Here is a 71,563-nt window from a genome sequence, read left to right on the forward strand (position 1 = left end):
TTTCAGACTTCTTTTCATTGAACACAGTTGTCCTGCCAATTACAACTCTGTCAAGGTCCAGAACCTCCTGGTCATCATTGGAGACCTCACTTCCCAGAACCCCATTCAGGTGGCCAATATCTTAAATGTCTACAAGATTCCACACGTATCTGAGCTCATAGAAGAGAAAGGGTGGGGGTTACGTAAATGTATGAGCACAATAAGAAAAACACCTCAAAAGCACCTAATGATTAGACATATTTATTCTTTGAGTATTTCAGATGGTTCCTTTATCAAAGAGAGATGCAAGATATAAGTTATTAACTGTACTTGCAATCAGTGTAACCCTCAATAAACAGAAAACATATATCCTATGAAAGAAGAATGTAATTAACATTACCTCAATATTGCTAATGCAGTTAAACATTATTTCTTATTGAAATGTCAGATATCCTAACCTTATGAAGTCAAATGCCAACGAGTCTTGAATTTTGACTGACGCAATGTGTCTTCTCTCCCTGTCCTTCTGCCTTGTGGTTCACTGTTTCTGCTCAGTTCCAAGTAATGCCTAAGAGATCCTGCCCCACGACCTTGGCCAAAAGGCAGTGACAGGGATGCCAAAGGTGATCTGGCTGCAAAAGTCAGAATTGATTTGAAAATGGATCTGTTGATCCTCAAATTTAATCTTTTCCCTTCCCCATCAAGGCATTTTATGGAACAAAGGGTCAAAAGGTTGGGTTTTTTTCACCCTCTTTTATATGGTTGTTGAAGGGGTATACCTAGAAATACCTAGAATTTTTAAATCAAAACATAGTGAGCTAGAGCTATCTAACCCACCTCTGATGTTTGTCCTTGATTGCCTTTATTCCCTTTGAACTTGGGCTTCATCTTGATTCTAACTCATTCTTTCACCTACCTCATAAAAGAGCGAATTGATGAGAATAACAGATTTTGGGACAATATCTTATGATACAATAATATCTGTAAGTTGCAAGGGGAATATTTTGAAATAAAAATATGTTATATGGACTGCAATACATTATTATTTTCCTTACACCACAGCTCAGTTATGGCTCTTTTGATCCTGCACTGAGTGATAAAACTCAGTTCCCATCCTTCCACTGGATGACTCCAGATGAAGACCTTCAGTATGTTAGGATTGTTCAGCTCTTGAAGTATTTTGGATGGAATTGGATTATCATCCTCCTCCTCCCAGAAGATGACACTGGAGAGAGATTTCTCCAAATTTTGAAACCCAGACTCATTCAGAGTGATATTTGTATTTCATTAATGCATTTCATTCCAACAATTACAAGTTATGACTTCAGTGGTTTGCAGGGAAGCATTCTAACTAGCATAGCTGCTCAACTCTGGCTGAAGTAAATCAATGTGATTCTTGTTTATGTGCACATGCAATCTATGGATGGTTTACAAAGCATTCTTAAAAGTTATGAAATTGATAGCATGCTCCCAATGGAGAGGGTCTGGATCATAAGTGCTCAGTGGGATGTCACTTCTGTCTTTGAGCCCCAGAAATTCACAGCAATGTCCTTCAATGGCAGCTTGTCTTTTGCTGTTCACACAAATTTGGTACCAAAATTTCAGGACTTCCTTCAGAGCCTAAATCCATTCAGATCAAAACTGTTTTTTCTTCCTGAGTTCTGGTGCAGCGTATTTGTTCATTACCAACATACAAAATACATGTGCCCAACAAAGGAAAGTGCACTGGGGAAGAGGATCTGGGGAGCCTCCCTGCAACAGTCTTTGAAATGCAGATGTCTGGCCAGAGCTATGCTATTGACAATGCTGTGCATGCTGTGGCACATGCTCTCCGTGCCATGTATTCATCCAGAGCCAAGAAAAATATTATGGGATGTGGAGAAAAATGGAGTTTCTTAGAAGTCCAACCTTGGCAGGTTAGTTACGGTGCCGTTCAAGGAGAACATAGCTACATTTGCAATTTTGTGTAAATGCTGTTGGTAATCATGTTTTGTCTCTAATCCCCTGCTCACTTACTTGATAATATCAGTCAAAGGTAAGACTAGGGAACCAGCCAACCCCAAAACTGACTATTCCCATCCTCACTCCATGCATGATGACAAAGCTAGGTCTTCAGTTTTTTTCTGAAGTCTAAAAGGGAGGGGGCCAACCTCACTTCTGGGGGAAGAGTGTTCCAAAGGGCAGGGGCTGCTGCAGAGAAGGCTCACCTCCTGGACCCCGACAGATGAAATTAGCTTGCAGACAGGGTCCTTAGTATGCCCTCTCTGCATGACCAGGTGGGATGGGTTGATGTAATGGGGATGAAATGGTCCTTCACATACCCTGGACCCATGCCATGTAGGGCTTTAAAGGTGATAACCAACACCTTGAATTGGACCCGAAAGCAAACTGGCACCCAATGCAGCTCACAGAGCAAAGGTGTTATATGTGCTGATCTTGATGCACCTAAAATCACCAGCGTGGCCACATTCTGGACCAGTTGAAGCTTCCGGATACTCTTCAAGGGTAGCCCCATGTAGAGCACATTACAATAGTCTATATGGGAGATGACCAGGGCATGAGCGACTGTTTGAAGGGCCTCTTGGTCCAAGAAAGGGCGTAACTGGTGGACAACACGAAGTTGCACAAAAGCCCTCCTGGCCATGACTGCCACCTGCTCTTTAAGCAGGAGTTGTGAGCCCAAAAGGACCCCCAAGTTACACACTGGGTCTGTCTGAGGCAGTGCAACCCCATCCAGAACCAAAGATGGCAAATTTCTAGGGACCGAGGGACCATTAACTCACAGCCACTCCATCTTGCCAGGGTTCAGCTGAAGCCTATTGTTCCCCATCCAGACCCCCACAGCCTCCAGGCACCTGGAAAGGGCAGCCACAGCATCACTTACTTCTCCCGGGATGGAGATGTATAACTGAGTATCATCAGCATATTGATGATACCTCACCCAGTGGAGATGGATGATGTCACCCAGAGGTTTCATGTAGATGTTAAAAAGGAGAAGAGAGAGTACCGAACTCTGTGGCACCACATAAAGGAGGGGCCGTGGGCCTGATCTCTCCTCCCCTATCAACACCGACTGGGACCAGTCCTGGAGGAAGGAGGCAAACCAACGGAAGACTATGCTGCCCACCCCCAACTCCCTGAGTCAGTCCAGAAGGATACCATGGTCGATGGTATCGAAAGCTGCTGAGAGGTCAAGGAGAGCCAGGATAGATGCACCACCTCTGTCCCGCTCCTGCCAGAGATCATCCATAAGTGCAACCAATGCTGTTTCTGTTCCATATCAGGGCCTGAAACCGACTGAAAGGGGCCCAGATAATCTGGCAGAGAAGGCATGCTGCAGATCCCATCTGCTAGAGAATTACATTTGACGGCTCCCAAGGAGGTGGGCCTTCTCTGCTATGGAGCCTACCTTATGGAATCTCCTCCCCCTGGAAGTGAGATTAGCTCCATCCCTCTTAACATTCCGTAAGTCCCTCAAGAGCTGGTCATGTGATCAGGCCTGGGGTTCCCAGGGGACTGGGGAGATTTTATGATGGCTCCCTTATTAATTTTATCCCCTCCTGTTTTGTGTGTTTTTACTATTTTTTATAAGTAGGTTTTTTTATGTGTTTATTTTTTTAATTGTTGTACGTCCCCCAGAGTCACCTTGTGTGAGATGGGCAGCTATATAAACATGATAAATAAAATTTCTTTCTTTCTTTCTTTCTTTCTTTCTTTCTTTCTTTCTTTCTTTCTTCCTTCCTTCCTTCCTTCCTTCCTTCCTTCCTTCCTTCCTTCCTTCCTTCCTTCCTTCCTTCCTTTCCCTTCCCTTCCCTTCCCTTCCCTTCCCTTTTCTTTTCTTTTCTTTTCTTTTCTTTTCTTTTCTTTCTTTTGGCATATATTAAATACTTGTACACATTCTGTATATAATTATCTCCTACACTATTTTGAGAAAATGCAGTTCTTTTCCGAAAAGGGAAAGTGGAAAATACCCTACTAATATTATGCAAATTCAATGGAATACTTTTGCGTAATACAAAAAAATGCTAAGGATTAAAATAACATTATTGTGTAAGTGGAATGTGAGTAGTGTTACCAGGAGTGATTTCTCTAAGTTAGTTTTCACAATGACAAAGCCTTGTAACTTTATTTCAGATGCAGACCAATGTGAGAGATGCCCAGAAGATCAGTATTCCAATGCAGAAAAAGACCAGTGTCTTCCCAAACGTTTCAGCTATTTGTCCTTCGGCGAACCCTTGGGAGTCGTTCTAACTTCCTTGATTCTTTTCTTTTCCGCAACCCTCCTTTTAGTGGCAGTGACCTTCATTCTGCACTGGGACACCCCCATTGTCAAAGCCAACAACAGGAACCTCACATGGGTCCTTCTTTCCTCTCTCCTCCTTTGTTTTCTCTGCTCCCTCCTGTTTATTGGTTGGCCTGGGGAGGTGACTTGTTTCCTCAGGCAAACTATGTTTGGCACCATTTTCTCCATCTCGGTTTCCTGTGTCTTGGCCAAAACTATCACAGTCATTCTGGCCTTCTTGGCCACCAAGCCAGGAAACCGGATGAGGAAGTGGCTAGGGAAAAGACTGGCAGGATCCGTCATTGTCCTCTCCTCCTTCATTCAAGCTCTTATCTGTGTAGTATGGTTGATCACCTCTCCTCCTTTCCCAGAGTTGGACACGCACTCCCAGACTGATAAGATCGTTGTGCAATGTAACAAAGGCTCAGATCACATGTTCTATATTGTGCTGGGCTACTTGGGGCTGCTGGCCACCATCAGTTTCACTGTGGCTTTCTTTGCTCGAAAATTGCCTGATACTTTTAATGAAGCTAAGCTGATCACCTTCAGCATGCTTGTGTTTTGCAGCATTTGGGTGTCCTTCATCCCAGCCTATCTGAGCACCAAGGGAAAATATATGGTGGCTGTGGAGATCTTCTCCATTTTGGCTTCTACTGCAGGTTTATTGGGCTGCATCTTTTTCCCCAAGTGCTACATTATGCTGTTGATCCCACATCTAAACACAAAAGAACATTTGACCAGGAGGATAGCTTAATGGTTGAATCCAACATTCTATTATTCAACCTTTCACCTGATGACCAAAAGATCCTTAGGGGACAGTCCAAAAATTCTAGATGGCAGCCACGACCAAGAAACTGAAATCCCCCTCCTCCTCCTCCTCCTCCTCCTCCTCCTCCTCTATGTATTATCCATATAGTAAAGGAGCAGGGCTTTGATAGCTCAGTAGCAATTGTTTGCTTGAGATTTTTTGAAAGCACGCACGCACACACACACATATGCGTGCCACTGCTGATCATTAAATGTTATTGAAAGGAGTCCATTCTTCCCTTGCTATTGTTGAAGTAAATATTTTATTGCATCTATGTCTCTATGGTTTTATTCATATATAACTCTTGGTGATATTACTTCATAGTTACTAGGAAAGGATCCCACTGAACCTTTATTTTGTAATATCTAAACTGTTGTAAACATTTATACATTCATAGTGTAACTGAGTATCGTGGTTGCACTGAAAGTTTTAGCACTTTGGGGAAAGACAGAGAACAAGTGTTGTTGGGGAAACGCACTGTTCTAGTAGACATGCTGAGCCCACTTTCCTAGAACAGGAGATTTCCAGATATCAACTTTGCTCAATAATAGACTGACTTAATCCATATACAACCCTTCTTTTTTACTGACTGGAGGAGCAAGACCTGGCTCTTCCAGAACCCCTTTGGGAAATGGTTGATTTTAGTTCTTCTGATTCATGAGTACCTGTGAAAAACAGTGTGTTGGCATTCATTATATGTTGTACTAGTTTATTAACCTGTTTCCTGCATATGCAGTGGAAGCTTATCAGAGTTGCTTATGATTTGAGAAGTTTAGAAACTACAGAAGAAAACTACAAAAACCTGAGGAGAGTTCTTCCATGAGCAGAGGTTTCATGTGTACAGAGATTGGGGGCTCTAACAACTCTAATGTTCTCTTATATATGAATTTTCCCAATGGTGGTTTCTCCTTCCCTTTTATAATCCCAAATACTTTCTCTCCACCTTCCTCAGCACTTCTCAGGGATTAGGGTAGGGTTTCTTAACCTTGGAACATTAAGAATTCTGGGAGTTGAAGTCCACACAACATAATGTTGCCAAGGTAGAGAACCAGTGGATTAGGGGGTGGGCCATTTTCCTCTTTTGAGATTCCTTGTGCCATCTTAGTAATTTTAGCACGCAAAATGAGAAAACCAAGCAAAGCACACAGAGACACTGACACTGATGAGAGTGAATCATAATTGGAACATCATCAAAATTAAGTGTCAGCATTGAGCCAGAGGTTTAGTAAAATGCCTTCTGCGCTCTCCTACTCTCCAGGCAGACCGCAGGCTAACGGTCCGGTCTCTGTAAAGTGACTGTGCCTTTTTTCTCCCTCCGGAATATTTTTTGCCGTGAATGGCATTAAATGCTGAGGCAGGTGCTCCTAAGTCCTGCACAGTGTCAAACACTTCCATGGGTCTCTTCTGATTTTGCTGGCCCTCTCACCCTAGTAAATGTTTAATTTGCTTATATGTGGCATGCTGAGTCCCTGTAGCAGAACAATTGACCTTTAGATCCAGGGAATTGAAAACCTGCAGTTGGAGGCCTTCCATGAAACATGAGGCTCACTAGAACAGGTATCTCACTTTTAGTCAAATTCTGTCCCCATCATCAAAACAGTCCAAATGGTTTCCCAGTGGTACCATAAATTATGGATTTGGTTGACCCAAGAATGGCAGCCTACCGTTTCTCTGAAAGGGAAAAAAAATCCTAGTAGATGCAATTGAATGTAGCAGGAAGTTAGATGTAACAGCTCTGGATGATACTTAGAATATACCAATTCATAAGTGCTCATGCTGGTGCTTAAGCTACATCTTCTGATCTGGAAGCTTTTCTCCTCCATCATAAATAATTGTGAAATGCCACCTGGTTTTTATTCTTGCCTCCTACATTTCAGGCAGAGTCACAGACCACATTCCTTTTCTACTGAAGTGCTTTGGTTTATTATTTGGAGCTTCGTTAAAAAAAATAAAAGGGATGACAAGAGGCAAAACAGGGGGGAAACATTGCTATGGCCAGCAATTCCCCATCACAGGCAACATAAAACAATCATCTGACTCAGGAAAAGTTAGTGTCATGAAGATCTGTTGCAAATACCCTTGCTTGGAAACCAGTTGCCCTACTCAGTGTTCTTTCAACCTTTGTGCAGATTCTAACCCTAAGAACAACTAATTTTCCACTATCTGTCCTCACTAATTCTTCTTTCTTCTTGCAACTAAGCTTCATTCCTTCAAAATGTCAGATTTAACAATAGCACTGGGAAAGAGATCTCTGTTGACCAGACAGGAAAATCTGTGGGTGGATATGATCTGATCATCCTGATTACATTCCTCAAGCATTCCTTACAGAGAATTCAAAATGCATGTATAAGCCTGGAACTGACCGTTAATCAAAGTGCTGTGGAATTCCAATGTTAATCAAGAGAGTACCTGCATTATTCTTAGAGCTGTTCTTATTTCTCTTTTATTTCCTTCTCCTACCCTTCTCATTCCTATTGTATACCAGTTGAATGTCATGGTGAAGGTGTTGGTTGGTCATGGAATGAAGATGGAGATCAGTTTCCCACTTGACCACACAGCTCATTCCTCGCTTAGATTCAATGTTGAGTTATCTCTTTCTTGGTGACTTTGGATCATTCTTGGTCAGCCTCATCAAAGTCATGAGACTGCTGTTGGGGAGGTGAAATTAGGGAAGATCCCCAAGTACGTTATCTCCCTGTACAGAACTGAGTCTACAGAATACACTATGAGCATTATGATTGAGGTAATTTAAATTATTCCATTCAGGCACTGCTGAACAGCAAACTGACTCTGGGAGTGATCAATCCATCATTCAATCAGTTTCAACCTAAACCTCCACCCCGGCTCTATTGGCCAGTTTTTATTAGTAGATGTGTCTCACACCATGGTGGTACTTCCTACCCTTTTAATTTGATACCTTCTAAAATTGTGCTTGACACATTTGTATGGAAAGAAAAAACCTTACCTAGCATCCCCTATCCTTTTTTCCTAAAAATGTCTCTAAAGTATATCAGGATAAAGAGGAAGTTTGGAGATAATATATTGTGTTTGAAAGAATAATGTCTTTGATTTCATGTCCTATAAATGGAAGTTTTGACAGTTTTGGCAAATTCAGTTGGATGGAAGAAAGATCTCTTAGAAGTTACTTGAGATGTACATTTGTCCATCTAGGGGAGGATAATATTAAATGCAAAAGTGGGAAGCATGGATTAATCCACCGGAGATTCAGCAAATGGGGAATGGGAAAAGTTTCACAGAAAAGTTTTCAAGTTGGAATTAGTATTAGCTGAGAAAGTTGGGAAAATTACATAACACCCAGGGGAATCTTAATAGATGCACTATAGCAATGACTCTAGCCATGTACACATGACCCAAACTTCTTTAGTCTCAATCTTCAGGGGCTAGATGACTTTAAGGAAGGTTATTATTTGCCCTATAATTAGCAAAATTACTATGCTTCACTTCTGTATCCTGGGAGGTATCAAACCTGGACAAGAACTACTGGGAAGAAAAAGGCCAGTAAAACAATACTCAAAGAGTAGCTGCTTCTGTGCTCCCCTATCAAGATCGCTCACAATTCACTTGTGGCACTGAAATCCCAGAGATTACTTGTAACTAGCAAAGAGCAGTCACTGGGAGTTCTGATCATTCAACCTCTTATTTTTCCTTTTTCCCCCCCTTAGGTCTGATCATGACAATTGTTGCTTGCAGATATCACACCTATTTATGTTGACCATGGCCTTGAACAGGTGGGGGGGTGCTTCAAGGTTCCTGACCTTTCAGTTTCTTTTGTTCTTTTCCCTCCTTCTTGAGAACGTCAGTGAGAATGTGAAACCCATGTGCAACCATCCGCCTTATGACCCAGGGTCATTTGGTTCCTCCACAGTTGAACTGATATTTGGGGGATTTTTTTCCTTTGTACTTAATGATCTAACCTTACAGAATTTCACAAAGGAGCCAGACTTTTCCAGATATGCAATGTAAGTACATCTTTCTTTTTTAGTGATATGCATTATTCCTTCAAATAAAACAGATAGAATGTGGGCTAGAGGTAGATAAAGCTTGTTCAGATGTTGATTTCTTTGCTTTCACATATAGTGATACTACACATTTGGAAAATGGCTTTCAGAGAGATTGTCCCCTGGATAAACCTCTATAAACATTAACATGGGATCTGCTTATAATTTAATTGACTTTCTTTTCGACTTAACAATCTGAATGTGCATTATGAGCAAACTCTCAGAAAAGTTAATTTTATAAACTGATCTTTTAATCCACCACCCAAGTGTAACATATCTCCACCCAATGTTTGCTGAAAAAGTGTATATGGACTTTCACAAAGGACTTTCAAACAAGGTTCTACCATCTGTCAGGAGATGACTTTAAAGAACTAATGGAGCATCATTGCATCTGTCAGAAAGAGACTTCCAACAACACTCTCCAAAGCTCTTGCCTAAATGACTATGCCTTGCTGAATGGCTCTTCCTAAGCAGTTTTGACATTATTACCACCATTAATAATAATGAAATGATTAAAAGAAATTCTGTTCATTTCATTACATCGGCTCTAAGAAAGGGTCAATCTGATCCAGCTTGTTGTTTCACAGGGACAAAGCAGCTGCTTTTAACATGTCTCTAGAATGCAATAGGTTGAGTGTTACAACTGGCAGAGCAGAACTACACTCTTGTAACAGGAAAGGTAGATGATGAAATGGGCAGAAAGAATTTGGGTAGAAAGACTCTTTACCAACTTACAAAGGATTGAGATGCATAACACTTCCTTTCTTGCAAAAAAATCAACAGGTTTTGAGGTTGTCATCATAATGCGCAAAGCACAAACTCTCTTGGAGTAAACTCCAAAATTAATCTCCTATGCATAAATTCTTGATATTTTCTTTTAATTAAAACTTTTATTAAAATATATAAAAAGTATAGTTAAAATACAAATTAGAAAGTATAGAAAGGAAAGAAAACAGAACTAAAAGAAAAATACAAAAACTAAAATAGTGAGATCAAGTAGAAAGATGAAACAGAAAGTTTCCCCAACTATCCCCAATACATATATGAGTACAAATTAAGGAAAAAAAGTTAATCTCTTACCACTAATTAATCCAAATTTACATTATTTCTGTCAACACAAACCATCTAATCATTAAATCCCACTATCAAAGATTCATTTTTTCCCAGCCTAAGCACGTAATCTAGGAAGGGTTGCCATGAGGTGACAAATTTAGAAACAGTATTGTCTGTTATTAAAGCTGTTAACTTCATCATTTGAGCCAAGTCCATTAGTCTGAGAATCCATTTTTCCACTGTAGGAATTTGTGAGTGCATAAATTCTTGATATTGACATTGTGTGCGTGTTGTTTGCTTCTTTTTCTAGTATAAAGATTTGCACTTGTTCACTCCTATTTCAGGTTGATGACAAAAAAATACCAGAATATTCTTTCTATGTTTTTTGCCCTTTATGAGATCAACAGGAACATCAAGCTCTTACCTAACACCACAGTAGGACTGGAGATTTATGAAAATAGTTTTGAAGTAAGGTTTGCCAATAAGAACATTCTAGATCTTCTCTTTTTGAAAGAAGGGACTCCCATCAACTACAAGTGTGTCAGAAGGAAAAAGAGGAAGATCTTGGCTGTCCTTGGTGACCTTCTCTCCTCCAATTCCATCCACATGGCCCGTATTTTGAACACCTACAAGATGCCACAGGTAGGAGGATTTTTCAGAAATCTTCTTGTAACTTTTATAAATGTTTCGTCATTCCCTGGATTCTCCATCCTCTCACAATTTATCAAGTAGAAACGTATTAGGAAGCAGAACTGCATCTCTTTTCCTATCATGCACATTTTATTGTAATGCTTTAATTAGTTACTTTTTTAAAAAAAAATCAAACAGTAAAGTAAGCACTGACTATTACATAAAAATGAGGAAATGGAAGTAGAAGGGCTCTAGATGTTTTGGATTTCGAGCCCAAAAGTCTGAAATGAGATTGCCAAAGGCAAGAAATTACGTGACAATCCAATAATCTTGAAGGCATCCCGTTGCATAAAATCAATGATGAAAAACAGAATCAGAAGATGTCATGTTGAAGAAAAGGTGAAATAATTGTGATCAGAAAAAATGGACATGTTCTAGTAAAAATAGTCAGAAAAAGACTTCTTGAAAAAAAGATAGACATGAGGGGCAAGATAAAAGTATTTTTGTCTGGCTTAGAAAAAAACCTACCAGGTATTACATCCAGGATCTTTCCTGGGGTAGGCCTTCGCCATACAAGATGCCATATCTCGAATTTTATAAGAGTTTATCTCTGACTTTCCTTTGTGCCCAAAAGGATCCATTTTTATCTCAGTCTCCTCCTAGACTAAAATGGTTTTTCTTAGATGGACTGGCCACTTCCAAGAGGAGTTGAAGGGAAGCATAATCAATATTGTGGCCTGAGATAGTCAGATGTGTCACCTTTCTGTAATAAAATATGTGGGGAGTTTCCTTCCAGAAAAGAAAAACAGGGTCACCAGTAAGAAAAAAAAAATTTTAGGGACATATGTCTCAATGATGAAGGCAAGGGTTGTGTGACAACTACTCAAAATTCATTGATTACTGGCCAAAATGTCCATAAGCAACAGTGGTCAAAGAAGACCCCCTGTTTGTTGCTAAATTTGATTTTCCATCAGTTTTAACCAGTAGCTCCAGTCATGAGAAATGACAGAAAATGAATTCTACAACCTTTCCCAATTCTAATGGGAGCACAAGTTCTCAGACTCTTCTCTTCGAAATGTTGTGATCTGCTTCTTCCTTCTAAATCTTGATTACCACCTTTGGTTGCCTGTAATTTGCTCAGATTCACTCTACCTTGGACTCTGACTGGGCAGGATGGGCACTGGGCACTGCTTGTGTTCTGGGATAAGACCAAGCCAGTCATGCCTAAAGAAGTGACAGCAGCCATAGAGGGGACTCCTAGTTGGGTCCATGCTGTAGTAGAGTGATGGAAGCTCCTTGAGATTATGGGGCTCTTTTTTCCTTGCTTCCATCTGGTTTTGTCATTTCTCCCATCTTTACTCTTTATTGTTTTCTCTTCTTTTGTTTTTAGCTGTTTTCTTGTTCTTCATATGTTTTAACCATTTGTTAACAGCCCAAAGTCAAGGGCAACTGAAGCTCCTTTTTCTTCTTTTTCTTTGTTCCTATCTGGGTTTGTCAGCTCTGCCAACTTTGTTCATTTTTGGTTGGGGTTCTTTCTTTGTTTCAAAACTTTATGAAAAATTTGTAAACCACCCACAGTCACAGGGAGTCAGGCAACAGATACATTTAAAACATTGTTATGGTTATTATTTCAATTATAATGTCAAAGTAGCAATCCAATATTCAGAGAGGGAATGAAAGAATTTTATGTTCTTCAGGGCAAAAGATGCCCTTCTCACCTGGATATTCAATCCATCTTTCCTGCAAACAGCTTGGTTATGGCTCCTTTGACCCAATCCTGAGTGACAAAAGGAGGTTCCCTTCCTTCTTCAGCATGGTTCCCAATGAGAACTTACAATATGAAGGGATTGTTCATTTACTGAAGCATTTTGGATGGAACTGGATTGGTGTTTTAATATCGGAGGATGAGAGTGGGGAAACCTTTCTCCGAAATCTCCAGCCAATGCTCTTCCAGAATGACATTTGCATTGCTTTGATGGAGTTGATCCCAGTAATAACGTTGAGATTTGATACAGGGACCTTTACTCCAAGGTTAAAAAAGCTAATGAATAATATCTTCCTGAGCAAAATCAATGCGCTCCTTGTCTCTGGGGATGACCAATCTTTGGAAGGTTTACAATGGTTTCTATCTGTCTTTGAGTTTGACCTGAGGTGCCCATTAGACCACAGAGTGTGGATCATGACCTCTCAGTGGGATTTCACTTCTATTTTATGGTCAGAGAGGCCTTTCCCCACAAAATCATTCAATGGTTCTTTATATTTCTCACTCCACACAAACATGGTGCCAAAATTTCAGGACTTTCTTGAGAGAATACACCCTTTTTATCATTCCCTTCCTTTATTCCAATGGTTCTGGGCATCTGCATTTGAGTGTTCATTACCCCCATATTACGAAGGAGAAAAATACTGTACAGGAAAGGAAGAACTGGGGAGACTCCCTGGCTCCATGTTTGAAATGACTATGTCTGGAGAGAGCTACAATATCTACAATGGGGTTTATTCTGCAGCACATGCTTTGCACACAATGCAATCAACCACAGCAAATCCAGCTTCTCAAAGGAATTGGCATGGAGCAAATCTTGGGGAAGTTCAGCCATGGCAGGTATGTCATTGCTCTTCTGATATACATCTGTGTAAGGCCTGAAGGAGATGGGGTGGGGATAAAATAATCTCAGTCCTTATGCATTAATACACAAATGTTGATGAGAGGCCATCAGAAAATGCCACCAGTGCTTGATTAGATGAAAAATTTGAAAAACAGTTTGGGATAAGGTTTAAGACAATATTTCAGTACAATCAATTGCATAATATCTCCATTATAGTACAGTCAACAGAAAAGTACCGTATAGGAAATTAGGAATCTAGATCCAAAGTTCTGCAATTTTGTGATTCAGAAGCAAGAGATATATAAAGGAGCAATTCTCAAAGCCCCCTGTTACTGCTGTTTTTCCTTTGCCCCTTGCAGGTATCCATCAATAAATAAGTTGTTATGGTCACAGACCAGAATTACAAATAAAACACAAATTGGTACAAATACAAATAAAAATGCATTAAAATGAAATAAAACAAAGCACTGAAATATTAATGGTGGGATCATCATTGGCAATCACAGTGTGCTTAATTTTAAAGACAGTATAACAGAATTTCGCTACATTGAAAGAAACTGAATCATACTGATCAGATGGCAGCAAATATGCATAAAACGTTCAGAATTTCCCAGGCACTTTTTCAAATAAGGAGTTATAAAATGGATCCGTGAGAACTTAGAGAAGGTTCAGTATCGTAGGACATGAGCTGTAGTTTCAATAGCATCTTGTCCACAGGGGAACAATCTCAGCTGATGTGGAACTTTTTGCATTGGCCCTCCAAAACTGCTGTGGGACCCCTTGTATGTAATGGAGTGGTTGCCCCCTTCCCCCTTTAGTGTGTTAACTCTTGTTTTGTTTTGTTTTTCTTTTGGCAACAGTTGGCGTAACTCTTATTTAGTTTTCTATGATTATATCAGAACTGTATCTCATGGTGAGATTGTTAACTTCTTCTTTAAAAAATTCCAGGGAAGGGTAAGAAAAATGTTGGCTTTGATTTTATTGAAATTGGAATTCCTCTGTGCTATCTGGGTTCAAGAGATGTCTGCATCAAAGAAGAATGGACTTCTGTTATAAATACAAGAACTCTGCCTTGATTCAGAACAAAACCATCATTCTGGGGAAGATTAGGATAATTTGAAATGTTGTTTCGTTTACATGGAGTGAGTGGCCTTTGGCTTCTCTATCTTCCTTGAAACACTGATTTGATACATGTAAGAAACATTTAGGAGAAGAGAGATGAGGAAGTCTGTCTTTAATAGTGGATAACGTGTGCAATGAGACCACAGTTGGTCGCCCAACTTGCATGATGTTGAATGGATGATGAGATCAGAGAGACAGTGTGTGTTATGCAGTGATGGAACAGTTATGGGGATGAGGGAGGGAAGATGAAATGATATATATCACAGGGTATTTTTTCAACAAAGTATTCCTTGCCATTTTTTCTCTGGGAACAAGAATAATTTCCCATCCCTTGCTAATCTGACATAACTTTTACAAAACTGACTTTTTCCCTCCCACAAATCCAGCTTCACTACTTCCTGAGAAACACCCATTTCAATAACACCGCAGGAGAGGAAATCTTTTTTGATGAGAAAGGGAACTTTGACCCTGGATATGACCTCGTTAACATGGTCACTTTCCCCAATCAGTCCTTCCAGAGAGTCCAGATTGGAAGGATGGATTCCAAAGCCCCCAATGGAAAATTGTTCACCATCAATGAAAGTGCCATTGTATGGAATCACAAATTTCAGCAGGTAAGAATCACATTTGGAGGAAACTTAATTAGGTTCAGTATAATTTTCTGGGGAAAACAAATTCTGGTTTGATAACCTGAAAATTCGAAAGTAAAGTATTGTGATGATGGCCTAGAATGTAATGGTTTTATTGGATATTTGGATTTTTCTTTATGAAAGTAAGTGAAAGAATATCTTCCTTCTTCATTTCTGCCCTAGAGAGCAGGCTAACAGGGCCTGTAGGATCCGTTGTTTTCTTGAAACTTTATATTGTTTTATGCTTACAGAATGATTTGATGCATTTTTTTGTAGATTGGTTGGAAGAAACCACTCAACAGAATCTACCACATTATTTAGTCTATACTCTTAGGACTGCATGAAAAAAAATCAGGATGGCCATCGTTTGAGAAAAACTCAGCACACATCCGAAAATACAGGATTGATGTTGCAAAGTTGGGACACAGAGAAAAAAATTATGCTCTTCGGACACTTGACCTGCAAAGATTTTGCAGATATCTTGTATTTAGTTAAACCACTCCCCATTTAATATCCCTGAATGCAAATAAAGTGGAGCATTTCATGAGGTTCACAAATCTTCCTTATTCTTATTTCTAGGTACCTCCCCATGCCAGATGTGTTGAGAGCTGCCACCAGGGATACAGTAAGGTCGTTCAGGAGGGGAAACAACCTTGTTGCTACAAATGCACCAAATGCCCTGAAGGAAGAATTTCAGTTCAAATTGGCAAGTGAAAACATTGAATTGTATAGTAGGAATTTTCAGGGCCTTAAATCTTATCTTTCTTCATTCCTTTCTAGTTTGGTATAGTCCACAATAGAATAGCGTTATTCAAATCCATTCCAGAATCAGAATGAGATTAAACTGCAGTACCTTTTTAAAAAAAACAAAAAAGAAAAAGAAAAAAATAGAACACGAACAAAAAAAGACTGAACAAATACATTCTGAATATAAAGATCTTTTTTACTGTGTTGAGATTTTCTTGTTCCTTTCCAGAAAAAGAAAGTGGAAAATTGTTGTTGTTTAGTCGTTAAGTCGTGTCCGACTCTTCGTGACCCCATGAACCATATTGCGCCAGGCCTTCCTGTCCTTCACTGCCTCCCTGAGTTTGCTCAGTTTCATGCTCATTGCTTCAGTGATGCTATCTAACCATCTCATCCTCTGCCGTCCTCTTCTCCTTTTGCCTTCAATCTTTCCCAGCATCAGGGTCTTCTCCAAAGAGATCTCTCTTCGCATTAGGTGACCAAAATATCTGAGCTTGAGCTTCATTATCGATCCTTCCAATGAGCAATCAGGGTTGATTTCCTTTAAGATTGCCTGCTAATATTATGGACATTCAACTGAAGATTTGTGCATAATGTAAAAATTTTGCTAAAGATTAAGAAAGTGTTATTGTGGACATGTAATGGGATATGTGAATGAAGTCATTAGGAGTGATAACTCTAAATTAGCTCTTGCAATAACAAGGTGTTCCTTTATTTCAGATGCAGACCAGTGTGAGAGATGCCCAGAAGATCACTATTCAAATATGGAAAAAGACCAGTGTCTTCCCAAAGGTTTCACACATTTGTCCTTCAGCGAACCCTTGGGAGTCGTTCTGACTTCCTTGACTCTTTTCTTTTCGATAACCCTCCTTTTAATGGCAGTGACTTTCTTTCTGCATTGGGACACCCCCATTGTCAAAGCCAACAACAGGAACCTCACATGCATCCTTCTCTCCTCTCTCCTCCTTTGTTTTCTCTGTTCCCTCCTGTTTATTGGTTGGCCTGGGGAAGTGACTTGTTTCCTCAGGCAAACCCTGTTTGGCACCATTTTCTCCATCTCAGTTTCCTGTGTCTTGGCCAAAACCATCACCGTAGTTCTGGCTTTCCTGGCTACCAAGCCAGGAAACCGGATGAGGAAATGGCTAGGGAAAAGACTGGCAGGATCCGTCATTGTCCTTTGCTCCTTCATTCAAGCTCTTATCTGTGTAGTATGGTTGATCACCTCTCCTCCTTTCCCAGAGTTGGACATGCATTCCCAGACTGATAAGATCGTTGTGCAATGTAACGAAGGCTCAGATCTCATGTTCTATATTGTGCTGGGCTACTTGGGGCTGCTGGCCACCATCAGTTTCACTGTGGCTTTCTTTGCTAGGAAGCTGCCTGATACGTTCAATGAAGCCAAACTAATCACTTTCAGCATGCTTGTGTTTTGCAGCATTTGGGTGTCCTTCATCCCAGCCTATCTGAGCACCAAGGGAAAATATATGGTGGCTGTGGAGATCTTCTCCATTTTGGCTTCTACTGCAGGTTTATTGGGCTGCATCTTTTTCCCCAAATGCTACATTATGCTGTTGAGTCCACATCTAAACACAAAAGAGCATTTGACCAGGAGGATAGCTTAATGGTTAAATCCAAAGTTCTATTATTCAGCCTTTCACCTGGTGACCAAAAGCATCCTTAGAGAAGAGCTCAAAAATCCTAGGTGGCAGCCACAACCAAGCAACTGAAATCCTTCCTCTTTTTAAATGCTGTGCATGTATTATCCATCGAGTAGAGATGCAGGGCTTTGATAGCTCAGTAGGAATTGGTTGCTTGACATTTTTTGAAAGCACACACACACAGAGAGAGAGAGAGAGAGAGAGAGAAATTCCCACATGCTGGTGGCACTGCTGGTGATTAAATGTCATTGAAAGGACCCCATTCTTCCCTTACTAATGTTGAAGTAAAGATTTTGTTGCATCTATGTCTCTATGGTTTTATTGATATATAACTCTTGGTGATTATACCTCATAGTTATTAGGAAAGAATCCCACTGATGACTTATTTTGCAATATCTAAAGTTTTGTAAACCTTTATACATTCATGGTTTAATCGAGTAACTTTGTTGCAATGAAAGTTTTAGCATTTTGGGGAGATAGAAAGAAGATGTGTCATTTACGAAATGCACTGTCCTAATAGACATACTGGACCCATTTTCCTAGAACAGGAGATTTCCAGATATCAACTTTGCTCAGTAATATACACTGAATTTTATATCAATTTTCAAACAACATTACTATATAATTGAATTTATTTATTAATTTAAAGGTGCTTTTTGCTGCTTCTATTTTTTTCAAAATGAATCTAGATGGAATTAAAATGAGGTGTGTACTGAATTATCCAATGCATATAATGGTGATAACAACATCATGATAAATCAAACATTTTCTATTGACCACACAAGTGTGGTGATCACAAAGACACATCGACATAATTTTCTGAATAACAGCAGAGAGTATGTTTTCCATTCCCTTCCTCTAAGATTTTTATGTATTTCTACTAAGTTATTATTAGAAGAAAAGATAAAAATGAAAAGCATTGACAATGAGTAGTGATACTGAACAATGAACATTCAGTGACTCTCAAACCTGCAGTGGAGCCCCAGATTTAGCAATTTCATAGGCACGTTATACATCTCTATCTGCTGATAGACAAAGTGAAGATAAAGAGCACAGAAAGCAAAGTCACAGCCAGGAGATCAGGGAACATGCAATTTAGACAACTGGAGTGTTCAAGTCCACAGAAAAAACCTGTGTCACAACATTGGTGATCCCCAAAAAAGAAAGCAGCAGAAGAAGTCAAAATCATTCATACTGGCTCTTCAAATAACCACTCTGTCTGAATGACTGCTTTGGGACAGGTCTTCTCTAATACTTCAAATCAATAAAGATGTGGAAGAAACAGGAAACTTTATGGAAAGATGAGAATAACAAAAACAAGGAGTAAAAGGAAACTAATCAGAAGAGAGGAAAAACATCAAACTGGTCCTGATAGAATGGAAAACTGGGCCAACTGGTTGGCAAAACTGGGGGTTAGAATAGATGAATATTGTCAGCTAATTCTCAAGAGCTAAACTTCCTGAATCTTTTGTGTATAGGAGGGCAAGGCTAGAAAATGTAGGATTGCAAGTCAAGAAAAAGGAAGCTGGATAGAATGCCCTCTGTCCACTCATCTCATTAGACTCTCTATATTCCTTACACTAGCCACATTCAGATTTCCAACAAACATCATTTCGCTAGATCATCAGGGAATAAAGGACTTGGGAAAGCTTATTATTTGCCCTCTAATTAGCAAATTACTATGTTCTGTTTATTTGGAGGAATCAAAGTTGCACAAGAACTGCTGGGGAAAAAGGTCAGAAGTGTGGCACTTGAAAAGAACCCTCACAATCATCTTGTGCCACTGACATTTCAGAGATTAGTTTTAGAGAGAAAGAGTTGTCATTGTGTGTTTCAGGGTTATCTTGTTAAACTATCTTCCTCATTTTGCTACTTTTTCTTGACCATGTACTGGAGCAGAAGGGAAGGTGGCTCAACAGCATTGGCCTTCAAAACCCTTTTGCTCCTCTTCTTCCTTCCTGAGAGTGGCCATGAAAGTTTGAAATCCTCCTGCATGCAGCCCTCCAATGCTCCAGCAAAATTTGCCACCTCCAGAGCTGATGTGATATTGGGGGGTTTTTCTTCCTTTGTTCATAAAATTATAACCTTTCAGGATTTCACAAAACAGCCGGGATTGTCCAGAATTGGACTGTAAGTACATTTTTCTTCTTTGAATGAAGTGCATTAGAGCTTTGAGAAAGCTGAGAGAATCTAGGCAAGAGGTAAATAATGCTTGTTCAGAAGTTGCACTTACCCCTGGGCTGTTGCATTTAGTGACATGATGCATTTTGAACATGTCTTCCAGAAAGGTGGCACCTAGGGAATCATCCATACAACATAAAGGTAGGAAATGTTCATAATGTAATGGATCTTCTCTGAGGTCTACCATTCTGAAAGTGCAAGTTTCACAGAAATGCTCAGAAAATGAATTTCCAAACTTCACTCAGAAGCTTCACTTCCACCCATCCCATGAATGAAAGTATTACAAAGCTCAATTAAAACATGGCCATTGAACTCGCCATCTTTTTTCTGTAGAAGAAATCCTGAGGGCTTTCATAGCATTCATCTGAGTGGGAAGCAGGTTCTAAAATTTAAACCCAGGCAAATATAATTCTTTCCATTCGAAGCAGACTTCGAAAGGAAAGAAAATCCCAAGAAATTCTCTTCTGAGACATTTTGGTCAAGATCTCTATCACCACATTTTTGTTAGCTGGTGCCTTTAGATGAAGGAATTATTGGTAAAGGGGAAAGAACTTCAAAGTACACTATGGAAATTTATCTTCATTTTCAGTGTTAACATACATTGATTTAGGTCTGTAGTTGCACATGACCTTTTAAAGCAGGAATTGAAGATGAGTGATTTCATAGCATCTGTCAGCAGAAGAGTTTAAGAAGAAGGTGGACCATCATAATATCTTCCAAAACCCCTGCAAAGTTTTTTCCTGGGTATCTAAGTTTGCCAAAAGTCCCTTCCTAAATGGTTTGAATAGTTCCTACATCATTAGCAGAACTTATACTAATTAAATAATTAAGAGAAAATTGCAATCATTTCACTGCATCTGTTGAAACAAAAACTAAATGTGATCCAACTTGGGGTTCCAAGGAGACAAAGTCACAGGTTTTCACACATGTCAAGAGTCCAGTGGGATGTGATTTGCAACTAGTAGGGTTCAACTACACTCTGGTGAAGGGAAAGGGACATGATGAAATGACTTCCTATTTGGGCAGAAAGAACCCTTGCTGGCTTACAAAGGATGGAAATGATCGGTTCCTATCCTGTTGTTAAAATATCAGCAGCTTTTGAGTTAATCAACATAATATGCTAAGCTGAAAATCACTTTGAGTAAAATAAAATTAAAAAAAGAACCTTTTCTGCACAATTTACTGAAATTCTCTACATTGTTTACAGTTTGTCTGCTCATTTTTATGGTTATACGCTCTTATTGCAGCATGATGCCAAAAAACTACCAGCACATTGTTTCCATGGTATTTGCTGTTCATGAGATCAACAAGGATACGAAGCTCTTATCCAACATCACACTAGGAATGGAGGTTTATGAAAACAATTTCAGTGTAAGGTTTGCCAGTAAGAACCTTCTTGATCACCTCTTTCTGAAAGAGGGGAATCCCCTCAACTATAACTGTGTCAGAAGGACCAAGAGGAAGCTCTTGGCTATTATTGGTGGCCTCACCTCTCCAAACGCCATCCAAATGGCCCATGTTTTGAATGCCTATAAGATTCCACAGGTAGGAGGATTTTTCAGATGACTTGCACATATTTTGGATTTCCAGCCCCATAATCCTTAGTAGGATAGCCAAAGGCAAGAAATTCTGTGCCAGGTCAAAATATCTCAAGCCTACCCCATTGTATGGAAGGAATTATGAAGAACACAGTAGGAGAATATCAAATATTGAAGAAATGGTAAATTAATTGTGATCAGAAATAATGGGGACAAGGCCTTTGAAAAATAAACAGGAAAAACATATTGGATCAAGATGGATGTTATGGGCAAGTTAAGAGTATTTTATTTGGCACAGAAACAATAAATACTACATTTTGCATCCTGGTTCTTTGGAGTGGGCATTCGTTATACAAGGTGACATACTGTATGTGGAGTTACATGACCATATCTCTGACTTTATTATTTTGCCCCCCAAGGAACATTTTTCACTTGTTGTTGTTGTTGTTTAGTCGTTAAGTCGTGTCCGACTCTCCGTGACCCCATGAACCATACTGCGCCAGGCCTTCCGGTCCTTCACTGCCTCCCTGAGTTTGCTCAGTTTCATGCTCATTGCTTCAGTGATGCTATCTAACCATCTCATCCTCTGCCGTCCTCTTCTCCTTTTGCCTTCAATCTTTCCCAGCATCAGGGTCTTTTCCAAAGAGTCCTCTCTTCGCATTAGGTGACCAAAGTATCTGAGCTTGAGCTTCATTATCGATCCTTCCAATGAGCAATCAGGGTTGATTTCCTTTAAGATTGACTGGTTTGACCTCCTAGCAGTCCAGGGGACTCTCAAGAGTCTTCTCCAGCACCACAGTTCAAAGGCATCAATTCTTCGGCGTTCCGCCTTCTTTATGGTCCAGCTCTCACAGCCATACATTACTACTGGAAAAACCATAGCTTTGACTATGCGGATCTTTGTCGGCAAGGTGACGTCTCTGCTTTTTAATATGCTATCTAGGCTTGCCATAGCTTTCCTCCCAAGGAGCAAGCGTCTTTTAATTTCATGGCTGCAGTCTCCATCTGCGGTGATCTTGGAGCCCAAATAAATGAAGTCTCTTACTGCTTCCATTTCTACCCCTTCTATTTGCCAGGAATTGATGGGTCCAGATGCCATGATCTTAGTTTTTTTAATGTTGAGTTTCAAACCAGCTTTCGCACTCTCCTCTTTCACCCTCATCAAGAGGCTCTTTAGTTCTTCTTCACTTTCTGCCATTAGGGTGGTATCGTCTGCATATCTGAGGTTGTTGATGATTCTCCCTGCAATCTTAATTCCGGCTTGTGATTCTTCCAGCCTGGCATTTCTCATGATGTACTCTGCATATAGGTTAAATAAGCAGGGTGACAGTATACAGCCTTGTCGTACACCTTTCCCTATTTTGAACCAATCGGTTGTTCCGTGACTGGTTCTAACTGTTGCTTCTTGGCCTGCATACAGATTTCTCAGGAGACAGGTAAGGTGGTCTGGTACTCCCATCTCTTTAAGAATTTGCCACAGTTTGTTGTGATCCACACAATCAAAGGCTTTTGCATAGTCAATGAAGCAGAAGTAGATATTTTTCTGGAACTCTCGTGCTTTCTCCATGATCCAGCGAATGTTGGCGATTTGATCTCTAGTTCCTCTGCCTCTTCGAAACCCAGCTTGTACATCCGGTAGTTCTCGGTTCATGTATTGCTGAAGCCTAGCTTGTAGGATTTTGAGCATAACCTTGCTAGCATGTGAAATGAGTGCAATTGTGCGATAGTTTGAGCATTCTTTGGCATTGCCCTTCTTTGGAATTGGAACGTAAACTGACCTTTTCCAATCCCGTGGCCACTGTTGCGTTTTCCAAACTTGCTGGCATATTGAGTGCAGCACTTTAACACCATCGTCTTTTAGTATTTTAAATAACTCAGCTGGAATACTGTCATCTCCACTAGCTTTGTTGTTAGCAATGCTTCCTAAGGCCCACTTGACTTCACTCTCTAGGATGTCTGGCTCAAGGTCAGCGATCACACCAGCGTGGACATCAGGGACATTAAGATCTTTCTTGTATAGTTCTTCTGTGTATTCTTGCCACCTCTTCTTAATCTCTTCTGCTTCTGTTAGGTCCCTGCCTTTTTGTCCTTTATCATGCCCATCTTTGCACTAAACGTTCCTTTCATATCTCCAATTTTCTTGAAGAGATCTCTAGTCTTCCCCATTCTATTGTTTTCCTCAATTTCTTTGCATTGTTCATTTAAGAAGGCTTTCTTATCTCTCCTTGCTATTCTCTGGAAATCTGCATTCAGTTGCTTATATCTTTCCCTTTCACCCTTGCTTTTCGCATTCCTTCTTTCCACAGCTATTTGTAAAGCCTCATCAGACAGCCATTTTGCTTTCTTGCATTTCTTTTTCTTTGGGATGGTTTTAGTTGCTGCCTCCTGTACAATGTTACGGACCTCCGTCCATAGTTCTTCAGGCACTCTGTCTACCAAATCTAATCCTCTAAATCTATTCATCACCTTCACTGTGTACTCACAAGGAATATGATCTAAGTCATACCTGAGTGGTCTAGTGGTTTTCCCTACATTCTTCAATTTAAGCCTAAATTTTGCAGTAAGAAGCTCATGATCTGAGCCACAGTCAGCTCCTGGTCTTGTTTTTGCTGTCTGTATAGAGCTTCTCCATCTTTGGCTGCAAAGTATGTAATCAATCTGGTTTCGGTATTGACCATCTGGTGATGTCCATGTGTAGAGTCGTCTCTTGTGTTGTTGGAAAAGAGTGTTTGCTATGACTAGCTTGTTCTCTTGACAGAACTCTATTAGCCTTTGCCCTGCTTCATTTTGTACTCCAATTTTTCACTTGATCTCCACCTAAACTGAAATGGGCCTTATTAGATATAATCCTAAAACTGCCCACTTCTAGATGCACTCCTAAAGAAGCATAAATAATGTTTCATTCTGAGATAGTTAGATGTGTTGTTTCGTATGACAAAATCTGTGGAGACTTTTCTTACAAGAGATACATAGTCACCATTGAGAAAGATTTTATATTTCCAGTTCATAGATGTATGCCTTAATAGTATTAACAAGGGTGGGGTGAAAACTGCTCAGAACTCATTTATTTCAGAGCCAAAGGTTCATTAGCAGCAGTGGTCAAAGAAGACCTCCTCTTGTTGCTGAAGCTGAGTTCCCACCAGTTTTAGCCAGTACATCCAGGGATCAGGAATGATGGAAACTGAAGTCCTCATTCCCAAGTTCTGACTGGGAGCACTAATTCTCAGACGTTCATAAAGTTTGATAAATGTATGGACTTGTACAAAGGTAACAATTAGCCAAACGATTTCACCCTTAGCTTCTCCTTCCAACGCTTTTCATGTTGGAGGTAAGTACACTAAAAGGAAGTTAACTATATATGCAGGTATGGTCCACTAAGATTCTACAAACTTAATAACACAGCAAGAAATATTTAGTGAAGGCTGGAATAAACCATGGTTGATGTATTGTAATGGTATATGGGAAAGACCTTGGGAGAAGGGGCAAAGAAATACTGCCTTGGAAAACATTAGATAAGATATAGCACAGCCCGCAGCTTCATATTGGGTGGGGCAACAGGCTCAGAAGGGACCATCCCTAGTTTCTCAGGCTATAAAAGAGATGATGGGGGAATTGAACTTTCGGACTTGTGAGATTCTGGTAATGTATCTTTACAATAAAGTAGAATTGGCTTATCTGGTCATGTCTCCTATCTGGCCTACCTGGTAAGGCTGACACCGATTTACAAATAGCCAGAAGGATAAGATCAGATCTTAAGAAGGAAGGAGGGACATTAAAAAAAAAACAAAAAAAATTGGAACATGAATGCAAAATCAACATCACCTACTAGGCCCTATACTTAAACATTACTTAGACGTGACACAGAGACAGAACAAACAAGAAATATCATAACATGGATGCAAAATTTCAAAGAAATAGTTACAACATAACAACGGGAAGAATTACAGACTAAATCTATAAGATTCACACCAAGTTACAATCTAAAGGAAAATTATTATAATATGTTTTATAGGTTGTATACTAATTCATCTGCAATATCTAAGATTGATAAATCATATAGCAATAAATGTTAGAAATGTTAGAGGAACATTAATTTCATCTCTGTTGGCCTTTTAAAAAAATGCAAACATACAGAAAAGAAATACATAGTACAATGCAGATAATTGTGGAATTTAAATTCAAAATGAAACTACAATTTTTTTATTAGGAATAACCTCAAAAAAATCAAGAGATATAATTTAATGAGATATATGCTTATAGCAGCAAAATTAAATTATGCTCCACATTGGAGGAAAGACAATTCTTTTTTTTTTTTAATAAAATTTTTTATTCTTTACAACAAACACAAAACATACAAACAAACAAAAACATACAAAGACATAAAAAAAAAAATCTTCCATTTTATACCGTGTGTCAACCAGTTACCAACTCGTTGGTGCCCCTTTCATAGTCTTAAATTCTCATATCATCTATTCAAAATATACTTGTATACTTATCAATTATCAATTATTAATCATTCATAGCTAGTCTATAGAATCATTTATTACAAGAAATTTTAGCTTTCAATAGGATTAGTAATACAGTTTTATCCATCGATTATATGTGTATATATATAATAATTAATATCAAATTTCTATTATAAAATTTCCTAATCCATTACATTACTATATTTTCTCATCCAATCATTAATAAAACAAAACCCGTGTCATATAAAATTGCTTATCTTCTTACTCTAATTTCAAATATCAGTTTAACTCATCTCTGCACATTCCATAATTTTCAATAACTTCCTCCTGCATAGGTACTTTTTCATTCTTCCAATTCTTAAAAGTTACAGTTCTAACCACTATCAAAACATACTTAATTCTTCACTACATGTTTCAACAAAAATATCTCTAGTTTAAAATCTATATGTTACTATATCCAACCATGTATGAATTTTAGTCTAATCTTTTAAAACATTTACAATCAAATACAATTCTTTACTATATATCTCAGTTTTACACCTTATTCAAACGCTTGCATAGTTTTAAGTTCACCCTTTTCATTCAATATCCCAATATATCTGGCTGTTTATTCCTTTTTCTATATTATTGGATAAGAGAAAGCAATAATAAATGTCCTTTCAAGCATTCTGCTTTTTGAAGCTTCTGTCAATTCCATCATTGTTGTATTCCCCTCGTTTTTTCTTTAGGCATCTGGAGTAGTTTCTTTCAATATTGTTTTACTTCTTCTTTTTATGCATTCTCTTAGTACGATTTTCCATTATAATCTTGTATAATCTTTTTCTCACCCTCAGTACCAAGAACAAGTCTGTCCCTCTTCATTTATCAGTTGATTAACCCTTTTGATTCTCAGTTTATAAGCCTCAAAATAATTCTGTTTAGTGTTTCTGATTTCTTGTGCTATTTCTTCCTTTTCCATTGATCCCGTTTTATGTTTAATTAAGTCCATTTTAGCTTTAATATCTTTTTTTTTTTTTTGCGGGAATTTCTGCAGCTCTTCTTCCAGTTTTTTATAGTCATCCTCAATAGTTTTAAGATCTTTTTCTGCATTGTGTTTCTCGTATAGTCTATTATCTTGTATAAACCTTCATTAAGTCAAAGGATTCTTTATCTTTGTTCTTGCCAAGAGAAAGAAAAAAAAGAAAAAGAAAAAGAAAAAAGAAGAAGAGGAGGGGAAAGGCTAGGTCTCTTTAAAAATCCAACTGGGGGGGGGGAATAGAGAGCAAAGCAGAGCTTCTAGCAGAAAGAAGAGCTACTGCCACTAATCAAGGCTCTTGTGACTAACTCAAACTTTCCATCTTGAATATTTTCAAAGTCGCTTTCAACTCCGCTTTCTTGTTTATAGTTATTCGGATGGCACCTGTATAAACATGCACATCCCACTATCTCTTTAGAAAGCCCAGGGTCCTTGAGCATACGTCACAATGAAAAAAAAGACACTATATCGAGCCTCTAGATGGCAGTGCAACTTTCTTTCATTTACTTTCTCTTAACTCCACTTTCCCCATTTCCAAATCAAAAAATATAAGTTTCTTTTAACAATAGAAAAATCTTAATCAAAAAAGAAGCTTGAGATAAAAGATTATTGAGTATTGAAAAGAAAAAGCCAGTCCAGTTAAAAATATATTTTTTTAAAAGAAAAACATCTTGCCAATTCCACTAAAAAGGGAAAGTTAAAAAGAAAAGATTTTTTTTCCCCTTTTTTTTTAAAGGCTCAATCTCGCCGCTTAATCCACTTTTCTTCACTTTTAAAAATCTCTTTAAGTTACTTAAGGTGTTCTCTAAGAATAGTTGAATAGTAAAGGTCCATCTCACCCGGTTGACACCCCTCTCTTTCTTCTTCCTTTGGAGCTGTCCCGGCTTTCGCAGTCATTAAATGGCTGCCTCTCCTCCGCCGGCTTCAGGAGCTTCTCCTGGGATCAATCTGGGACTTGAGGTGTCCCTGAGATCCACAGGACGCGCCCTTTGCGATCGCCATCTCTACGGGACGGCTTAGGTCCATCGGGACCATCCGGGGGGGAGATATCGGCTGCGATCCTGGGAGCCCAGGATCCCCCGCCGTATCGCCGCGACGCCAGCTCCGCCCTCCCCCGAGGAAAGACAATTCTGACAATATCTGAGTGGAAACTCAGACTTGGAGAATATACAGCAAAGGCAAAACTAAAAGTAAACTACACAATAGAAGTTAACGTAAATTTAAGCAAGAAAGTTTCCCATACATACAGATTGGTTTTTAAGGAGGTCAAAATCCCTGTAAATATTTCAAACTAGCAGATGCAAAGAAGAAGGAATGTCAGAAACTGAAAAGCTTCTTCTTTTTTCTTTTTCTCCTCTTGATTTTTTATTCCCTTTTTTGGGTTTTTTTTTCTTTTTTACTATTTCAAATTCGCTAAACTTTTTTTTCTTTTAATCACTTGTTTTCCTTTATCAACCTGTAGAAAAGCACATATATCCACACTCATGCTTATATAGATATATAGAAACATGGAAACATAGATACAGTATGTACATACATACATACATACATACATATATGTATAAGTATGTATACACCAAGTAATAACATGACGGAGGCTTTAATATCAAGTAATTTAGTTTAAGACAGAACCCTTTCTTATAAGACAAATACCTTTATGTATTCTCTTCCTCTATTTCATCACTCATTTCCAGTGTTTACTTTTGAAGAAAAACACAAATAATCATCATACTTGTAACATTAATCTCTCAAACTATAACTACTATTGATAAAATATCCACTTCTCTATATTCAATATTCTAAGGCATGTAAAGAACAGGATATTAAGGATCTATTGTACAAATATCAATGTACTGAAAATTTATATACTACAGTAAAACTGAAAAGATGGAGCAACAAATGGTCTACTTATGTGGTTTCATTAACAATATGTTAAAGGATTGGGCTAGTTCTCTATTAATACTTTATGGATACATCTTTATTCAAATGCCACTCATGTCATTACTATTTTGTATATTCTTTTTTATTATATTAGCAATGTTATATTTCTGGATGTATTTTATCATACCTTCTAGTTATACTTTACTAATAAAATGTTTAAATGTCAAAAAAACATAATCTCAAAGTAGCATCCAATACCAAAGAGAGAATGGAAAATCTTTATGTTCTTCTGGATAAAATGATGCACTTCTCAGCTGAATTTTCAATCCTTCTTTCTTCCAAATAGATTGGTTATGGCTCCTTTGACCCAGTCCTGAGTGATAAAAGGAAGTTCCCTTCCTTCTCCAGCATGGTTCCCAATGAGAATTTACAATATGAGGGGATTGTCCATTTACTGAAGCATTTTGGATGGGACTGGGTTGGCTTTTTAGTATCAGAAGATGAGAGTGGGGAAAACTTTCTTCGAAATCTCCAACCAAAGCTCTCCCAGAATGATATTTGCATTTCTTTTCTGCAATTGATCCCAGAAATGAGTAATTTGACATTATATACAGGCTCCTTTGTTGAAAAGTTAATGAAGATAATAAATGTGATCTCCCTGAAGAAAACCAATGTCTTCATTGCTTCTGGGGATGTCCAATCTATGGAGGGTTTACAGTGGACCCTTGATTCCTTTGAATTTACTTCAATGCTTCCAGCTGATCACAGGGTGTGGATCATAACATCTCAGTGGGATTTCACTGTTATTTTATTACGACGGAATCGATTCCCAGCACAAACCTTCAATGGTTCCTTATTCTTCTCACTCCATGCAAACACGGTGCCAAGATTTCAGGAGTTTCTTAACAGCATGACCCATCTTTTAAATCCCATTCCATTCATCAATCCATTCTGGCAATTTATATTTCGCTGTTCAATCCCCCCATATCACAAAGGAGCAAAACGCTGCACAGGAAAGGAAGAACTGGGGAGTCTCCCTGGTTCTGTGTTTGAAATGGCCATGTCTGGAGAGAGCTACAACATCTACAATGGGGTTTATTCTGTGGCACATGCTTTGCACACAATGCAATCAACCAGAGCAAATCCAGCTTCTCGGAGGAATTGGCATGGAGCAAATCTTGGGGAAGTTCAGCCATGGCAGGTATGTCATCGCTCCTCTGATATACATCTGTGTAAGGCCTGAAAGAGATGAGGTGGGGATAAGAATAATCCCAATTCTTATGCATTAATACAGAAATGTAGATGAGAGACCATCAAGAAATGCCACCAGTGTTTGATTATATGAAGAATTTGAAAAACAGCTTCAGATAAGGTTATCAGACAATCTTTCTGTACAATCAAATTCAAAATGTCTTCATTATAGTACAGTCAACAGAAAATTACTACATAGGAAATTAGGAATCTAGATTCAAATGAAGTTCTGCAATTTCGTAATTCAGAAGTGAGAGATATATAAAGAGCAATTCTCAAAGCCCCCTGTTATTCTTTTTGCTTTCCCCCTTGTGTGTAATGGAGTGATTGCCCCCTTCCACCTTTTCTGTAATAATTCTTGGTTTTGTTTTGTTTTTTGCAACAGTTGGAGTATCTCTTAGTTTTACTTACTTACTTAGTTTTATACTGATTATATCAGAACTGTATCTCATAGTGAGAATGTTAACGTCTCTTTTAAAAAATTCCAGGGAAGGGTAAGAAAATATTGGCTTTGATTTTATTGAAATTGGAATTGCTCTGTGCTATGTGGGCTCATGAGATGTCTGAATCAAAGCAGAATGGACTTCTGTTATCAATACAAAAACAAGTTGTTTCATTTACTTGGAGTGAGTGGCCTTTGGCTTCTCTATTTTCCTTGAAACATTGATGTGATATCTGTAAGTAATATTTAGGAGAAGAGAGATGAGGAACTCTGTCTTTAATGGTGGATAACATGTGCAATGAGACCACAATTGATTGCTCACCTTGTAGGATGTTGAAGGGATGATGAGATCACAGAAACCCCATCTGTCAGGCAATGATGGAACAGCTAAGGAGTTGAGGGAAGGAAGATGAAATGATATTATCACAGGGTATTTTTCGAACATAGCATTCGTTGCTACTTTTTCTCCAGGAACAGGAATATTTTCCCATCACCTGCTAATCTAATTTAACTTTTACAAAACTTTACTTTTCCCTTCTCCTGAATCCAGCTTCATTACTTTCTGAGAAACACCTCTTTTAATAACAGTGCTGGAGATGAAATCTTTTTTAATGAGAAGAGGGATTTTGACCTTGGATACGACATCTTCAACTTGGTCACGTTCCCCAATCAGTCCTTCCAGAGAGTCCAGATTGGAAGAATGGACTCCAAAGCTGCCAATGAGAAAAAGTTCACCATCAGTGAAAGTGCCATTGTATGGAATCACAAATTTCAGCAGGTAGGACATTTACTTAATTAAGTAGGCTATAATTTTCTGGGGAAAAGATATTCATCTTTGATGACCTGAAAATTCACAAGATGATGTTGGATATTTGAATATTTGGATTTGTCTTTATGAAAGTAAATGAAAGAATATCTTCCTCCATTCCTGCCCTAAAGAGCAGGTTAAAAGGGAATGTAGGATCTACTGTTTTCTTGTAGGTTTGAAACTTTATATTGTTTACATTTTTCTATAGATTGGGTAGAAGAGACTGTCAGGATTTTCTTTCTCATGGGAAAGGATTCATCCCGTTATCTCTACAACAATAACAAATAATATTTTGACTACAGAGATCATGTGAAAAACACCTGTTATTGTGTGTTGTGTATTGTGCTATTTACTGCCACCTATTGGCGTGTGTATGCTAGTTACCCAGTGGGGGTGGCATAGAGCTATAATACAAGGGGAGGAAAATGTTCAGCCTCTCTGAGTAGTTGTTAGTTGTTTTAGTGTTAGCCACTATGTAGGTTTTATGGGCTACGTAGTTGTAACAACGTACCAAGTAGCGTACCTCTTCTCTAAGAGTTTGTAGCTAGTGATTTTGTTAAGCTTGTGTTGCTAATAAGTCTTGGATGCTACATTAAATGAGAAGATGTGTTTTTCTTTATATTTTGTATGATATTTGCATTTTATGGAATTTTGCATTTTTATCAATAAACACCAGTTAGTATATATGTTCTGACTGGATTTCTTTGGGAAACAAGAAATGGACATTGCATTGTGTTTGCTGACATGGCTAATATTTTCCTGGAGTTTTTGCTGCGCTCTGCACAAACAGGAGTGTTTGTGATTATCACTCTGCCTGACAGAGACCACTCACCAGAGCCTACGACATCATTTACTCTGTACTCTTATGACTACAAGACAACAAATTACAATGAACATACTTTGAGGAAAACTCAGCACACATCTCAAAATACAGGATGGTTGCTGCAAAGTTGGAACACTCTCAAACAATTATGTTCTTGGGACACTTGATCTCCAAACATTTTGCACATATCTTGACTTTAGTATAACCACTCCCCTTTTAATATGCCTGTATGCAAATAAAGTGGAGCATTTCATGAGATTTGCCAACCTTTCTGATTCTTATTTCTAGGCACCTCCCCGTGCCAGATGTGTTGAGAGTTGCCACCAAGGGTACAGCAAAGTGGTTCAGGAGGGGAGACCACCTTGTTGCTACAAATGCAGCAAATGCCCTAAAGGAAGCATTTCAGTCCAAATTGGCAAGTGAAAAATTAAATTCTACAGTAGGAACTTCCAGGCTCTTAAATCTTATCTTTCTTCATCCTTTTCTAGTTTGGTGTAGTCCATAACAGAATAGTGTCATTCAAATCCATTCAAGAATCAGAATGGGATTAAGCTACAGTAGCTTTTAAAAAAAAGAAAACAAAACAAAATGAACAAAAAAAGTCTAAACAAATGCATTCTGAATATAAAGATCTTCTTTACTGTGTCGTTCCTTTCAGGAAAAATAAAGTGGGAAACGGTCTGCTAATATTATGGAAATTCGACTGAAGACTTTTGCATAATGTAAAAATTTTGCTAAAGATTAAGAAAGGTTTATTGTGGACATGTAATGGGATATGTGAACGGAGTCACTAGGAATCACATCTCTAAATTAGCTCTTGCAATAACAAGGTGTTCCTTTATTTCAGATGCAGACCAGTGTGAGAGATGCCCAGAAGATCACTATTCAAATAAGGAAAAAGACCAGTGTCTTCCCAAAAGTTTCAGCTATTTATCCTTCAGCGAACCCTTGGGAGTCGTTCTGACTTCCTTGGTTCTTTTCTTTTCTGCAACCCTCCTTTTAGTGGCAGTGACCTTCATTCTGCACTGGGACACCCCCATTGTCAAAGCCAACAACAGGAACCTCACATGGATCCTTCTTTCTTCTCTCCTCCTTTGTTTTCTCTGCTCCCTCCTGTTTATTGGTTGGCCTGGGGAAGTGACTTGTTTCCTCAGGCAAACTCTGTTTGGCACCATTTTCTCCATCTCAGTTTCCTGTGTCTTGGCCAAAACCATCACCGTAGTTCTGGCTTTCCTAGCTACCAAGCCAGGAAACCGGATGAGGAAGTGGCTAGGGAAAAGACTGGCAGGATCCGTCATTGTCCTTTGCTCCTTCATTCAAGCTCTTATCTGTGTAGTATGGTTGATCACCTCTCCTCCTTTCCCAGAGTTGGACATGCACTCCCTGACTGATAAGATTGTCGTGCAATGTAACGAAGGCTCAGATCACATGTTCTATATTGTGCTGGGCTACTTGGGGCTGCTGGCCACCATCAGTTTCACTGTGGCTTTCTTTGCTCGAAAATTGCCTGATACTTTTAATGAAGCTAAGCTGATCACCTTCAGCATGCTTGTGTTTTGCAGCATTTGGGTGTCCTTCATCCCAGCCTACCTATGCACCAAGGGAAAATACATGGTGGCTGTGGAGATCTTCTCTGTTTTGGCTTCTACTGCAGGTTTACTGGGCTGCATCTTTTTCCCCAAGTGCTACATTATGCTGTTGATCCCACATCTAAACACAAAAGAACATTTGACCAGGAGGATAGCTTAATGGTTAAACCCATCATTCTATTATTTAGCCTTTCACCTGATGACCAAAAGATCCTTAGGGGACAGTCCAAAAATTCTAGATGGCAGCCACAACCAGGCAACTGAAATCCTTCCTCTTTTTTCATGCTGTCCATGGATTATCCATGGATTAATGAAGCAGGGCTTTGATAGCTCAGTAGCAATTGTTTGCTTGACATTTTCTGAAAGCACACACACACAGAGACCATGCCACTGTTGCTGAGTAAATGTCACAGAAAGCACTCCATTCTTCCCTTACTAATGTTGAAATAAATATACTATTACATTTCTGTCACTATGATTTTATTGATATTTAACTCTAGGTGATAATACTTTATAGTTATTAGGAAAGGATCCCACTGATGATTTATTTTGTAGTAGCTAAACTGTTTCTTGATAATGAAGCTGAAGTTCAGATACTTGGGTCACCTAATGAGAAGAGAGGACTCTTTGGAAAAGACCCTGATGCTGGGAAAGATTGAAGGCAAAAGGAGAAGGGGATGGCAGAGGATGAGATGGTTAGATAGCATCACTGAAGCAATGAGCATGAAACTGAGCAAACTCAGGGAGGCAGTGAAGGACAGGAAGGCCTGGCACAATGTGGTTCATGGGGTCACGAAGAGTCGGACATGACTTAACGACTGAACAACAACAAGCTAAACAGTTGTAAACATTTATACAATCAAAGTTTAATCAAAGACCATGGTTGTGCTGAAAGCTTTGGCTCTTGGAGAGAGAGCAAAAATGAGTGTCTTTTGAGAAATGCACTATCCCAATTAGACATGTTGGATCCACTTTCCTAGAACAGGAGATTTCCAGATATCAACTTTGCTCAATGATATACTGACTTAACCCATATACAACCTTTCTTTTTTACTGACTGGAGAAGCAAGACCTGACTCTCCCAGAGCCCCTTTTGGAATGATTCATTTTAGTTCCTCTGATTAGTGAGTAACTGCGAAAAACAGTGTGTTGCCATTCATCATAGGTTGTACTAGTTTATTAATCTGCTTCCTGCATATTCAGGGGAAGCTTCTCAGAGTTTCTTATGATATGAGAAGTGTAGAAACAGCAGAACAAACCACAAAAACCTAAGGAGGGGTTTTCCCTGAGCAGAAGTTTCATGTAGACAGACATAGGGGATTGTACAAACTCAAATGCTCTCTTACATATGAATCTTCCCAATGGTGGTTTCTCCTTCCCCTTTATAATCCCAGATACTTTCTCTCCCTTATTCCTCAGTCCTTCCCAGAGATTAGGGCAGTGTTTCCCAACCTTGGCACTTTACGATATGTGGACTCAACTCCTAGAATTGCGAAGGCTGAGAAACAGTGGATTAGGGGGTGGGCCGTTTTCCACTTTTGGGTTTCCTTGTTCCGTCTTAGAAATTTTATCATGCAACATGAGAAAACCAAGCAAGGCACACAGTGACACCGACACTGATGAGAGTGAATCATAATTGGAACATCATCAAAATTAAGCATCAGTATGGAGCCAGAGGTTCAGCCAAATGCCTTCTCCCCTCTCCTATTCTCCAAACACATCCCAGGCTAACTGTTCTCTTATGCTTTGCCAGCAGAGCTTGGCTGAAAAGTTGATAATCAAATAAGATAAGGTGGAGATTAAGAACGAGTGCCTTTTTCAGGAGACAGCCCCCATAATGAAATTGAGTCCCCAAGGTAACTTCTATGTCTAGTGTCACTAAACGTATTATGCCTGTTTTCTCCCTCCTGAATATCTTTCGCCATGAATGGCATTGAACATTGAGGCAGATGCTCCTAAGTCCTCTACAGTATCAAATGCTTCCATGGGTCTCTTCTGATTTTGCTGGCCCTCTCACCCTAGTAGATGTTTTATTTGCTTATTCCTGGCATAGCTGGAGGACCAATGCTGAGTCCTTGTAGCAGAACAATTGACCTTTAGATCCAGGGAGTTGAAAACCTTTTCGGCACTGTCCTAGATCATTCCCTTTGGGCATCCTCCACTAGATGATTCCAAGGCTTCTGGAGGTAGAACAAGCACTTGAGTTGGAAAATAACCCAGCCCATTAATGGGCCTTCCTTGCTCTTGCAGATGGAAGCCTTCCATGAAACAAGAGGCTCCTTCGTTTGCAAGAAGAGGCAGTTAGCATCTCACTTTCAGTCAAATTCTGTCCCCATCAACAAAACAGTCCAAATGGTTTCCCAGTGACATCATAAATTATGGATTTGGTTGACCCAAGAATGGCAGCCTACCATTTCTCTGAAAGGGAAAAAAAATCCTGCTAGAAGCAATTCAGTGTAGCAGGAAGTTAGACTTAACAACTCTGGATGGTATTTAGAATATACTAATTGATAAGTTCTCATCCTGGTGCTTAAGCTACATCTACTGATCTGGAAGATTTTCTCCTCCATTATAAATAATTGTGAAATGCCACCTGGTTTTTATTCTTGCCTCCTACATTTCAGGCAGAGTCACAGACCACATTCCTTTTCTACTGAAGTTCTTTGCTTTATTATTTGGACCTTCCTATTTAAAAGAAATAGTAAAGGGGATGACAAGAGACAGAACAGGGGGCGGGGGGGGACATTGCTATGACCATCTCCCCATTGTGGACTACATAAAAATCTGACTCAGGAAACGTTAGTGTCATGAAGATCTGTTGCATATACCCTTGTTTGGAAAACCGTTGACCTACTCAGCGTTCTTTCAACCTTTGTACAGATTCTAACCCTAAGAACAACTAATTTTCCACTATTTGTCCTCACTAATTCTTCTGTGTTCTTGCAACCTAGCTTCATTCCTTCGAAATGTCAGATTTAACAATAGCACTGGGAAAGAGAACTTTGTTTACCGGAAAGGAAAATCTGTGGGTGGATATGATCTCATCATCCTGATTACATTCCCCAATCATTCCTTACAGAGAATTCAAAATGCACGTATAAGTTTGGAATTGACCATTAATCAAAGCGCTGTTGCATGGAATTCCAATGTTAAACAAGGGAGTACTTGCATTATTCTTAGAGCTGTTCTTATTTCTTTTATTTCCTCCTCCTACCCTTCTGATTTCTGTTGTATACCAGTTGAATGTCATGGTGAAGGTGTTAGTCTTGGAATGCAGATGGCGATCAGTTTCTAACTTGACCACACAGCTCATTCCTTGATTTAGATTCAATGTTGAGTGAACTCTTTCCTGGTGACTTTGGACCACTCTTAGTCAGTCCCATCAAATTCAAAAGCCTGCTGTTGTGGAGGTAAAATTAGGGAAGATCCCCAAGTACGTTATCTCCCTGTACAGAACTGAGTCTACAGAATACAGTATGTAGGTTATGATTGAATTAATTTCATTTATTCCATTCAGGCACAGCTCAAAACCAAACTGTTTCCGGGCAGTGATCAATCCATCATTCAATCAGTTTCTACCTAAACCTCCATCCCTTCTCAATTGGCCAGTTTTTGTCAATAGATGTGTCACACACCATGGTCCTATCCTTTTATGTTGATATCTTCTGAAATTCTGCATGGCACATTTGTATGGAAAGAAAAAAACTTGCCTAGCCTCTGCTATCCTTTTTTTCTAAAAATGTATCAGGGTAGTGAGGGATTTTGGAGATAATCTATTGGGTTTGAAAGAATAATGTCCTTGATTCCATGTCATATAAATGGAAGGTTTGGGAGAAGAGTGCTTCAACTGATATGATCCAGCATCCAACATCAGTGAAGATGTAGAATACACAAGAAATGTGATAAAAATATAAGGATAACAAAAAACATGGAGTAAAAGAGAAACCAATCAGAAAAGAGAACTAACACCCAAACTGCTCTTGATAGAACAGAAAACTGGGCTGACACCAACAAATGGCTGACTAGGGGGCATGACAGTGGGGGTTAGAGTCGATCAATGTTAGTAACCTAATTCTCAAGAGGTAAACTTGCTGAAACGTTTTGTAAATATGGGCAAGGCAAGAAAATGTGGGATTGCAAGTCAAGAAAAAGGACACTGGACCAATTAACTTCCATCCAGGCTCATCTCATTAGACTGTCTATAACCCTTACGCTAGCCACATTCAGATTTCACACAAATATCATTTCTCTTGATCACCAGGGAGTACAGGACTTGGGGGAATTTTATTCTTTGCCCTCTAATTAGCAAAATGACTGTGTTCCAGTTCTGTTTCTTTGGAAATATCCCAGCTGCCCAAGGACTGCTGGGGAAAAAATAGGTCAGAATTGCTCCACTTTGAAAAGAGTCCTCACAATTCACCTTGTGCCACTGAAATCTCAGAGATGAGCTGTAACAGGGAAAGGATTGTCTTTGGACTGTTTTGACCATTCAACCTTGTATTTTCACTTGTGTTTCAACCCCCTTTTCCTTTTTCAGTGGATATTCCCTCTAAGGTCTGGTGATGAAAGAAAGGTCCTTGCCCTGATCATAGCAATTTTGGTTGACCATGTACTTGAACAGGTGGGGTGATAGACTGCTGGTGTTTAAAGTTATTCTGTTCTTCTTCTTCCTTCCTGAGAGGGTCAGTGAGAGTTCGCAATCCATGTGCACTCAGCCCTCCAACACTCCCGGGAAATCTTCTGCCTCCAGAGCTGATCTGATACTTGGGGGATTTGTTTCCCTTTTAAATATTGATGAAACCATGCAGATTTTCACCAAACAGCCAGAGAAAAAGATTCACTTTTGGGGAATGTGAGTACATTATTCTTTGAATTATGTGCATTATGTCTTCAGAGAAAGCTGATGAAGTCTAGGCAAGACATAGATAATGGTGGTTCAGACCTTGCACTTATCTCTAGGCTATCACATTTAGTGATTATGAGCACTTTGAACATGGCCTCCAGAGAAGTGGGTGCTAAGTAATCACTCATAAAACATAAAGCTAGAATTTGCTTATAGATTAATGGGCCGTCTTTGAGATGTATCAGTTTTTTAGCATAAATTCGCACAATACTTCCACAAAAATTTCCACAGTACACTCCAAAGTTTCTCCTCTACCCATCACAAGCATGAAAGTATCACAGAGCTCATTTAAAATAGGGCCATTGCATTCTCCATCTTTTGTCAATAGAAGGAATACTGGGGCTTTCCTAGTTGTTATCTGAGTGGAAAGCAGAATTCAGACATTGCAATGCAGGACAGTATAATTATTTCCAAGAACCCCTTAGGAGCAGAATTTTACAGGGCATGCAATTGCAAGAGACTCCCTTCTGAGTAATTTCACTACACATACCCCACATCAAATTGTTTATTAGCTAATTCCAGTGGATGAAGAAAATATTTGGAAAAGATTAAAGGATTTGAAAGCAGAGTGTGAAGATTTATCTCTGTATTGAGTGTTAACGTATATTAATTTAGGTTTATAGTTGCACATGAACTTTTATGGTACTGCTAGAAGCACCTAAAGAGATGATGCATTTCATCTTTCCACAAGAATGAAAGAATGATGCTGCAAAATGTCATAAAATGGGTAAACTCAAAGTTTATTGTATATACCTGATCATATAATTTATATATATAGACAGAACATTGACTTTAAAAGTTTATATGCTGGAGAATGTGGATTTCCTGTTCAAATGAAAAGTAAATATGATTCTTGGTTTACAATCCTTGTAAAATCCAAAATTAATCCCCTCTGCGCAAATGGCTGAAATAACCTACGTTATTTAAACTAGTATGCTTTATTTCTGGTATAATGATACGTGCTTGTGCACTCTTCTTTCAGGATGATACCAAAAAACTATCAGCACGTTTATTCCATGTATTTTGCCATTCATGAGATCAACAAGAACACCAAGCTGTTACCCAATGTAACACTAGAACTGGAGGTTTATGAAAACAGTTTCAAAGTCAGGCTGGCCAGCAAGCATCTTCTGGATCATCTCTTTTTGAGTCAAGAGAATCCCATCAACTACGACTGTGTCAGAAGGAACAAGAGAAAGATCTTGCCTATCATTGGGGGCCTCACCTCCCCAAATTCCATCCACATGGCCCACATTTTGAACACCTACAAGATTCCACAGGTATGGGCATGTCTCACAGATCAAAATGTAGTTTAAGAAACAATCGGTCTGCACAGAATATGAATTCTTAAAGCATACTAATCAGTAAATTGAACTCCATTTCTTCCTATTGTGAGAATAGTGATTTAAAGTTTTAATTAATTGGGTTTTTTCCCTAAAAAAACCCTAAAAATCAAAATTACTTCACAATAAGCACTGACAACTACATAAACAGAGGATACGCAATCAGATGGCCTCCAGATGTTTTGGATTTACAGCCCAGGAATCTTAATTAGGATTTTCAAAGACAAGAAATTGTGTCAAAAATATGTCAAAGATACTCTGTTGCACAGAAGAAATCATTTTTTTCTATTTTGAAAAAAAGGACAGGATCCACCAAGAATATTCAGGAAAAGACAGATTGGACGAAAATGAATTGGGATACAATAAAAAGTATTTTATTTGGCACAGAAAACATAAACACCAGATATTGCATACAAGTACTTTTCACAAATAGGCATTCCATATACACACTGTCATACCTGGCAGTACATGATAGCATCTCTGATTTTACTATTTTGCCCAAAGTAGTGACATTTTTCCCTTGACATTTTCCCCTTTTCCTGGCCTAAAATGACCCTTCCTAGATATAATCTTACAACTGCTTGCTTCCAGGAGGAGTTGTAAGGAGGTATAAAATTTATCCTGGGCTCCAACAGTTAATATGCCACCTTTATAGAACAAAATGTCCTGGGGAGTTTTCCTTCAAGAAAAACATGGTCATTGCTGGGGAGGATTTCATCTTTACATTACAGGAAGTATATCTTAATGGTGCAAACAAGGGTGGGATGAAAATTACTCATAAATCCCTTATTACCGAGCAAAATCTTGATTAGCAACAGTGGTTGAAGAAGACCTCTGCTTGTTGCTAAATTTGAGCTCCCATCAGTTTTAGCCAGTCTATCCAGTGATCAGGAATGATGGAAATTGAAGTCTTCACCTTTCCCAGTTGTGAATGGGAGCCCACATTCTCAAGGTCTCATATTGTGAAATTATGATCTTCTTCCATGTAAATCTTGATGGCAACTGTTGGTTGTGTGCAATTCAGTCATGCCATCTAGGGAGAATAGAAAAGCGTTATGTTCTTCATGACAACATGATGCATTTGTCAGCATAATTTTCAATGCAACTTTCTCCTAAATAGCTCAGTTATGGCTCCTTTGATCCAGTGCTGAGTGATAAAAGGAGGTTCCCTTCTTTGTTCAGCATGGTTCCCAGTGAGAATTTACAATATGAGGGGATTGTTCATTTACTGAAGCATTTTGGATGGAACTGGATTGGCCTTTTGGTATCTGAGGATGAGAGTGGGGAAACCTTTCTCCAAAATTTCCAGCCACAGCTCTCCCAGAATGATATTTGCATTGCTTGGATGCAGTTGATCCCACTTTTGATAAATCTGAGAGCAAATAAAGATGCCCTTCTTGAACGTATATCCAACATAAGAGACACTATCTTAGGGAAGAAAACCAGTGTGGTCCTTTCCTCTGGAACTTCCCAATCTTTGGAAGCTTTACAATGGGCTCTATATTTCTCTGAATTTTCTGATATGAACCCGGTAGATCACAGAGTGTGGATCATGACCTCTCAGTGGGATTTCACTGTTATTTTATTATCAGGGAACAGTTTCCCAGCACAAACCTTCAATGGTTCCTTATATTTCTCACTCCACACAACCATGGTGCCAAGGTTTCAGGAGTTTGTTGAGAGTATAAAACCTTTTTCAAATTCCTTTCCTCTCATCTATTGGTTCTGGGAATCTGTATTTCGCTGTTCATTCCGTCCAGATCCCAAAAGACCAAACCGATGCACTGGGAAGGAAGAAGTGGGGAGACTCCCTGGCTCCGTGTTTGAAATGACCATGTCTGGAGAGAGCTACAATATCTACAATGGGGTTTATTCTGTGGCACATGCTTTGCACACAATGCATTCAAGCAGAGCAAAGCCAGCTTCTCGGAGGAATTGGGATCGAGCAAATCTCTGGGATATCCAGCCATGGCAGGTATCTCATAGTTCTTCCCAGATATATCTAAGTATGGGCTGAAGTGGATGAGGTAGTGAACAGCAGTGTAAAGGCTCTGGATGGTTGCTCTTCAGCAAGGAATTATCTGTTAGCCATGAACTGCCTTCAGTATAAACTCTAATCTAGCTGAGCCATGTCTCCTCCCAAGTCCAGCCTCCAGAAGAGGCTCCTCCCCACATGTCTGTTATTTAGTGCTTCGCCCTGGTGTGAACCCTTGTGAACTTTATCAGTTTCTGTTCAAGCACACACACTCATCCACACACGCTGCCAAAAATCACAAAATGTGAATGCAGAAAAAACTAAAATTAATGTGCTTTGTCTCCTCAATCTTTGTTATGTGATCCACTCCCCCCCCCCCCAATTCTCCTTCCAGAAACAATGTGTATGTTCCTGCTAAGTAGCCCAGCTGCTGTTGCTATAGGGCTGTTTATGCATGCATGTATATAGAAAGTTTTACAGATGTGCCATCATATACTTCAGCATCTGCTCTGGTAGTCATGAAGGAACATAGTGGGTGTGTCCTGCGATGGATTGAAGGGGATGTGCTAGTTGAATAGAAAGGAAATTGAATGATTTCACCTTTTCTTCTACTCCTAAGTATGAAAATTGCACCTATTATATATTGCCAGCGGGTTCAGCATCTGGCCAGACCTACTGTATCTGGGCTCAGAAATCAGTAGGGTTGGGCCCAGCATATATGTGCAAGAGAGACCATAAACCAATACCAGCTGTTGATTAAACTAGCAATTATAAGGAAAAAAACAAAGATGAGGCAATAAGAAACCATTTCTGTTATCTTGGAAATGTACCTAAATGGTGGCTAAGTCCCCAGAAGATAATCTCAACTGGATGGTGCATTTCCCTTAATGTATAAAATTTCCCCTTCCAATTGGTGGGATGTATTTGCACTGTAACAATCCAGATGCACTATAGGCATTATAACAGCCCAGACTTCTGGGAGAAGAAGGACTGGAATGATTAAGGGAAGTTTTCATGATATCCAAGAACTTAAATAATAATCGCTGGAGAAGGTTAGAAAGCCAGATGCAAAAGAAGTTCAGCAATACTGTGATTCAAAAACAGGGGCTATATAGAGAATCAATGTTCAAAAGCCCCTTGTGATTCTTTTCTCTTCCCATCCTTCAGTGAGAGGGGCAGTGACTCAATTTGAAATATAAATAAATAAATAAATAAATAAATAAATAAATAAATAAAAAATATATAATGAAATATAATAAAATATAATAAAATATAATAAAATAGAAATCTGCTAGCTCTCCTCCCACTTTTGGGTGGGATGGCATGTTTCCTCCTGTTCTTTATTTTTGCAACAATTGCTGTTTTTCACTGTTTATGTGAGGACTCTATCTTCTACTGAGAAAGTTGATTTATCTTGCTTTCTACTTTTCCGCTCCCTGAAACCCAGCTTCACTACTTTCTAAGAAACATTCATTTTAATAACAATGCAGGAGATGAAATCTTTTTTGACAAGAAGGGGGACTTCGACCCTGGATATGATATCTTCAACATGGTCACTTTCCAGAATAAATCCTTCCAGAGAGTTCAGATTGGAAGGATGGTCTCCAAAGGCCCAGATGGGAAGAAATTCATCATCAATGAAAGCGCCATTGTGTGGAATCACAAGTTTCAGCAGGTGGGACATTGGAGGGTCCTTTAATTAGTTCAGCTATAAAATTATAATTATACAATTTATAATATTCTTTTTCATGATTTCAAAATCCAGAAGTGGAGAATAGGGATAATGTCCTGGAGTCTAGGAGGTTTGTGGGATATTTGTGGTTGTCTTCATGGAAATACTTACCAAGAGGATTTGGTTTACTATCCTGAGTTGCATCTTGTAATTTATGTATGTCTGGATATCTTTTTATACATATCAAGGATATCTGTGTTTACTGGTTTTTTTTAAATTTCTCAACATGCTATTAATTTTAAAAAGTTATGTGATTTTTTAAAAGAAATTAACAAAATAAATGTAAGGAGCAAATAGGCGTTAAAATGTGAAGAAACTTCATAGAAAACATCTACTATGTACAGAGAGTGTATATGGACAGGATGCTATTTCTATATTTTATGGGAAAAATAAGCAAGCATGTGGAGAAACTCAGTGAATGTGCTTAGGCTGGACAAAACAATATGACATTTTTTTCAAGTGAAGATTTCCCTCTTTCCCACAAAATGAAAAACTTATTTGAGAATTTTCTCTCATTTTAACAAGTTCTTAGCTTTCTTATGGATGCAGAACTATGAATTCAGCAACAAACGAAAGCAAACGAGCAAACTTTCTGAACAGAAACAAGCTTTGCTCCTGGTGGATGGGCTCTATCTGGACATGACACAAAGGAATGACATCTATACCCCAAGCTTAGAAATTGGAAGAACATTTTGCCCCTTAACTACTGCCCTAGAAAGCAGGCTACATGTGAGTGCAGGTTGAAGTGTTTTCTGCTGGTCTTGAAACTTTTCATTCTTTACACTTTAAAAATCGTATTCCCCCTTTTTCTGTTGATTGGATGGTAGGTATCACCCAGCAGAGGCTGCCATTTTGTGGTTGTACAATAACAAAGAAGTATGACATGGTGTCATGGAATACAGGACGGTTGCTATAAAGTTGGAACACAATTGTTTTTACCTTGGGACACCCTGAGCTCAAAGCAGTTTGCACACCTCTTCCATTTAGCAAACCAGTCTCCTTTCTCATTTCCCTGTCTCTAAATGAAGTGGAGAATTTCCAGAAGTGGCTGCTGAACGCTACCCACAAACCTTCCTGTTGATCCTTTCTAGGTGCGTCCCCATGCCAGATGTGTCGAGAGGTGCCACCGTGGGTACAGCAAGGTGGTTCAGGAGGGGAAACACACTTGTTGCTACAATTGCACCAAATGCCCCGAAGGAAGAATTTCAGTTCAAATGGGCAAGTGGAAAAAAGAAAGAGAAAAGAAATATAGAGTAGAAACTTCTGGAGTTTTCACATTCATTTTTATTTCATTTTTTCCAAGTTTGCTATAGAACCTAGTGGAATGGATTTATGTTTAACTGATGCTAAACTGCAGGAATCTCTTTAAGCATACATTCTGTATAAATTGATCTCCTTCCCCATGTTGAGAGATGCAGTTCATTTCAGAAAGGAAAAGTGGAAAATAGCATGGAAATATGGAATTGCAACTTTTATAGTCAGGATAGGATAGAATCTTTTGCTAGCGATTAAGAAAGCATTATTGTGTAAGTGGATTGGGGAGTGTGAATGGCAACACAAGGTGTGATTTCACTAAGTAAGTTCTGTATGTTTGAGAATAACAAGGCCTTATTTGTGCATTTCAGATGCAGACCAGTGTGGGAGATGCCCAGAAGATCATTATTCCAATGCAGAAAAAGACCAGTGTCTTCCCAAAAGTTTCAGCTATTTGTCATTCGGTGAATCCATGGGAGTCACTCTGACTTCCTTGGTTCTTTTCTTTTCTGCAACCCTCCTTTTAGTGGCAGTGACCTTCATTCTGCACTGGGACACCCCCATTGTCAAAGCCAACAACAGGAACCTCACATGGGTCCTTCTTTCCTCTCTCCTCCTTTGCTTTCTGTGCTCCCTATTGTTTATTGGGTGGCCTGGGGAAATGACCTGCTTTCTCAGGCAAACTCTGTTTGGCACCATTTTCTCTATCTCGGTTTCCTGTGTCTTGGCCAAAACTATCACAGTCGTTCTGGCCTTCTTGGCCACCAAGCCAGGAAACCGGATGAGGAAGTGGCTAGGGAAAAGACTGGCAGGATCCGTCATTGTCCTCTCCTCCTTCATTCAAGCTCTTATCTGTGTAGTATGGTTGATCACCTCTCCTCCTTTCCCAGAGTTGGACATGCACTCCCAGACTGATAAGATCATTGTGCAATGTAACGAAGGCTCAGATCTCATGTTCTACATTGTGCTGGGCTACTTAGGGCTGCTGGCCAGCATCAGTTTCACTGTGGCTTTCTTTGCTCGAAAATTGCCTGATACTTTTAATGAAGCCAAGCTGATCACCTTCAGCATGCTTGTGTTTTGCAGCATTTGGGTGTCCTTCATCCCAGCCTTTCTGAGCACCAAAGGAAAGTATATGGTGGCTGTGGAGATCTTCTCCATTTTGGCCTCCACTGCTAGCTTGCTGGGCTGCATCTTTCTTCCCAAGTGCTATATCCTACTATGGAAGCCCCATCTGAACACAAAAGAACATTTGACCAAGAGAATACTTTAATGGTTAAATCCCACATTCTATTTTCAGCATCCATAGGAATCAGCCCAAAAATTCAACGTATAGCCACAACCTAGCAGTTGAAGTCCTTCCTTCTTTTTATGTGCTTTGCGTCTGTGCTACATGGAATAAAGGATCCAGATTTTCATAGCTCAGTAGCAACTGTTTGCTTGACATTTTTGAAAGCACCATTCCCCCATGTACCCTCACATTAAATGTCATTTAAACGACTCTATTCAATTCCTTCTCTTATTAATGTTGAAGTATATATTCAATTACCTCCATGTCTCTATGGATAGTCATAACAATTTTTAGTTATTCATAATTTATTTCATAACTTCAAACAGATGTAAATATTGGTACAGTCACGGTTCATGTTGGAACAGCTGTTTCCCAGATATAACATATCAAGTCTTCCATTATTTGTCCTAATAAATGCATTTCCGGTCTTTTAATCTACCTTCATGCCTTCATCAGAAATGTCAGATTTAACATAAGCATGTGGGATGAGATATCCATTGACTTGAAAGAGGGGTTTGTGAGTGGATATAATCTCATCAACCTGATCACATTCCCCAAAGAATCCTTATAGAGAGTTCAAATTGGAAGGACGAATTTCCAGACACTTATAAGTGAGGAGTTGACCATTAATGATAGTACTGTCAGATGGAATTCCAAGTTTAAGTTACAGATTGCCTGTATGATTCTTAGAGCTGTTCTTATTGCTCTTTTATCCCTCCTTCTTACTGTAGACTAGTTTAAAGTAGTGGTGAAGGTGTTGGGCTTGGAATGGAGAGATGTAGATCAGTTTCCCACTTAACCACACAGTTCATTGCTCATGTTTGTGTATTCTGGTGATATTGGACCACACTTGGTCAGCCCCATCAAATTCACAAGATTCCTGTTGTGGAAATAAAATTGGAGAAGCACCCCAAGCAGATTATCTCCATGTAGAGAACAGTGTCTACAAATACACTATGCTGTTATGATTGATTTGAATTGACTTATTCAATGCAGGCATTGCTTGACTCCAAACAGGATCTGGGCAGTGATCAGTCAGTCATTCAATCAGTTTCCACCTAGGGCTCCAAACCTTCTCTATTGGCCGGGTTTTGGCAGTAGATATTTCTCATAAATGTTACCTAGAGACAGATAACTTTCAACAGGATCCTCATGTGCATCTTATTCAATTTTGTTCCTTTCCTTCCTTTAGCATCCTTACGTTGACTTCATCCTGCTTGCATGTCAGCATGCAATTTATTTTCTACCTGTATTTCACTACAGTCATTTGTTATATGACAATTATAACTATTTTACCAGTGATTTAAGATAAAGGTTTTGGGCACATATTATCATAATATTGGAACTATTGTATGTACCTTTTTCCTGTATTTTGGCAAAGGTGTATGCAAAATTTGTATGTTCTGTTACTCCCTTGACATCCAAATCCCTGGTTTATGATTCCTCAGAAATATAACACTTTTTGCCTAGCCCTCTTTCAATGTAAGATGCTAAACAATATTAATAAAAATGAATGAATGAATGAATGAATGAATGAATGAATGAATGAATGAATGAATGAATGAATCTTTATTACACCTTATTGAATGTAACCTAGGGACAATTCTAGGCTACTTTTTCTCTCTTGCACTTTAGTTATGTAGTTCTAATCATCTATATTATAATGCTGACAATAAATATGTCCTGGTGTTTCAGTTGGCTGTTATTTTTTTAAAAAGCTACTTTGAAATGTCTTCTTCCAAAATTCAATGAGTGGTAGCCTTCATTTTTATTTTCTTGAAATGTCCTCATGCCATTGCAACCCTCTTCTGAAGAAGAAGTGGTTGTCCCCACCAAAAAGAATAGGCCCTTGCACTGAAAAGACCCCTGAATTGTTTCTGGGTGCATGAAGAGTCAGACTCTGACATAGAAAATGGGCAGTGGTGGCCTATTCTGGGTTTCAATGAGGTTTAGGATTAATCTTCTGGTTTTAAAAACTACAGGATATAATACGTTTGGGACTGTTGGCCTCTTCTAAACTGCAGGAAACTATGCTGCCAATCTCCGGCAATACTGTAGTTTTCCAAAAGTTCAGGTCTGCATATAAGGGTATCTGATGGCCACAAAAAAAGAGTCGTTTATTTTTTTATTTATACATTTGCTTTATTCTCTGCCCATCTCCCCCCAATGGGGAACTCTGGGGGGCTCACAAAGTATATATATATATATATATATATATATATATATATATATATATATATATATGAACCTAACAGTGAGAAATCTTACAATTAGTGCTATTATGCTATGTGGCCAGCAGGGGTCGCTAGGGGATCATCCGGGCTTTTTTTCTCCTCCGTAGAGCTTTCTCGCCGCTCGCATCGATCGTCGCTTGTGCCGCTGCATTCGGAGTTCCGCCAGCACCGGTATTTTGCTCACCTGTGCAGCACCACCGGTTCCTCCCATCTAAACGGGAGTCCCCATTTATCTACTCACAGATGGAATAGCTTTTGAACTGCTGGGTGAGCAGGAGCTAGGACAAGGGACAGGAGCTCACCCCGTCCCGCGGAGCCGGGCCCGAACCGCTGGAGGGCCGACCATTTCTGACTGGCAAACTCCAGCGTCATTAAGCCCTTGTGCCACCGCGTTTAGATGAAAAGTCACCTGCAAAGGTTTTGACATTCAAATTTTGGAAGGGTTATCATTCTGGTGAGAATTTTAGAAAAATACAAATGAATTTTCTATCAATTTTAAAACAGTATTACTATATAATTCTATTTATTAACTTAAAGGTGTTTTATGCTGCTTCTATTTTTTTTTTAAATGAATCTAAATGCATATGAAATGTGGTGTGTAATGAAATATCCAGTGCATATACTGGTGATAATAACATCACGATAAATCAATCTAACATTTTCTATTGACCACACAAGTGTGGTGATCACACAGACACATCGACATATTTTTCTGAATAACAGCAGAGAGTAAGTTTGTCATAACTTCCTCTAAGATTTTTATGTATTTCTATTAAGTGAAAATTAGAAGAAAAGATATGAAAAGCATTGACAATGAGTAGCGATATTGAACACTGAACATTCAGTGACTCTCAAACCTGCAGTGGAGCCCCAGATTTAGCAATTTCATAGGCACGATATACATCTCTATCTGTTAATAGACAAAGTGAAGATGAAGAGCACAGAAAGCAAAGTCACAGCCAGGAGATCAGGGAACATGCAATTTAGACAACCGGAGTGTTCAAGTCCACAGAAAAAACCTGTGTCTGTACATTGGTGATCCCCAAAACAGAAACCAGCAGAAGAAGTCAAAATCATTCATACTGGCTCTTCAAATAACCACTCTGTCTGAATGACTGCTTTGGGATAGGTCTTCTCTAATACTTCAAATCAATAAAGATGTGGAAGAAACAGGAAACCTTATGGAAAGATGAGAATAACAAAAACAAGGAGTAAAAGGAAACTAATCAGAAGAGAGGAAAAACGTCAAACTGGTCCTGATAGAATGGAAAACTGGGCCAACTGGTTGGCAAAACTGGGGGTTAGAATAGATGAATATTGTCAGCTAATTCTCAAGAGCTAAACTTCCTGAATCTTTTGTGTATAGGAGGGCAAGGCTAGAAAATGTAGGATTGCAAGTCAAGAAAAAGGAAGCTGGATAGAATGCCCTCTGTCCACTCATCTCATTAGACTCTCTATAATCCTTACACTAGCCACATTCAGATTTCCAACAAACATCATTTCGCTAGATCATCAGGGAATAAAGGACTTGGGAAAGCTTATTATTTGCCCTCTAATTAGCAAATTACTATGTTCTGTTTCTTTGGAGGAATCAAAGCTGCATAAGAACTGCTGGGGAAAACGGTCAGAAGTGCGACATTTGAAAAGAACCCTCACAATTCACCTTGTGCCACTGAAATCTCAGAGATTAGTGTAACAGAGAAAGAGTTGTCCTAGTGTGTTTCAAGGTTATTTTATTAAACTATCTTCCTCATTTTGCTACTTTTTCTTGACCATGTACTGGAGCAGATGGGAAGGTGACTCAACAGCACTGGCCTTCAAAACCCTTTTGCTCTTCTTCTTCCTTCCTGAGAGTGTCCATGAGAGTTTGAAATCCTCCTGCATGCAGCCCTCCAGCACTCCAGCAAAATTTGCCACCCCCAGAGCTGATGTGATATTTGGGGGGTTTTCTTCCTTTGTTCATAAAATTATAACCTTTCAGGATTTCACAAAACAGCCAGAATTGTCCAGAATTGGACTGTAAGTGCATTTTTCTTCTTTGCATGATATGCATTCCAACTCTGAGAAAGCTGAGAGAATCTCGGCAAGAGGTAGATAATGCTGGTTCAGAAGTTACACTTACCCCTGGGCTGTTGCATTTAGTGACATGATGCATTTTGGACATGGCTTCCAGAGAGGTGGCACCTAGGGAATCATCCATACAACAAAAAAGTGGGGAATGCTCATAATGTAATGGACCTTCCCTGAGGTCTATCATTCTGAAGGTGCACATTTAGCAGAAATGTTCAGAAAATGAATGCCCAAACTTTACTCAGAAGCTTCACTTCCACCCATCCCATGAACAAAACGATCACAAAACTGAATTAAAACATGGCCATTGAACTCACCATCTTTTTTCAGCAGAAGAAATCCTGAGGGCTTTCATAGCTTTCATCTGAGTGGGAAGCAGGTTCTGAAATTTAAACCCAGGCAAGTATCATTCTTTCCATTCGAAGCAGATTTCGAAAGGAAAGAAAATCCCAAGAAATTCTCTTCTGAGACATTTCAGTCAAGATCTCTATCACCAAATTGTTTGTTAGCTGGTGCCATTAGATGAAGGAATTATTGGTAAAGGGGAAAGAACTTCAAAGTACACTATGGAAATTGATCTTCATATTCACTGCTGACGTACATTGATTTAGGTCTGTAGTTCCACATGACCTTTTAAAGCAGGAATAGAAGATGAGTGATTTCATAGCATCTGTCAGCAGAAGAGTTTAAGAAGAAGGTAGACCATCATGTTCTTGTTGTTTAGTCGTTAAGTCGTGTCCGACTCTTCGTGACCCCATGAACCATATTGCGCCAGGCCTTCCTGTCCTTCACTGCCTCCCTGAGTTTGCTCAGTTTCATGCTCAAGACCATCATAATATCTTCCAAAACCCCTGCAAAGTTTTTGCCTGTATGTCTAAGCTTGCCAAAAGTCTCTTCCTAAATGGTTTGAATACTTGCTACATTATTAGCAGAACTTATACTAATTACATGATTAAGAGAAATTGCAATCATTTCACTGCATCTGTAGAAACAAAGAGTAAATGTGATCCAACTTGGGGTTCCAAGGAGACAAAGCCACAGGTTTTCACATGTGTCAAAACTCCAATGGGATGTGATTTACAACTAGTAGAGTTCAACTACACTCTTGTAATGGGAAAGGCACATGATGAAATGACTTCCTATTTGGGCAGAAAGAACCCTTGCTGGCTCACAAAGGATGGAAAGGGTTGGTTCCTCTCCGGTTGTTAAAATATCAGCAGCTTTTGAACTAATCAGCATAATATACTAAGCCCAAGATCACTTTGAGTGAAATCAAAACAAAACAAAACAAAGCCTTTTCTGCACAATTTACTGAAATTCTCTACATTGTTTACAGTTTGTCTGCTCATTTTTATGGTTATACACTCTTATTGCAGCATGATGCCAAAAAACTACCAGCACATTGTTTCCATGGTATTTGCTGTTCATGAGATCAACAAGGATACGAAGCTCTTATCCAACATCACACTAGGAATGGAGGTTTATGAAAACAATTTCAGTGTAAGGTTTGCCAGTAAGAACCTTCTTGATCACCTCTTTCTGAAAGAGGGGAATCCCCTCAACTATAACTGTGTCAGAAGGACCAAGAGGAAGCTCTTGGCTATTATTGGTGGCCTCACATCTTCCAACTCCATCCACATGGCCCACGTCTTGAATGGCTACAAGATTCCACAGGTAGGAGGATTTTTCAGATATCATCTTGTCGATTTTTAGAAATGATCAGTCACTTCCTGAGCCACTCTTCATAATTTGTAAGGTTAAAGTATATTACTCAGTAAATTGAATTGCATCTCTTTTCTTATCATGCACATTTGATTTTAATATTTTATTTTTTTTAAAAAAAGGGAGCACAAATTCTCAGACTTTCATAGTGTGAAGGCTATTATCTGCTTTTTCCATGTCAGTTTTGATGGCAAGCGTTGGTTGTGTCTACTTCCATCATAATGTCAGAGAAGGAGCAGAATGTACATTTTGGGAGGACCTGGTTTAATCAAAGGACTTCATAGACACTTATGGTACAGGGACACTAAGGAAGATAAAAATTTAACAGTGCAAATATACTTGAAAGAAATACATAGTACAATGCAGAAAATGTTAGAAATTAAATTCAAAATGAAACTACAACTCTTTTTATTAGGAATAATCTCAAAAAAATCAAGAAGAGAGATCATTTAATGAATTGTATGCTTACAGCAGCAAAAATAAATTATGCTCAACATTGGAAGAAAGACGCAATTCTGACAACATCTGATTGGAAACCAAAACTTGGAGAATACACAGCAATGGCAAAACTAACACTATATCTACACAATAGAAGTTTAACTACATTTAGGGAAGAATGTTCCCCATACATATCAATTGGTTTTTAAGGAGGTCTAAACCCTTGTAAATATTTCAAGCACGCATATCTTTTTTTCCTTTTTCTCCTTTCAATTTTTTATCTTTTTATTACGTTTTTATCTTTTGTTACGTTTTTAGTATCTGAAATTTGCTAACCTGTTTTTGTTTTGTTCACTTATTTTTATCCTTTATCAACATGTATCAAAATACATCTATCCATACTCATACATATATAGATAACAAAAATATGTATATTTATATATATACCAAGTAATACCGCGAGGGAGACTTTATTATCAAGTAATTAAGCTTAAAACAGAACCCTTTATTGTAAAAGAAATACCTTGATGTATCCTATTCCTGTATTTTCTCATTCATTTCCAGTGTTTACTTTTGAAGGAAAAGTCACATACTCATAACGCTTGTAACGTTAATCTCTGAAACTGTAACTACTATTGATAGAATATCCCCTTATCTATATTCAATGCTCTAAGGCATCTAAATAACAGGATATTAAGGCTCTGGTATATAAATATCAATGTACTGAATAATACACTGTAGTAAAACTGAAAAGATGGAGCAAGAGATGGTCTATATGGCTAATTAAAAATATGTGAAAGGACTGACTTAATTTATATATTAATGCTTTATGGATATATCTTTATTCAGATGTCACTCATGTAATTACTATTTTGTATATTTGTTCTTTTATTATATTAGCACTGTTATATTTTTGGATATACTTCATCATGCCTTCTAGTTGTTATACTTTACCATAAAATGTTTAAATGTCAAAAGAATCATAATGTCAATGTAGCCTCCAATACTCAAAGAGAGAATAGAAAAACTTTATGTTCTCCTAGACAGAATGATGCACTTCTCAGCTGAATTTTCAATCTATCTTTCCTCCAAATAGCTTGGTTATGGCTGCTTTGACCCAGTCCTGAGTGATAAAAGGAGGTTCCCTTCCTTCTTCAGCATGGTTCCCAATGAGAACTTACAATATGAGGGGATTGTTCATCTATTGAAGCATTTTGGATGGAACTGGATTGGCCTTTTGGTATCAGAGGATGAGAGTGGGGAAAACTTTCTTCGAAATCTGCAACCAAAACTCTTCCAGAATGATATTTGCATTTCTTTTAAGCAGTTGATCCCTGGAATGAGTAATTTGACAATATATTCAGGCTCCTTTGTTGAAAAGTTAAAGAAGATAATAAATATTATCTCCCTGAAGAAAACCAATATCTTCCTTGCTTCCGGGGATGTCCAATCTATGGAGGGTTTACAGTGGACCCTCAGTTCCCAAGAATTTACTGAAATGCTTCCAACTGATCACAGGGTGTGGATCACAACATTTCAGTGGGATTTCACTGTTATCTTATTGCGAGGGAGGAGATTCCCAGCACAAACCTTCAATGGTACCTTATATTTCTCACTCCATGCAAACACGGTGCCAAGATTTCAGGAGTTTCTTAACAGCATGACCCATCTTTTAAATCCCATTCCATTCATCAATCCATTCTGGCAATTTGTATTTCGCTGTTCAATCCCCATATCGCAAAGGAGCAAAACGCTGCACAGGAAAGGAAGAACTGGGGAGTCTCTCTGGCTCCATGTTTGAAATGGCCATGTCTGGAGAGAGCTACAATATCTACAATGGGGTTTATTCTGTGGCACATGCTTTGCACACAATGCAATCAACCAGAGCAAATCCAGCTTCTCGGAGGAACTGGCATGGAGCAAATCTTGGGGATGTTCAGCCATGGCAGGTATGTCATCGCTCCTCTGATATACAGCTGTGTAAGGCCTGAAAGAGATGAGGTGGGGATAAGAATAATGCCAGTTCTTATCCATTAATACACAAATGTTGATGAGAGGCCATCAGGAAATGCCACCAGTGTTTGATTAGATAAGGATTTGCAAAGCAGCTTGGGTTCAGGTTAGAAGAGAATGTTCCTCTAAAATCACCATGATATCTCCATTATAGTATAGTCAGCAAAAAATTACCATACAGGAAATTAGGAACCTAGATTCAAATGAAGTTCTGCAATTTTGTGATTCAGAAGCAAGAGATATAAACAGAGCAATTCTCAAAGCCCCCTGTTCTTCTTGTTTTTTCTTTGTCCCCTTGTATGGAATGGAGTGATTGCCCCCTTCCACCTTTTGTGTGATAATTCTTCTGGTTTGGGGTTTTGGGTTTTGGGTTTTTGCAACAGTTGGATATCTCTTATTTAGTTTTCCACTGAGAATATCAGAACTGTATCTCCTAGTGAGATTGTTTACTTCTTTTTAAAAAAAAATCCAGGGAAGGGTAAGGAAAATGTTGCCTTTGATTGTAGTGACATTGGAATTGCTCTGTGCTATCTGAGTTCATGAGATGTCTGAATCAAAGCAGAACGGACTTCTGTTATAACTACAAAAACTCTGCTGTGATTCTAAACAAAGCCATCATTCTGGGGAAGATTAGGATAATCTGAAAAGTTGTTTTGTTTACATGGAGCAAGTGGCTTTGACTTCTCTATCTTCCTTGAAACACTGATCTGATACCTGGAAGGAACATTTAGGAGAAGAGAGATGAGGAACTCTGTCTTTAATGGTGCTTCACTTGTGCAATGAGAACACAATTGGTTGCCCAAGTTGCAGGACCTTGAATGGATAATGAGATCAGAGAGACACAGTCTGCTACCCAATGATGGAACAGCTAAGGGGTTGAGGGAAGGAAGATGGAATGATCTATCACAGGATATTTTTCAATCATAATATTCTTTGCTACTTTTTCTCCAGGAACAAGAATATTTCCCCCCGATCCTGCTAATCTAATCTAACTTCTTAAAAAATTCCTTTTGTCCTCTCCTGAATCCAGCTTTACTACTTTCTGAGAAACACCCGTTTTAATAACAGTGTGGGAGATGAAATCTTTTTTGATGAGAAAGGGAACTTTGACCCTGGATATGACATCTTCAACATGGTCACTTTCCACAACAAATCCTTCCAGAGAGTTCAGATTGGAAGGATGGTCTCCAAAGGCCCAGATGGGAAGAAATTCATCATCAATGAAAGTGCCATTGTGTGGAATCACAAATTTCAGCAGGTGGGACATTGGAGGGTCCTTTACTTAGTTCAGCTATAAAATTATAATTATATAATTTATAGTATTCTTTTTCATGATTTCAACATCCAGAAGTGGAGCATAGTGACAATGTCCTGGAATCTAGCACTTTTATTGGGTGTTTGTGTTTGTCTTCATGGAAATATATACCAAGAGAATTTGGTTTACTATCCTGAGTTGCATCTTGGAACTTTTATATAAAGTCTGGATATGTTTTTATACATACTTTATACATATCAAGGATATGTGGGTGTACTGGTTTCTTAAAATTTCTCAACATGCTACATCCAGATTGGTAGGATGGACTCCAAACCCCCAATGGGAAAAGTTCACTTTCAGTGAAAGTGCTATTGTGTGGAATCACAAATTTCAGCAGGTAGTACCTTAATTATGTAGGTTATAATTTTCTGGGGAAAAGATATTCTTGTTTGATGACCTGAAAATTCAGAAGTGATGTATAGTGATGCTGTCCTAGGACATAATGGTTTTGTTGGATATTTGGATTTCTCTTTATCAAATTAAATGAAATAAATATCTTCCTCCTTCATTTCTGCCCTAGAAAGCAGGCTAAAGGAGACTGGAAGACCCATTGTTTTCTTGTAGGTTTGAAGCTTTATATTGTTTTATGCTTTAAAAATCATTTGATGCATTTTTCTGTAGCCTGAAGATACCATTCATTACAATCTACCGCATTATTTACTCTCTCCTCTTAAAACTGAATGACAACAAATGATGATGGGCATACTTTGAGGAAAACAGCATGTGTCACAAAATACAGGATGTTGCCGCCAATTTCAGAAACTGATAGTCTATATATATATGTGTGTGTGTTCTTGGGACACGTGACCTCCAAACATTTTGCACATATCTTGACTTTAGTAAAAACACTCCCTTTTTAATATGCCTGTATGCAAATAAAGTGGAGCATTTCATGAGGTTTGCCAACCTTTCTGATTCTTATTTCTAGGTACCTCCCCGTGCCAGATGTGTTGAGAGTTGCCACCAAGGGTACAGCAAAGTGATTCAGGAGGGGAGACCACCTTGTTGCTACAAATGCAGCAAATGCCCTGAAGGAAGAATTTCAGTCCAAATTGGCAAGTGAAAAAATTGACTTCTACAGTAAGAGCTTCCAGGGCCTTCAATCTTATCTTTCTTTATTTTTTTCCAGTTTGATATACTATATAGTAGAGGAGCTTCATTTAAATCTACTCTGGAATGAGACTGAGGTTAACCTGTGGTAGCTTTTAAGAAAAAGAAAAGAAACAAAACAAAACAAAAAAGTATAAATAAATACAGTCTGAATATAAAGATCTTGTTTACTGTGTTGAGATATTCTCATTCCTTTCAGGAAAAAGAAAGTGGAAAATAGCCTGCTAATATTATGGACATTCAACTGAAGACTTTTCCATAATATAAAACCTTTTGCTAAACATTAAGAAAGTTTTATTCTGGGAGTGTAGTGGGATATATGAAAGGAGTCATCAGGAGTGATAACTCTAAGTTAGCTTTTGCAATAACAAGGTGTTATTCCTTTATTTTAGATGCAGACCAGTGTGTGAGATGCCCAGAAGATCACTATTCAAATATGGAAAAAGACCAGTGTCTTCCCAAAAGTTTCAGCTATTTGTCCTTCGGCAAACCCTTGGGAGTCAGTCTGACTTCCTTGGTTCTTTTCTTTTCTGCAACCCTCCTTTTAGTGGCAGTGACCTTCATTCTGCACTGGGACACCCCCATTGTCAAAGCCAACAACAGAAACATCACATGCATCCTTCTTTCCTCTCTCCTCCTTTGTTTTCTCTGCTCCCTCCTGTTTATTGGTTGGCCTGGGGAGGTGACTTGTTTCCTCAGGCAAACTATGTTTGGCACCATTTTCTCCATCTCGGTTTCCTGTGTCTTGGCCAAAACTATCACAGTCGTTCTGGCCTTCTTGGCCACCAAGCCAGGAAACCGGATGAGGAAGTGGCTAGGGAAAAGACTGGCAGGATCCGTCATTGTCCTCTCCTCCTTCATTCAAGCTCTTATCTGTGTAGTATGGTTGATCACCTCTCCTCCTTTCCCAGAGTTGGACATGCACTCCCAGACTGATAAGATCATTGTGCAATGTAACGAAGGCTCAGATCTCATGTTCTACACTGTGCTGGGCTACTTAGGGCTGCTGGCCAGCATCAGTTTCACTGTGGCTTTCTTTGCTCGAAAATTGCCTGATACTTTTAATGAAGCCAAGCTGATCACCTTCAGCATGCTTGTGTTTTGCAGCATTTGGGTGTCCTTCATCCCAGCCTATCTGAGCACCAAGGGAAAATACATGGTGGCTGTGGAGGTCTTTTCCATTTTGGCTTCTACTGCAGGTTTACTGGGCTGCATCTTTTTCCCCAAATGCTACATTATGCTGTTGAGCCCACATCTAAACACAAAAGAGCATTTGACCAGAAGGATAGCTTAATAGTTAAATCCAACGTTCTATTATTCAGCCTTTCACCTGGTGACCAAAAGCATCCTTTGAGAAGAGCCCAAAAATCCTAGGTGGCAGCCAAAACCAAGCAACTGAAATCTTTCCTCTTTTTCAATGCTGTGCATGTATTATCCATGGAATACAGAAACAGGGTTTTAATAGCTCAGTAGCAATTGTTTGCTTGACATGTTTTGAAAGCACACACATACACCCTGCCACTGCTGATCATTAAATGTCATTGAAAGCACTCCATTCTTCCCTTACTAACATTGAAGTAAATTTTCTATTAAATCTATAGTGCTATGATTTTATTGATATATAACTCTTGGTGATAACTCTGTATAGTCATTAGGAAAGGGTGCCACTGAGGATTTATTTTGCAATATCTAAAGTTTTGTAAATATTTATACATTCATGGTTTAATTGAGTAACATTGTTGCAATGAAAGTTTTAGCATTTTGGGGAGATAGAGAGAAGAAGTGTCATATACGAAATGCACTGTCCTAATAGACATACTGGACCCATTTTCCTAGAACAGGAGATTTCCAGATATCAACTTTGCTCAGTAATATACAGTGAATTTTATATCAATTTTAAAATGATATTACTATATAACTGTATTTATTTATTAATTTAGGGGTGTTTTTTGCTGCTTCTATTTTTTTCAAAATGAATCTAGATGGAATTAAAATGAGGTGTGTACTGAATTATCCAATGCATATGATGGTGATAATAACATCATGATAAATCAATCTAACATTTTCTGTTGACCACACAAGTGTGGTGATCACACAGACACATCGACATATTTTTCTGAATAACAGCAGAGAGTACGTTTTCCATTCCCTTCCTCTAAGATTTTATCTGTTTCTATTAAGTTAAAATTAGAAAAAAAAGTTAAGAAATGAAAAGCATTGACAATGAGTAGTGATACTGAACAATGAACATTCAGTGACCCTCAAACCTGCAGTGGAGCCCCAGATTCAGCAACTTCATAGGCACGATATACATATCTATCTGTTAATAGACAAAGTGAAGATAAAGAGCACAGAAAGCAAAGTCACAGCCAGGAGATCAGGGAACATGCAATTTAGACAACCGGAGTGTTCAAGTCCACAGAAAAAACCTGTGTCTGTACATTGGTGATCCCCAAAACAGAAACCAGCAGAAGAAGTCAAAATCATTCATACTGGCTCTTCAAATAACCATTCTGCCTGAATGACTGCTTTGGGATAGGTCTTCTCTAATACTTCAAATCAATAAAGATGTGGAAGAAACAGGAAACCTTATGGAAAGATGAGAATAACAAAAACAAGGAGTAAAAGGAAACTAATCAGAAGAGAGGAAAAACGTCAAACTGGTCCTGATAGAATGGAAAACTGGGCCAACTGGTTGGCAAAACTGGGGGTTAGAATAGATGAATATTGTCAGCTAATTCTCAAGAGCTAAACTTCCTGAATCTTTTGTGTATAGGAGGGCAAGGCTAGAAAATGTAGGATTGCAAGTCAAGAAAAAGGAAGCTGGATAGATTACGCTCCATCCAGACTCATCTCATTAGACTTTCTTTAATTCATACACTAGCCATGTTCCCATTTCTCTAGAACATCCGGGAATAAAGGACTTGGGAAAGCTTATTATTTGCCCTCTAATTAGCAAATTACTATGTTCTGTTTCTTTGGAGGAATCAAAGCTGCACAAGAACTGCTGGGGAAAAAAGGTCAGAAGTGCGACACTTGAAAAGAACCCTCACAATTCACCTTGTGCCACTGAAATCTCAGAGATTAGTGTAACAGAGAAAGAGTTGTCCTAGTGTGTTTCAGGGTTATCTTGTTAAACTATCTTCCTCATTTTGCTACTTTTTCTTGACCATGTACTGGAGCAGATGGGAAGGTGACTCAACAGCACTGGCCTTCAAAACCCTTTTGCTCTTCTTCTTCCTTCCTGAGAGTGTCCATGAGAGTTTGAAATCCTCCTGCATGCAGCCCTCCAGCGCTCCAGCAAAATTTGCCACCCCCAGAGCTGATGTGATATTTGGGGGGTTTTCTTCCTTTGTTCATAAAATTATAACCTTTCAGGATTTCACAAAACAGCCAGAATTGTCCAGAATTGGACTGTAAGTGTATTTTTCTTCTTTGCATGATATGCATTCTAACTCTGAGAAAGCTGAGAGAATCTCGGCAAGAGGTAGATAATGCTGGTTCAGAAGTTACACTTACCCCTGGGCTGTTGCATTTAGTGACATGATGCATTTTGGACATGGCTTCCAGAGAGGTGGCACCTAGGGAATCATCCATACAACAAAAAAGTGGGGAATGCTCATAATGTAATGGACCTTCCCTGAGGTCTATCATTCTGAAGGTGCACATTTAGCAGAAATGTTCAGAAAATGAATGCCCAAACTTTACTCAGAAGCTTCACTTCCACCCATCCCATGAACAAAACGATCACAAAACTGAATTAAAACATGGCCATTGAACTCACCATCTTTTTTCAGCAGAAGAAATCCTGAGGGCTTTCATAGCTTTCATCTGAGTGGGAAGCAGGTTCTGAAATTTAAACCCAGGCAAGTATCATTCTTTCCATTCGAAGCAGATTTCGAAAGGAAAGAAAATCCCAAGAAATTCTCTTCTGAGACATTTCAGTCAAGATCTCTATCACCAAATTGTTTGTTAGCTGGTGCCATTAGATGAAGGAATTATTGGTAAAGGGGAAAGAACTTCAAAGTACACTATGGAAATTGATCTTCATATTCACTGCTGACGTACATTGATTTAGGTCTGTAGTTCCACATGACCTTTTAAAGCAGGAATAGAAGATGAGTGATTTCATAGCATCTGTCAGCAGAAGAGTTTTAGAAGAAGGTAGACCATCATGATATCTTCCAAAACCCCTGCAAAGTTTTTGCCTGTATGTCTAAGCTTGCCAAAAGTCTCTTCCTAAATGGTTTGAATACTTGCTACATTAGCAGAACTTATACTAATTACATGATTAAGAGAAATTGCAATCATTTCACTGCATCTGTAGAAACAAAGAGTAAATGTGATCCAACTTAGGGTTCCAAGGAGACAAAGCCACAGGTTTTCACATGTGTCAAAACTCCAATGGGATGTGATTTACAACTAGTAGAGTTCAACTACACTCTTGTAATGGGAAAGGCACATGATGAAATGACTGCCTATTTGGGCAGAAAGAACCCTTGCTGGCTCACAAAGGATGGAAAGGGTTGGTTCCTCTCCGGTTGTTAAAATATCAGCAGCTTTTGAACTAATCAGCATAATATACTAAGCCCAAGATCACTTTGAGTGAAATCAAAACAAAACAAAACAAAGCCTTTTCTGCACAATTTACTGAAATTCTCTACATTGTTTACAGTTTGTTTGCTCATTTTTATGGTTATACACTCTTATTGCAGCATGATGCCAAAAAACTACCAGCACATTGTTTCCATGGTATTTGCTGTTCATGAGATCAACAAGGATACGAAGCTCTTATCCAACATCACACTAGGAATGGAGGTTTATGAAAACAATTTCAGTGTAAGGTTTGCCAGTAAGAACCTTCTTGATCACCTCTTTCTGAAAGAGGGGAATCCCCTCAACTATAACTGTGTCAGAAGGACCAAGAGGAAGCTCTTGGCTATTATTGGTGGCCTCACATCTTCCAACTCCATCCACATGGCCCACGTCTTGAATGGCTACAAGATTCCACAGGTAGGAGGATTTTTCAGATATCATCTTGTCGATTTTTAGAAATGATCAGTCACTTCCTGAGCCACTCTTCATAATTTGTAAGGTTAAAGTATATTACTCAGTAAATTGAATTGCATCTCTTTTCTTATCATGCACATTTGATTTTAATATTTTATTTTTTTAAAAAAGGGAGCACAAATTCTCAGACTTTCATAGTGTGAAGGCTATTATCTGCTTTTTCCATGTCAGTTTTGATGGCAAGCGTTGGTTGTGTCTACTTCCATCATAATGTCAGAGAAGGAGCAGAATGTACATTTTGGGAGGACCTGGTTTAATCAAAGGACTTCATAGACACTTATGGTACAGGGACACTAAGGAAGATAAAAATTTAACAGTGCAAATATACTTGAAAGAAATACATAGTACAATGCAGAAAATGTTAGAAATTAAATTCAAAATGAAACTACAACTCTTTTTATTAGGAATAATCTCAAAAAAATCAAGAAGAGAGATCATTTAATGAATTGTATGCTTACAGCAGCAAAAATAAATTATGCTCAACATTGGAAGAAAGACGCAATTCTGACAACATCTGATTGGAAACCAAAACTTGGAGAATACACAGCAATGGCAAAACTAACACTATATCTACACAATAGAAGTTTAACTACATTTAGGGAAGAATGTTCCCCATACATATCAATTGGTTTTTAAGGAGGTCTAAACCCTTGTAAATATTTCAAGCACGCATATCTTTTTTTCCTTTTTCTCCTTTCAATTTTTTATCTTTTTATTACGTTTTTATCTTTTGTTACGTTTTTAGTATCTGAAATTTGCTAACCTGTTTTTGTTTTGTTCACTTATTTTTATCCTTTATCAACATGTATCAAAATACATCTATCCATACTCATACATATATAGATAACAAAAATATGTATATTTATATATATACCAAGTAATACCGCGAGGGAGACTTTATTATCAAGTAATTAAGCTTAAAACAGAACCCTTTATTGTAAAAGAAATACCTTGATGTATCCTATTCCTGTATTTTCTCATTCATTTCCAGTGTTTACTTTTGAAGGAAAAGTCACATACTCATAACGCTTGTAACGTTAATCTCTGAAACTGTAACTACTATTGATAGAATATCCCCTTATCTATATTCAATGCTCTAAGGCATCTAAATAACAGGATATTAAGGCTCTGGTATATAAATATCAATGTACTGAATAATACACTGTAGTAAAACTGAAAAGATGGAGCAAGAGATGGTCTATATGGCTAATTAAAAATATGTGAAAGGACTGACTTAATTTATATATTAATGCTTTATGGATATATCTTTATTCAGATGTCACTCATGTAATTACTATTTTGTATATTTGTTCTTTTATTATATTAGCACTGTTATATTTTTGGATATACTTCATCATGCCTTCTAGTTGTTATACTTTACCATAAAATGTTTAAATGTCAAAAGAATCATAATGTCAATGTAGCCTCCAATACTCAAAGAGAGAATAGAAAAACTTTATGTTCTCCTAGACAGAATGATGCACTTCTCAGCTGAATTTTCAATCTATCTTTCCTCCAAATAGCTTGGTTATGGCTGCTTTGACCCAGTCCTGAGTGATAAAAGGAGGTTCCCTTCCTTCTTCAGCATGGTTCCCAATGAGAACTTACAATATGAGGGGATTGTTCATCTATTGAAGCATTTTGGATGGAACTGGATTGGCCTTTTGGTATCAGAGGATGAGAGTGGGGAAAACTTTCTTCGAAATCTGCAACCAAAACTCTTCCAGAATGATATTTGCATTTCTTTTAAGCAGTTGATCCCTGGAATGAGTAATTTGACAATATATTCAGGCTCCTTTGTTGAAAAGTTAAAGAAGATAATAAATATTATCTCCCTGAAGAAAACCAATATCTTCCTTGCTTCCGGGGATGTCCAATCTATGGAGGGTTTACAGTGGACCCTCAGTTCCCAAGAATTTACTGAAATGCTTCCAACTGATCACAGGGTGTGGATCACAACATTTCAGTGGGATTTCACTGTTATCTTATTGCGAGGGAGGAGATTCCCAGCACAAACCTTCAATGGTACCTTATATTTCTCACTCCATGCAAACACGGTGCCAAGATTTCAGGAGTTTCTTAACAGCATGACCCATCTTTTAAATCCCATTCCATTCATCAATCCATTCTGGCAATTTGTATTTCGCTGTTCAATCCCCCCATATCGCAAAGGAGCAAAACGCTGCACAGGAAAGGAAGAACTGGGGAGTCTCTCTGGCTCCATGTTTGAAATGGCCATGTCTGGAGAGAGCTACAATATCTACAATGGGGTTTATTCTGTGGCACATGCTTTGCACACAATGCAATCAACCAGAGCAAATCCAGCTTCTCGGAGGAACTGGCATGGAGCAAATCTTGGGGATGTTCAGCCATGGCAGGTATGTCATCGCTCCTCTGATATACAGCTGTGTAAGGCCTGAAAGAGATGAGGTGGGGATAAGAATAATGCCAGTTCTTATCCATTAATACACAAATGTTGATGAGAGGCCATCAGGAAATGCCACCAGTGTTTGATTAGATAAGGATTTGCAAAGCAGCTTGGGTTCAGGTTAGAAGAGAATGTTCCTCTAAAATCACCATGATATCTCCATTATAGTATAGTCAGCAAAAAATTACCATACAGGAAATTAGGAACCTAGATTCAAATGAAGTTCTGCAATTTTGTGATTCAGAAGCAAGAGATATAAACAGAGCAATTCTCAAAGCCCCTGTTCTTCTTGTTTTTCTTTGTCCCCTTGTATGGAATGGAGTGATTGCCCCCTTCCACCTTTTGTGTGATAATTCTTCTGGTTTGGGGTTTTGGGTTTTGGGTTTTTGCAACAGTTGGATATCTCTTATTTAGTTTTCCACTGAGAATATCAGAACTGTATCTCCTAGTGAGATTGTTTACTTCTTTTTAAAAAAAAATCCAGGGAAGGGTAAGGAAAATGTTGCCTTTGATTGTAGTGACATTGGAATTGCTCTGTGCTATCTGAGTTCATGAGATGTCTGAATCAAAGCAGAACGGACTTCTGTTATAACTACAAAAACTCTGCTGTGATTCTAAACAAAGCCATCATTCTGGGGAAGATTAGGATAATCTGAAAAGTTGTTTTGTTTACATGGAGCAAGTGGCTTTGACTTCTCTATCTTCCTTGAAACACTGATCTGATACCTGGAAGGAACATTTAGGAGAAGAGAGATGAGGAACTCTGTCTTTAATGGTGCTTCACTTGTGCAATGAGAACACAATTGGTTGCCCAAGTTGCAGGACCTTGAATGGATAATGAGATCAGAGAGACACAGTCTGCTACCCAATGATGGAACAGCTAAGGGGTTGAGGGAAGGAAGATGGAATGATCTATCACAGGATATTTTTCAATCATAATATTCTTTGCTACTTTTTCTCCAGGAACAAGAATATTTCCCCCCGATCCTGCTAATCTAATCTAACTTCTTAAAAAATTCCTTTTGTCCTCTCCTGAATCCAGCTTTACTACTTTCTGAGAAACACCCGTTTTAATAACAGTGTGGGAGATGAAATCTTTTTTGATGAGAAAGGGAACTTTGACCCTGGATATGACATCTTCAACATGGTCACTTTCCACAACAAATCCTTCCAGAGAGTTCAGATTGGAAGGATGGTCTCCAAAGGCCCAGATGGGAAGAAATTCATCATCAATGAAAGTGCCATTGTGTGGAATCACAAATTTCAGCAGGTGGGACATTGGAGGGTCCTTTACTTAGTTCAGCTATAAAATTATAATTATATAATTTATAGTATTCTTTTTCATGATTTCAACATCCAGAAGTGGAGCATAGTGACAATGTCCTGGAATCTAGCACTTTTATTGGGTGTTTGTGTTTGTCTTCATGGAAATATATACCAAGAGAATTTGGTTTACTATCCTGAGTTGCATCTTGGAACTTTTATATAAAGTCTGGATATGTTTTTATACATACTTTATACATATCAAGGATATGTGGGTGTACTGGTTTCTTAAAATTTCTCAACATGCTACATCCAGATTGGTAGGATGGACTCCAAACCCCCAATGGGAAAAAGTTCACTTTCAGTGAAAGTGCTATTGTGTGGAATCACAAATTTCAGCAGGTAGTACCTTAATTATGTAGGTTATAATTTTCTGGGGAAAAGATATTCTTGTTTGATGACCTGAAAATTCAGAAGTGATGTATAGTGATGCTGTCCTAGGACATAATGGTTTTGTTGGATATTTGGATTTCTCTTTATCAAATTAAATGAAATAAATATCTTCCTCCTTCATTTCTGCCCTAGAAAGCAGGCTAAAGGAGACTGGAAGACCCATTGTTTTCTTGTAGGTTTGAAGCTTTATATTGTTTTATGCTTTAAAAATCATTTGATGCATTTTTCTGTAGCCTGAAGATACCATTCATTACAATCTACCGCATTATTTACTCTCTCCTCTTAAAACTGAATGACAACAAATGATGATGGGCATACTTTGAGGAAAACAGCATGTGTCACAAAATACAGGATGTTGCCGCCAATTTCAGAAACTGATAGTCTATATATATATGTGTGTGTGTTCTTGGGACACGTGACCTCCAAACATTTTGCACATATCTTGACTTTAGTAAAAACACTCCCTTTTTAATATGCCTGTATGCAAATAAAGTGGAGCATTTCATGAGGTTTGCCAACCTTTCTGATTCTTATTTCTAGGTACCTCCCCGTGCCAGATGTGTTGAGAGTTGCCACCAAGGGTACAGCAAAGTGATTCAGGAGGAGACCACCTTGTTGCTACAAATGCAGCAAATGCCCTGAAGGAAGAATTTCAGTCCAAATTGGCAAGTGAAAAAATTGACTTCTACAGTAAGAGCTTCCAGGGCCTTCAATCTTATCTTTCTTTATTTTTTTCCAGTTTGATATACTATATAGTAGAGGAGCTTCATTTAAATCTACTCTGGAATGAGACTGAGGTTAACCTGTGGTAGCTTTTAAGAAAAAGAAAAGAAACAAAACAAAACAAAAAAGTATAAATAAATACAGTCTGAATATAAAGATCTTGTTTACTGTGTTGAGATATTCTCATTCCTTTCAGGAAAAAGAAAGTGGAAAATAGCCTGCTAATATTATGGACATTCAACTGAAGACTTTTCCATAATATAAAACCTTTTGCTAAACATTAAGAAAGTTTTATTCTGGGAGTGTAGTGGGATATATGAAAGGAGTCATCAGGAGTGATAACTCTAAGTTAGCTTTTGCAATAACAAGGTGTTATTCCTTTATTTTAGATGCAGACCAGTGTGTGAGATGCCCAGAAGATCACTATTCAAATATGGAAAAAGACCAGTGTCTTCCCAAAAGTTTCAGCTATTTGTCCTTCGGCAAACCCTTGGGAGTCAGTCTGACTTCCTTGGTTCTTTTCTTTTCTGCAACCCTCCTTTTAGTGGCAGTGACCTTCATTCTGCACTGGGACACCCCCATTGTCAAAGCCAACAACAGAAACATCACATGCATCCTTCTTTCCTCTCTCCTCCTTTGTTTTCTCTGCTCCCTCCTGTTTATTGGTTGGCCTGGGGAGGTGACTTGTTTCCTCAGGCAAACTATGTTTGGCACCATTTTCTCCATCTCGGTTTCCTGTGTCTTGGCCAAAACTATCACAGTCGTTCTGGCCTTCTTGGCCACCAAGCCAGGAAACCGGATGAGGAAGTGGCTAGGGAAAAGACTGGCAGGATCCGTCATTGTCCTCTCCTCCTTCATTCAAGCTCTTATCTGTGTAGTATGGTTGATCACCTCTCCTCCTTTCCCAGAGTTGGACATGCACTCCCAGACTGATAAGATCATTGTGCAATGTAACGAAGGCTCAGATCTCATGTTCTACACTGTGCTGGGCTACTTAGGGCTGCTGGCCAGCATCAGTTTCACTGTGGCTTTCTTTGCTCGAAAATTGCCTGATACTTTTAATGAAGCCAAGCTGATCACCTTCAGCATGCTTGTGTTTTGCAGCATTTGGGTGTCCTTCATCCCAGCCTATCTGAGCACCAAGGGAAAATACATGGTGGCTGTGGAGGTCTTTTCCATTTTGGCTTCTACTGCAGGTTTACTGGGCTGCATCTTTTTCCCCAAATGCTACATTATGCTGTTGAGCCCACATCTAAACACAAAAGAGCATTTGACCAGAAGGATAGCTTAATAGTTAAATCCAACGTTCTATTATTCAGCCTTTCACCTGGTGACCAAAAGCATCCTTTGAGAAGAGCCCAAAATCCTAGGTGGCAGCCAAAACCAAGCAACTGAAATCTTTCCTCTTTTTCAATGCTGTGCATGTATTATCCATGGAATACAGAAACAGGGTTTTAATAGCTCAGTAGCAATTGTTTGCTTGACATGTTTTGAAAGCACACACATACACCCTGCCACTGCTGATCATTAAATGTCATTGAAAGCACTCCATTCTTCCCTTACTAACATTGAAGTAAATTTTCTATTAAATCTATAGTGCTATGATTTTATTGATATATAACTCTTGGTGATAACTCTGTATAGTCATTAGGAAAGGGTGCCACTGAGGATTTATTTTGCAATATCTAAAGTTTTGTAAATATTTATACATTCATGGTTTAATTGAGTAACATTGTTGCAATGAAAGTTTTAGCATTTTGGGGAGATAGAGAGAAGAAGTGTCATATACGAAATGCACTGTCCTAATAGACATACTGGACCCATTTTCCTAGAACAGGAGATTTCCAGATATCAACTTTGCTCAGTAATATACAGTGAATTTTATATCAATTTTAAAATGATATTACTATATAACTGTATTTATTTATTAATTTAGGGGTGTTTTTTGCTGCTTCTATTTTTTTCAAAATGAATCTAGATGGAATTAAAATGAGGTGTGTACTGAATTATCCAATGCATATGATGGTGATAATAACATCATGATAAATCAATCTAACATTTTCTGTTGACCACACAAGTGTGGTGATCACACAGACACATCGACATATTTTTCTGAATAACAGCAGAGAGTACGTTTTCCATTCCCTTCCTCTAAGATTTTATCTGTTTCTATTAAGTTAAAATTAGAAAAAAAAGTTAAGAAATGAAAAGCATTGACAATGAGTAGTGATACTGAACAATGAACATTCAGTGACCCTCAAACCTGCAGTGGAGCCCCAGATTCAGCAACTTCATAGGCACGATATACATATCTATCTGTTAATAGACAAAGTGAAGATAAAGAGCACAGAAAGCAAAGTCACAGCCAGGAGATCAGGGAACATGCAATTTAGACAACCGGAGTGTTCAAGTCCACAGAAAAAACCTGTGTCTGTACATTGGTGATCCCCAAAACAGAAACCAGCAGAAGAAGTCAAAATCATTCATACTGGCTCTTCAAATAACCATTCTGCCTGAATGACTGCTTTGGGATAGGTCTTCTCTAATACTTCAAATCAATAAAGATGTGGAAGAAACAGGAAACCTTATGGAAAGATGAGAATAACAAAAACAAGGAGTAAAAGGAAACTAATCAGAAGAGAGGAAAAACGTCAAACTGGTCCTGATAGAATGGAAAACTGGGCCAACTGGTTGGCAAAACTGGGGGTTAGAATAGATGAATATTGTCAGCTAATTCTCAAGAGCTAAACTTCCTGAATCTTTTGTGTATAGGAGGGCAAGGCTAGAAAATGTAGGATTGCAAGTCAAGAAAAAGGAAGCTGGATAGATTACGCTCCATCCAGACTCATCTCATTAGACTTTCTTTAATTCATACACTAGCCATGTTCCCATTTCTCTAGAACATCCGGGAATAAAGGACTTGGGAAAGCTTATTATTTGCCCTCTAATTAGCAAATTACTATGTTCTGTTTCTTTGGAGGAATCAAAGCTGCACAAGAACTGCTGGGGGAAAAAGGTCAGAAGTGCGACACTTGAAAAGAACCCTCACAATTCACCTTGTGCCACTGAAATCTCAGAGATTAGTGTAACAGAGAAAGAGTTGTCCTAGTGTGTTTCAGGGTTATCTTGTTAAACTATCTTCCTCATTTTGCTACTTTTTCTTGACCATGTACTGGAGCAGATGGGAAGGTGACTCAACAGCACTGGCCTTCAAAACCCTTTTGCTCTTCTTCTTCCTTCCTGAGAGTGTCCATGAGAGTTTGAAATCCTCCTGCATGCAGCCCTCCAGCGCTCCAGCAAAATTTGCCACCCCCAGAGCTGATGTGATATTTGGGGGGTTTTCTTCCTTTGTTCATAAAATTATAACCTTTCAGGATTTCACAAAACAGCCAGAATTGTCCAGAATTGGACTGTAAGTGCATTTTTCTTCTTTGCATGATATGCATTCTAACTCTGAGAAAGCTGAGAGAATCTCGGCAAGAGGTAGATAATGCTGGTTCAGAAGTTACACTTACCCCTGGGCTGTTGCATTTAGTGACATGATGCATTTTGGACATGGCTTCCAGAGAGGTGGCACCTAGGGAATCATCCATACAACAAAAAAGTGGGGAATGCTCATAATGTAATGGACCTTCCCTGAGGTCTATCATTCTGAAGGTGCACATTTAGCAGAAATGTTCAGAAAATGAATGCCCAAACTTTACTCAGAAGCTTCACTTCCACCCATCCCATGAACAAAACGATCACAAAACTGAATTAAAACATGGCCATTGAACTCACCATCTTTTTTCAGCAGAAGAAATCCTGAGGGCTTTCATAGCTTTCATCTGAGTGGGAAGCAGGTTCTGAAATTTAAACCCAGGCAAGTATCATTCTTTCCATTCGAAGCAGATTTCGAAAGGAAAGAAAATCCCAAGAAATTCTCTTCTGAGACATTTCAGTCAAGATCTCTATCACCAAATTGTTTGTTAGCTGGTGCCATTAGATGAAGGAATTATTGGTAAAGGGGAAAGAACTTCAAAGTACACTATGGAAATTGATCTTCATATTCACTGCTGACGTACATTGATTTAGGTCTGTAGTTCCACATGACCTTTTAAAGCAGGAATAGAAGATGAGTGATTTCATAGCATCTGTCAGCAGAAGAGTTTTAGAAGAAGGTAGACCATCATGATATCTTCCAAAACCCCTGCAAAGTTTTTGCCTGTATGTCTAAGCTTGCCAAAAGTCTCTTCCTAAATGGTTTGAATACTTGCTACATTAGCAGAACTTATACTAATTACATGATTAAGAGAAATTGCAATCATTTCACTGCATCTGTAGAAACAAAGAGTAAATGTGATCCAACTTAGGGTTCCAAGGAGACAAAGCCACAGGTTTTCACATGTGTCAAAACTCCAATGGGGCGTGATTTACAACTAGTAGAGTTCAACTATACTCTGGTAAAGGGAAAGGCACATGATGAAATGACTTCCTATTTGGGCAGAAACAACCCTTGCTGGCTCACAAAGGATGGAAATGAGCGGTTCCTATCCTGTTGTTAAAATATCAGCAGCTTTTGAACTAATCAGCATAATATACTAAGCCCAAGATCACTTTGAGTGAAATAAAAAAAACAAAACCCTTTTCTGCACAATTTACTGAAATTCTCTACATTGTTTACAGTTTGTCTGCTCATTTTTATGGTTATACACTCTTATTG

At 38.6% G+C, this 71,563-nt stretch overlaps 5 protein-coding genes and 1 pseudogene across 5 annotated transcripts; all 6 read left to right on the forward strand.

Annotated features, from left to right (window-relative positions):
* Positions 1 to 4,085: 4,085 nt before the first annotated feature.
* Positions 4,086 to 5,015, forward strand: LOC148215675 (vomeronasal type-2 receptor 26-like). Its single transcript, XM_088142367.1, has one exon. The coding sequence runs from the start codon at positions 4,086 to 4,088 to the stop codon at positions 5,013 to 5,015; it is 930 nt and encodes a 309-aa protein (XP_087998493.1).
* A 3,789-nt stretch (positions 5,016 to 8,804) lies between these two features.
* Positions 8,805 to 17,494, forward strand: LOC148215676 (vomeronasal type-2 receptor 26-like). The gene is made up of 6 exons (XM_088142368.1): positions 8,805 to 8,818; positions 10,486 to 10,783; positions 12,522 to 13,373; positions 14,886 to 15,113; positions 15,708 to 15,834; positions 16,593 to 17,494. Exons 1-6 carry the CDS (start codon positions 8,805 to 8,807, stop codon positions 17,492 to 17,494), a joined length of 2,421 nt encoding a protein of 806 aa, XP_087998494.1.
* A 3,465-nt stretch (positions 17,495 to 20,959) lies between these two features.
* Positions 20,960 to 33,684, forward strand: LOC148215677 (vomeronasal type-2 receptor 26-like). The gene is made up of 5 exons (XM_088142369.1): positions 20,960 to 21,256; positions 28,958 to 29,812; positions 30,855 to 31,082; positions 32,224 to 32,350; positions 32,783 to 33,684. Exons 1-5 carry the CDS (start codon positions 20,960 to 20,962, stop codon positions 33,682 to 33,684), a joined length of 2,409 nt encoding a protein of 802 aa, XP_087998495.1.
* Positions 33,685 to 39,410: 5,726 nt separating this feature from the next.
* Positions 39,411 to 46,004, forward strand: LOC112541802 (vomeronasal type-2 receptor 26-like). The gene is made up of 5 exons (XM_088142370.1): positions 39,411 to 39,707; positions 40,891 to 41,745; positions 43,193 to 43,420; positions 44,569 to 44,695; positions 45,103 to 46,004. Exons 1-5 carry the CDS (start codon positions 39,411 to 39,413, stop codon positions 46,002 to 46,004), a joined length of 2,409 nt encoding a protein of 802 aa, XP_087998496.1.
* A 5,699-nt stretch (positions 46,005 to 51,703) lies between these two features.
* Positions 51,704 to 58,218, forward strand: LOC148215678 (vomeronasal type-2 receptor 26-like). Its single transcript, XM_088142371.1, has 5 exons — positions 51,704 to 52,000; positions 53,583 to 54,435; positions 55,530 to 55,757; positions 56,743 to 56,869; positions 57,317 to 58,218. Exons 2-5 carry the CDS (start codon positions 54,280 to 54,282, stop codon positions 58,216 to 58,218), a joined length of 1,413 nt encoding a protein of 470 aa, XP_087998497.1. The 5' UTR covers positions 51,704 to 52,000; positions 53,583 to 54,279.
* Positions 58,219 to 61,640: 3,422 nt separating this feature from the next.
* Positions 61,641 to 68,152, forward strand: LOC148215679 (vomeronasal type-2 receptor 26-like; annotated as a pseudogene).
* Positions 68,153 to 71,563: the final 3,411 nt, after the last annotated feature.

The sequence above is a fragment of the Python bivittatus genome, unplaced genomic scaffold, assembly GCF_059951505.1.
Source record: "Python bivittatus isolate LINGU-HERP-01145 unplaced genomic scaffold, Pbiv_v1 ctg000440_np1212, whole genome shotgun sequence".
In the NCBI taxonomy this organism is placed as follows: Eukaryota; Metazoa; Chordata; class Lepidosauria; order Squamata; family Pythonidae; genus Python; species Python bivittatus.

Excerpts from the sequence above, each read along its gene's own strand:
- LOC148215675 (XM_088142367.1), top strand. The coding sequence starts at position 4,086 with ATGACAAAGCCTTGTAACTTTATTTCAGATGCAGACCAATGTGAGAGA.
- LOC148215676 (XM_088142368.1), top strand. Across the intron at positions 13,374-14,885 it reads GGGAAGTTCAGCCATGGCAG|CTTCACTACTTCCTGAGAAA; the intron begins GTATGTCATTGC and ends CCACAAATCCAG. Across the intron at positions 15,114-15,707 it reads GGAATCACAAATTTCAGCAG|GTACCTCCCCATGCCAGATG; the intron begins GTAAGAATCACA and ends TCTTATTTCTAG.
- LOC148215677 (XM_088142369.1), top strand. The coding sequence starts at position 20,960 with ATGATGCCAAAAAACTACCAGCACATTGTTTCCATGGTATTTGCTGTT. Across the intron at positions 29,813-30,854 it reads GGGAAGTTCAGCCATGGCAG|CTTCATTACTTTCTGAGAAA; the intron begins GTATGTCATCGC and ends TCCTGAATCCAG. Across the intron at positions 31,083-32,223 it reads GGAATCACAAATTTCAGCAG|GCACCTCCCCGTGCCAGATG; the intron begins GTAGGACATTTA and ends TCTTATTTCTAG.
- LOC112541802 (XM_088142370.1), top strand. The coding sequence starts at position 39,411 with ATGATACCAAAAAACTATCAGCACGTTTATTCCATGTATTTTGCCATT. Across the intron at positions 39,708-40,890 it reads ACACCTACAAGATTCCACAG|CTCAGTTATGGCTCCTTTGA; the intron begins GTATGGGCATGT and ends TCTCCTAAATAG. Across the intron at positions 41,746-43,192 it reads GGGATATCCAGCCATGGCAG|CTTCACTACTTTCTAAGAAA; the intron begins GTATCTCATAGT and ends CCTGAAACCCAG.
- LOC148215678 (XM_088142371.1), top strand. The coding sequence starts at position 54,280 with ATGTTTGAAATGGCCATGTCTGGAGAGAGCTACAATATCTACAATGGG. Across the intron at positions 54,436-55,529 it reads GGGATGTTCAGCCATGGCAG|CTTTACTACTTTCTGAGAAA; the intron begins GTATGTCATCGC and ends TCCTGAATCCAG. Across the intron at positions 55,758-56,742 it reads GGAATCACAAATTTCAGCAG|GTACCTCCCCGTGCCAGATG; the intron begins GTGGGACATTGG and ends TCTTATTTCTAG.